The sequence below is a fragment of the Triturus cristatus genome, chromosome 1_2 (genome assembly GCF_964204655.1).
Source record: "Triturus cristatus chromosome 1_2, aTriCri1.1, whole genome shotgun sequence".
Classification (NCBI taxonomy): Eukaryota; Metazoa; Chordata; class Amphibia; order Caudata; family Salamandridae; genus Triturus; species Triturus cristatus.
This window is the reverse complement of record NC_140580.1, coordinates 142,689,241-142,761,329: the sequence shown is the minus strand read 5'-3', so window position 1 is coordinate 142,761,329 and position 72,089 is coordinate 142,689,241.

Sequence of the window (72,089 nt, the reverse complement as noted above, 5' to 3'; positions counted from 1 at the left end):
CTACTGCAGCTTTGTTTTTATTCTTAAACTGACTTCTATTGAACTGTCTCTAATATCTGTTTGCAACAAATGACTAACATGTTTTTGAAGTGTTTAATTTTACACTAGAGGTTTTATTTTGGTTCTTCATCTTTGCAAACATGCTTGCTCTTCTATTTAAAAGAGCAATGCATTGAGTTTTTAAGTGGTTAGTGGGAAAGGTGATGGTGTGACCAAGTATGAAAGCTCAGCTTGTTTTGGGCTCAAGGGTCCAAGAGGACTGGAGCAGGACCAATAATGACTGGATATGTCTGAATAGAGATAGTGGGAGAGAAATGATGGTCTGGAATGCAGCTCCAAGCAATCATCAGTGGCTGACATTAATTCAAGCATTCCTTCAAACATGTTTTTGCAGTAGATGTCCTTAGTGCAACTGGTATGCCCTATACTCACTGTGCCATTGCTGCACTGCACTGATAAGATCTAAATTGGTCAACCCCAGCCTGGAACTGCTTGTGTTTCCATCCTAAGGGGACCTGGCATCGCAGCTCGGGCTAGACTGTGCGTGATGGAGAAGGACAAAGTGATTTGCATATGGCAGGTCTATGTCTGGAGTAGCACAGTGGGTGAAAAAAATGATAGCCTGGAATCTTCATGAGTGATCTTCATTGGCTGAGATTAATTCAAGTATTTGTTCCATCATCTTGCCTTTAATTCAGTGGTGTCGACGTTCTGTGATGTTATCAGGGTTAAGGACCATGTGATATCACTCTCTGTAATGCTTGAGATGTCATTGGTCATGTGATTCCAAACCATGGAATATCATAGGAGGCGTTCAAAGGGTATATAGTATCACTCCTACTGCCCCTTACATTTGGTTGAATGAATATTCATGCACATTTCTCATGAGTGTTTTTATAAAATTTGATAAGCATTTAAGAAAACTATATTCATCTGTTTAGCTCCAATAAGGTACATATAGAAGCATTTGCCCACAGTATGGCTAAATATCTATGTAAAGCTGAATCACTGTGCACCATAAAGGAATGAGTGGGTGGAAGAATTTGGGTAAGTAGAAGTGCCAACCTGCTGCATTCAATCCGCTTACACTAATGGGAAAAGGGAACAGTGACTAGAGCTGGTGAAAAGAAAAGGGACGCGGAGGCTGCAAATCTGGGACTGTCGAATTGGGAACTAATCTGCCACACTTCTGGTATCTTCATAGAACAGATTCTCCAGTGTATAGTACAGAGACAAGCATTATATTGCCAGAGTCTGACTCCTGGGTATCTAGAGACAGGCTGTGACCCCCTGGATGCAGACAGCCTGTGAGTGTAACCAGAAGACAAGTACAAGAATGAGTTTAAGGCGAGGTCTGTGACTATGAGCACTATGAGTAGGACACACTAGGGCCCCACTGCACCAGACTGTGACCCTATTTGGAGTCTCAGAATCACAGGAACAGTCATGCAACAATGTGATTGTTTGATGTGAGGGAGTGCTTATAGAAAAACTAGGTGTGGGAGTTTCCGACATTCTTGTGTAGGTTCCTTTTCAGTATATCTCTAATTGTACATACCTTGAGTGTTTTGTTTGGCCACAGGGTGCTCTGTTTGCCAAATCAGTTGAGTACAGAAATGGGTTAACAGTTAAAAGAGTCTGGACATTAGTTTTTGTCTAGAGAGGGAAATTTAGCTTGGGCACATATATCGCCCCTGAGAGAGGACATTGAAGATTGCACATATGTAATTACCTGTCAAGGCAGAGAGTAAGGACTAACCTCCAAGCCTGGTACAGCAGGAGCGATGATGGACGTAAGTAACCCTTTCCCCTTTGTGTGGCACACCTGCGAGTATCAGTACATATTTCCTCCACAGTTGATGCCACAGAAGGGGGGAAAGGGAAAAAAGGGATAAACGAAACAACAACGACGTGGCAGACAAGAACTTCGGATGGCACTCGGGAATGGGCACAATCACTCTCCCAATCGCCCCTTGTTCCTGCAGAAAGGACACACACAAAGGATTATTAGTGCGGACCCTCTTCCTAATTTCACAGCGAATTAAACTGATTCAAAAAAGGGTTACACTTACTCTATATATCTGCCACAAGCATTCGTGAATCATCTTGCATGGCAAAGGAAAATAATAATGCAAGGAACCCAACTAGGGGGTAAGGTACTTATCTCCACATCCGGACCCACCAAGGTACAGGAAGCAGCCGCTCTGCTCATTCATTCAATCCAAGAGCTAACGGTAGCCAATAAAGTATTTAATGTTTGCGCTCCTGCGCTTGGTCGTAAGGAAACAATAATCCATGAGACTAGAGTCGGGGTACTAGGATTCCAAGCCTCTCACCGGCTCTCCAGTGCAGGTTTGGCAACAAGAAAAGATTAACGCTCCTCGCGCGTGTGTGTATAATGCGAGCCTCTCACGGGCTCTTCGGTGCAGGTTTGGCCAAAGGAAAAGTTTAGCGCTCCTCGCGCATGTGCTTAGCATGCGAGCCTCTCACTGGCTCTTCAGGGTAGCAGGGCAAAGTGTATCGCTAATAACGCAGCTTCGGGTGGCGCTATGAAGAACGGACAGTTGCCCGGGGTCCAATTACCGCTGATACGCCCAGGAAGTTTCACGGCGTATGGCGGTCTGTTGCACACAGCGAGTCGCTGTATACATCGGTGGCGTGGTAACGCGGCCGCGTCTCGGCGCGTTAGTGCCGCTGTTAGTCAGGCTAAGTGCACCCAGGGACGACAAAGGATTCCATTCTCTCGGGACTGCGGGAGGTCTAAAGTGCGATTTCTGGCGGCATCGTAGATCGGCTTCTTCAGGCGACGAGCCCCGAGTTCTGGGAGAGGGGCGGTTACATAGGGATGCTCAGACAGAGAGAAAGGACAAGGACAGGCTGCATGGCAGACAGTCTGAGAGATGTAGTGCTGCATTCATCCTTCATGCACACTGCCTATAGCCGCGCCGTGACATTACCTTAGGGTAGCAGAGGAGTCTGGGCATATGTGTTGACCTGAAATAGAGCAAAGTGGCTTGGGCGTATGCATTGACTATATCGAGAATAATGTGGTCAGGATGTGTGTAGGAGTGTAAGGAGAGCTATAGGTGTATAGCCCAAGCTCTCCATCCCATATTTTAACATTCAGGTTCCACATGTAATCTATGTTAAATTGTATTGTATTGTGTATATTATTTGTGAAGCACAACTATCACTCCGCGGGAGAATCTTGGCGCTATTCAGATAGAAAGGGCCTCTAGCTTGCCCACAAGCAAATTGTCAATTGAAGTCCAACTAAAGTAAAACAGTGTGAAGGTGTCTGGAGAGATCAGAGCGTGCGTTCTCGTTGCAATCTCTTTCCTCTCCATTAAAAATGTCAAACAAGTCACCAGTGTATTAACTGGTCGAGAGTTCCGGGAATGTTCTACTAGCCGAGGACTACACTTCCTGCCCTCTGATCTGTTGGGCATGGGTTAGCATTCTCAAATTATGTGCTACAGTGGGGTATCTTCTACTGTGTTGGTGGTACTCATAGGCAGGGTGAAGGTGCAAGGTCAGGAGGTGCAAAACCTTGAATGTTATAGAAGATAATCCAGAGCAGGGCTGCAAAGGTACTAAATCTCTGGAGGCACATGAGTGTGTCAGACTCTGGGAGGTGGCTCTGTGCAAGTGCCATGAGCTGCAGTGTCAGAGTGTGAACAATTCAGAATATAAAGACCTACACCCTGAAGTAGCATGGAAGGTGTTGCTGTTATCTTTTAGAAAACAAGGCTGCTGACAGACATACGTTATAGTTGGGGGTAAAACTCCAGCTGCAAGATGTCCATTCAAAGGCTGCATTCAAAGGATAGGGTAATGGCAGAACAGTTTATATCCTGAAGGACATGTTGACATGCAAACAGTCTCTTCTAATAAACTTGGAATATTTCTGGTAAGAAGATTGGTTTGCTAGACAGTTCTATATGTCCATTGGACCTGCCAATCTGTCCTAAAATGCAGGGCTCACTGAAACCGTAGGACTTTCTGACTAACAAAAAAATTATGAAAAGAGTTTTGCAGTCTCTACAGTTGCTCGTCCACCGGTGGTCTAATTCAAGGCACATTTAGTCAGTGGTAATGGAAGTTCCTCTGAACATATTCACTGGAGCATTGGTGTACATGTCTCTTTTGTGTTTCTGGGGGTCATGGAGCAGAAGTATAGGCATACACAGGTCCTGAAAGTTGAGACGGGGTTTTGTCACCAGTGACATTAACAGACAATGTCGGGAGCCATTTGTCTATCATGAAGGTTCTTAGCCTAGAAAATTTTCTGGTAATCTTTTTAGCTTCTTTAGTGACTGCTGCCGATTGGGATCATGTGCTCTCCTGAAGTTTTTTAAAACTTTATTTATAACTGAGCGGTCATATACAGAATTCTTCAAGACAATATCCATTGACTTGCTTACGTTATACATATTAGAGACCGGATACATAGCACAGGTAAATACACTTTACATTTTTAATGACTTAGTAGTAGACACAACACCAGATACAGCTATTGAGACACGCGCACCTGCGCTTACATACTACCATCACCATGTGTCTCAGCAGTCTGATCACTTTCTGTGCTTGTTAAGTCCAACAATTCTCTGCATAATTCTCTCCAAGTTGCGATATCCTCATACAACCTTTCATCCCTGTGGCAAACTTTCATGTGTAGTTCCTCCACCAGGGACCACTCCCCCACGTCTCTCAACCAGTTTGCAAAAGAGGGAGCCCGCTACCCCATCCAGCAAATGACAACCCTCCGTTTAACTAATACCAGCGCCAGCTGCAATAACTTGTTGGCCATTTTCCTCTTCTAACGGTGTGGCACCAGCCCTAGAAGGCACTGCTCAGGCTTTGCCTCCAACGCTATTCCCACCCTTTCACGTAGCCTTGCCACTACCTCAAGCCAATACTGATGCACTTCCGGACATTCCCACGCCAAATGCATAAACCCAGCATGAGTTCCATGACATCTAGGACATTCATGTGAATGGGAGGCATCAATACGATGGAGTCACACTGGGGTTATATTTACCCGCCGCAGGAAATGATAGAAGACAAGGAAACTCCAAAATGCTATGATCAGGGGTAGTAATATGGTTTAAGAAAACAATGGATTTGGTGATGCCTGAGGGGTCCTCGCGTAGCAAAGGCTACTACTTACTCGATTAAGTGTCACTCAAGTACAGGTTAGTCAACTGAATCCAAAATGGACAAAGTAAGCAATATATGTGTGGAATTACATCACATTTTATTAACATCATAAAAAGGAATATCACTTATTTTTTCAAATAGTTCTGCTGCTCACACATAGATACGTGAAGGTGCGTGAAGTTGAAAGTGCTTAGTGACAATAAAACTTGACATCGCATTGGAAACAATATTCAAAAACTCCTAATTAAAAATTAGTAATGGAGCTTTGATTGTAAGGTTGACGGTGTTTCGATCTTTATGACATTAAGATCATCATCAGGACATGAGCACGTTGAATCTAGGATAAGGAAAAAACATCAAATCAACCAGTGTCCAATGGAAGTCATTCAAAAAAACGGCTGTACTGATTCCGATTTGGTGTGTATTGTCTGGCGACTTCTGTGAAAGGGGAGAACCATCAATAAGAACTAATTCTATGGCACTAGTGAGGTGAGAATTACGCGGGAACGTCGGGTTCAGTACTTACATGTAGCGGGGTTAGTCCTGCTTGTGGAAGAGTTACTCAGATGGACGGCATTGCTTGCACTGATCCGGTGTGTGTGGGAGGGCAGAAAGGGCTCCTGGCTAAGGAGGAGCGCGGCGGTGCAGCGCCTGCGCGTGAAGACTGAAGCAGGACAAGAGTTCAAGGGGAGGGAGCAGAATTGCGGCGGCCATGTTGAGTGAGTGGGGAAGAGGCCGGGGATAGTTCAAAAGCATAGGCTTCAGGGGACAGAAAGCTGATTAAAGCATTAAAAGCAGTGAAAAAGGTATATTGTGAGATTAAAAACCTAGAGCTTGATAAATTACACATTAAACCAAGTACAGCAAAGGACTTATATACAGGTGGAAATTATGAGCAGTATATAAGTGTTACAAAATAAGATTCCATTCCTCAATAGTGTTTAGTCCATTTTCTATGGAGCGACAATTGAGCATCCATTTGCATTCAATTCTGTTTAGGATTTGGAGAGGGTCACCTCCTCTGCTGTTGGGATGTATCACGTCAATCACTTGCCAACGCATGTCCTGTTCCGAATGTCCTTCACGTGCAGGCACTGCACCGCTGCGCTCCTCCATATCCAGGAGCCCTTTCCGCCCTCCCACACGCACCTGCATCAGTGCAAGCAATGCCGTCCGTCTGAGTAACTCTTCCAAAAGCAGGTGATAGAGCGTCATGTGATTCTGAAATTTGTAGGGGTGCATCATATTCACCGTTAGTCAGCACCCGCATATTAATCGATATGTGTTAAGTAGTGTCATAGAAATGTATTGCTGAAATTGTTTAACATAGAGGTGATTAGAAATGTAATAATGCTTTTCGTGAAGAGTAATGCTGTGAATTATGGTGAATGTATTCAGTAAAATGCATAATGATTAGTTTCATGCAATACATAGAATTCTCACAAAGGGGGAAAGGTGGGGGAGGGTCCAAGGGATAAGTTTAAAGACCTGCTACAGTATAAATCCCCTAATCAACATACACTTTACAAAGGCTACTGAGGGTCTAATGTTCTGTATACACACGACACTAACAGAACAAACAAGTTGAGACCTCAAAACAAACATTGGTAAGAGGCATATCAAAATGATTTAGTTCCCATCACCCACCAAAGGTGGTTTATCATCATCTGGGAACTCAGGACTGTACTGAGAAAACCAACCACTCTGATGGTAATGGTGGTTATTCAGTTGTCCCAGGAGTGAGTACAAACGGTAGGGTGATGGTTGCAGTGCAAAAAATGAAGAATATGAAGAAAAAGTGCTATTAAAAATGGCTATCAAGATGCTATAAATTTTATTCTGGCGCTATCTTGATGTCACTTTAAAATCAGTGCGTAGACAGCTTTACAAATAACTGTCGGATCGATGGTCTACATGTTTCGGCTACTGGACATTAGAGTCCAAGCTCTCATCAGGACCCTATTGCGCTACTGCAAAAGTGTTAAACAATACAAACAGAAAAAATAAGGATTATCCACCAAATTGGTATACCATACAACCTGGTCGGATCTGTATGTCCCTATGGAACTGTTACAGGTTAAGAACCTAGACGTAAATCAAACAAAGAAAGGTTCAGCCAGATATTGTGAAATGTTAGTGTGAGTACAGAACATATTATAAAAACATTTTGTATATTATTATTTATCCTAATCGAAGTATTGCATAGCCATAGTCAAATCAATACTCGGTCTGTGCACTTACACGGGGGTTACAAGAAATAACCATAGGAGCGATCAGCTAGACAAGTGTTAAAAACATGGCAGAGTAATGGTCTTAAAACAGAACATGAGGGACTCCTTCTTGTCATGTGTTGCGATATAAACCAATTATCGCATATTAGCGCGAAGAAAACACCGTGTTCATCCGTTGTTCTTGTGTAAAACACTGTTATGCATCATAAAGAGGGACAGAATATCCTAACAGTGTCAATCTGAAATTGATTAGCTGTCTGTAAAGGCCCATAAGAGGTGGACTTAAGAGAGCCTTCCCAGTCATGGGATGACCAGACAGAAACACTCAAGAACACACAATATGTCACCAAAGTTACGGAACGAAGTACGCTGATATTAACGCGCCGATGCGCGAAGTGATAGTTATGCGATTCAGTAGGAATTTGAGGAAAGAAACTGAAAGCACCCACCTGTCCGTCGGTACCCCGCTCTGTCATCCGAGCTAGAAGGGGAGGTGACCAACGAGCTTCCCAAACACCGTAATATCGCGTTGAGGCGCGAAAAAACGTGAAAAGCACTTCCGTGTCAGTAATGACGGAACGTGTTGAGGTCAGACAAGCGTGCTATTTAGGGTAGCTGGGAAATGGAGTGCTGAGTTACCGAGATTGTCTTGGTACGGTCAAAAATAACTCAAACAGTGAGTAAGGACAGGTAATTAGTCATGATGTGTAGACTCACGTACATTTTCTATTCAGAATAGTTTAAAAACACCAATTGTGAGAGTAGGTTACAACAGGGGGTGTGAGTAATTAGCAAATAGTCAACTACCAAGAAGGTGACATACTAGATAGTCCAAATATGCAAAGTCACTTATTCCACTATACCTGTGTGAATTTCACAATTGCGAGTAATGTGTATTAATGAGTGCCCGTTGAAGTCTGACAAAGACGGATGTGAGACAAAAAAAGGCCAGATGGATGATAGGTCAAATGTCTCATACATCTAGAGTGACGACCACGGAATTTCGTCGTTCAGGCCAGAGATGTCACTTCTAAGTTTGAAAACCCATTTCTGTTCTTTATGGAACAGAAATTTGGTGATATCTGTGACATGTACAGGAATAAACGGTTGTTCTAAGACCAACCATCTCAAGTCTTCTGGTTTGTGTTTGAGTGACAGGAAATGGTTGGTGAGTTTAGTGGCCTGTTTGTTCCGTCTAATTGTACTCTTGTGCTCATTAATACGTGTCTTCACCTTGCGTGTGGTCATACCAACGTAACGCAAAGAGCAGGGACAGGTGATAAGGTATATAACCTTGTCTGTGTTACAGTTGGTATGTTTCTTAAGGACCCAGGGGATACCAGTGCCCATATCAATCGTCTTTGTGACCTGCGTCTGTGGACATGCTGAACATTGGCCACATGGGAAATGACCCTGGACCGGTGGCAAATCCCATAAGGTATTGATGTTAGTTGAGACTTTACATTTCGGTCTAGTGTGAACGAGACTGTCTCTGAGATTGGTACCCCTTTTGAAGGAGAATAGAGGATAAGGCAAATTCTCATTACCTATGTTCAAAACACGCCAGTGTTTTCGCACCGTTTTCTGTACTTGGTTAGACCAAGTGCTAAAAGTGTTCACAAATGTCATTCTAGACAATGGAGGCTTGGGCACGGGAGGTTCTATTAGAGCTCCTCGGTTGTTGTTCGAGGCTCTTTTCCAAGCCCTTCTCACTAGACGCTTGGGGTATTGTCTGTCTCTCAGTTGAATGGAGAGGTCCTCTGCATGTTGATTAAAAGTGCTGACATCGGAACAATTTCTGCGAATACGCAGAAACTGTCCAACTGGGAGGTTTTCCCGAAGGGACCTGGGATGATGACTGCTGAAGCTCAAAAGTGAGTTCTTGGAGAGGGGTTTTCTATATAGTTCACTACCAGAGTACCCTCGTTCGGATAGATCACTATGTCTAAGAAGGGCAGACGGTTTTTGTCTGAAACAACAGTGAACCGCAAGAAATTATTTCTAGAGTTCAACCAAGCATGGAAATCTAGCAACGATGCCAGGGAACCTTGCCAGATAACCAGAATATCATCAATATACCTCTTCCAGACTTTTATCTGGTCTCTAAATGGATTAGTCTGAATGAGGATATTGTTCTGCTCAAAGAGCTGGACATACAGATTGGCCAGGCTGGGAGCAAAAATGCTGCCCATAGATGTGCCCGAGACTTGAAGGTATATAGTCTCCTCGAATTTAAAAAAGTTTTCCATCATGGCCAGCCTGGCCAAATCCATGATGAAATGCACTGGTGTTATCGAGCCCAAATCTCTTGAGTCAAGTAGACTCTCAATGGCTTGTAAAGTTTCTATTTGTGGAATCGAGGTGTACAAAGATTCCACATCAAAGCTGACTAAGAGATCTGTTGCCATATCATAGCTGATATCAGGAAGTAGACGTAGGACATCCTTAGTGTCTTGTAAGTAACTTGGCATTTCCTTGACAAGTGGACGAAGGAAGAAGTCAACAAAAGTGGAGAGAGGTTCCAAAAGGGAACCTATACCAGAAATGATGGGTCGCCCAGGGGGTGGTCTTTGGTTTTTATGTATTTTAGGTAATACATAAAAGTGTGGCATCACAGGGTGTGTGGGTGTCAGGAAGCGAGCTTCCTGCTCTGTGATCCAGCCAGCTGCTTTCGCATCCTCAACCAAGGCGAGAATTTCTCTGGTAAGTCTAGGGGTGGGATCTTCGGTCAGACGTTTATATGACTTAGGGTCATCAAGTTGTCTTAAACATTCCCTGCGATAATCCTCAGTGTCTAGAATGACAATTGCCCCACCCTTATCGGCCGGTTTAATAATAATAGATTCATCATTGGCCAAAGTAGTAAGGGCTTGCTTTTCGCTCTTGGAGAGATTATGGTAGATTTTGTCTTTTCTGGTACCTAGATCAGTAATGTCATGAATAACCGCTTGTTCAAACACTTTAACTCGATCAGGTATTAAGTGAGTTGGAGGGTTGAACGTGGATGGTATTTTGAGGCCTGTGTTTTTATCAGAGGAATCATCCGGAGATGTGGTAAGACAATGCACAACCAACCTTACAACAAAGAAAATTCACCAAGTAATGTAACCAAATAACCTCTCTTCTCTCGTTCTTCATCTCTTCTCTCCTGGGTCGCAGAAGCAACATCCTATATTTTTAGAAAAATAAAACTGCATTATAAATTATTAGGTAATCTGCTCTCCGGTCAAAGGCTGCAGTCTCCAACAGCCCATTGGGATGGCAATAACGCTGGCACCAGGAATCCTGAAAACGTCTGGGAAAGTGAGGTGGGCAAGTAACTTTTGAGAGGAAAAGGGAAAAGTCAGAAAACTTACACTGCATACAGTCAGCAAGACTGTAAGAGAAAAAGCTCAACTTCAGGAGAAAATGTAATCAGTACGAGACTTGGAATTCCAAAAAGAATTAAGGGAAAAGGGGATAGAGGTAGCTGTAATGAAACCATCGCCATGTCTGCAATCGCAGATATGGGCAATAAACAGCATAGTGCTGGCACTCCAAGATATTTCAGAATGTAGTTGTAGGGTCTTTTCTGATGCAATCCCAGATTTTCAAGGTTTCGTAAACCTGGGAATGCGTCAGATTCTGTCCCCTCTCCAGGTGAGGCGTTAAAGTGGTGCAACGAGGAGAAATTCCTTTCTGCAGTACACATAGAAGGAGGAAAACACAATCAATGGTTATTTTTGTGCAGGAAGCTGTGCCTTCCTGCACAAAAACAATCATCCCAAGCAGTGGTGCAGGAGCTGCTAGGAGGTCGTTATTCTGCATGAGAAGACCAGCAGGAATGGCTGGAGGGCTGCAGGGCACGATGGGTGCTAGAAAGCGCTAATGATGCTCTGGAGTGGAATGGGGACTGCCATGCGTTGTGAATGCTAAATGAGCACCCAGTGGTGGTGGGGGGCGGGGAGGGTGGGGCTAGGACAGCCAGACTTAGTGTGTAGTAATATTGCACAACGTAAACATCCACATAATGCCTAAGGCTGACCTAAAACGCGAACGACATCTCAAATAATTACAGGTTGAAGAGTATTGACCCAAACAGGCCGCTTAATGAACAGGGCTAACTCAGAAGCCACCATTTCGTCATGTGCATGACCAAATGTATAGTCACATCGATTGGCTTTTCCATTTCGTGATTTAACAGCTGTAACCTTCTCCGGTAATGGCTATATAACTACAAGAATCTGTGACCTTAAAAAATGTAATTTCAGCTTAGTTAGAAAGCACTTCTACTTTGTTCACCGTGAACACATGCATGCCACCTTCTCATGACGGTACTGTAAGAGGTCTATAAACTCAAAAGCTTTCTTTTGCAGGGCCTAGCGTCTGACAAATGGAGCATCATTAATTGTGAGCAAGTATGACTGGGAATATACCTCAGTTTATATATCAGTGCTGTTATAAAACAGAACTCCCTTTTGGGGTCAGAGTCCTACTAGAGTTCAAGCCAGCACGTTTTAGCAATGCAGTGCTGGGTCTGCAGATACTAAAAGTGTTTACATCTTTCGCACTGTATCAGCCTTTATACCTGCAGGTATCCATTTTTCCTTTTCACTTGGATATTAGCCAGCCTGCTTATTCTGAGAAATATTGATTTTGCAATTGCTCATCCATTATTTGACCAATTTAGAAATTGTGCAAAGGCGTTGCACCTCACCAGCCTCCGAATTCACAAAGAAGATATTTGTGGGAGTTACTGAGCCAGTTACTACTGTCAAATGTGGTTAATTACCAGTATGTGGCCTAACGGCTAGAGTGGTCCATCACAAAGCTGGGGAACCGAGTTCGAGTCTCAGCAAGGACTCTTAACATCCTCTGATTCTGGGCAGATCACTTAATCTCCCCGTACTTAACAAAATGAATGTGTCGATCGGTAACGCAACTGGTGCTCATGTAAAGTGCTCCGATACCTTCGGGTGAAGATCGCTCCATATATAAAAAAAAAAAGATTACAAGCGAGTTGAATGAAAAAGAATAACATCATCAGAACCGTTGGCAGTCATTGTGGTATAATTTCTTTGGAAAATGCATAATGTGGTTGGGAAAGGGAGGACAGGTTTCAGTGGACGAAAACAATAAAAAGCGTGTAAATCATTTAAATAGCTTCCCGTCCCCCTCCACATTCATATATCTATGCAAGATATTCAACACGGAATGCCCAGGACAATGCGCAACCAACCTTACAACAAAGAAAATTCACCAAGTAATGTAACCAAATAACCTCTCTTCTCTCGTTCTTCATCTCTTCTCTCCTGGGTCGCAGAAGCAACATCCTATATTTTTTGAAAAATAAAACTGCATTATAAATTATTAGGTAATCTGCTCTCCGGTCAAAGGCTGCAGTCTCCAACAGCCCATTGGGACGGCAATAACGCTAGCGCCAGGAATCCTGAAAACGTCTGGGAAAGTGAGGTGGGCAAGTAACTTTTGAGAGGAAAAGGGAAAAGACAGAAAACGTACACTGCATACAGTCAGCAAGACTGTAAGAGGAAAAGCTCAACTTCAGGAGAAAATGTATTAGGTCAGCCTTCACTGTAATCAGTACGAGACTTGGAATTCCAAAAAGAATTAAGGGAAAAGGGGATAGAGGTAGCTGTAATGAAACCATCCCCATGTCTGCAATCACAGATATGGGCAATAAACAGCATAGTGCTGGCACTCCAAGATATTTTAGAATGTAGTTGTAGGGTCTTTGCTGAAGCTGGTGCCCAGGTGGCACATCAATCCTTTGCTCTTCCATGGTGCTTCACAAGGTCCCATGCAATGGTACTAGAGCTGCTGAGGCAGAGGCATAAGTAGGACACTCTTAGGGGTGGGAGGTGCAGCTGGTGGTCCATTTGTACACTTTTTACACAGCTCACCGCAGAGTTGCAGGCAGTGCCATGAGAGCTGCAGCAGTGACTGCGTTCACACAGGAGGCCAAGGAATTGAACCCAGAGATCAGAGCACCAGCTCTTTGCTTGTGAGTGGAGATTTATGCAACAATGTTTCAACAGGAATCAATGAAGGGGATATGATAGAAGAAGTAAATTAATTTCAATTCAGACATTAAATAATGACAAACAGTGCCAGTAACACTACTGATTGGAACTATATTGTCAGCTAAGACAAACAAACTAGACTTCGCAAATCAAAATGCAGCATCAACCATGCTTTAAAGTTGTGTACTAAGTGAAAAGGTGAACACTTTGTGCTCATGAAGAAATATTAAAATGGCACAAGTGAAGGAAATAAAGAATGCTGCAGCGTATTGGACAAGAATTCAAAACAAATTTATGAATGAGTTAATACATTTATGAAAGAATTTATATAATCATGTCATAATTCAAAGTCCAAATTTAGCTTGTGCAAGTCGGCGGCGTTTCGATCTTTATGACTGGAGGTCTTCATCAGGACACAGACAACACAATGTTGGGTGATAGCTGCCTGGAAGGTTTCATAGGTATGTAGGGGGATTCTGTCAGAGATTGAGAATCCACGCGCCAGAACAACAATCACCGGCTGTCGTCCGAAAGGGAACATCCGTCCGCAGTAGGACAAACCCCCCGCTGACATCCACACGTGAGTAGGTCTCACGCCCTGGAGGACCTCGCGCTGAGTTACCCCTTCCTCGCCAATGAGCGAGTTGCGTCACGGTTGGGGTCATATCTACATCCCCTTCTGGGTGATCTCCAGAAGGTAGACTTCTGTTTTTATATTTTCACTTTCACACAGGACTACAATACAAGTCCACACTATAGGGGACGTGATATATCTTTCTACACACTATTGACCATCCCTTTGAGAGTAGATGAGGATCCCCCGGTGTGTGAGGGCCCTTGCTCCTTATTGAAGCTATTCCACTCTTAGTTTCAATTCAATTCTATACCAGGAACACCTTCTTCCCATCCACCTTTCCCTGCTCCCCTTGCCGCTTCCAAGCCCCCCTCTTAGGAACTGCATACTATTGTTTGTATCGTTTGAAGTAATGCAATCAATATTTCTTTAACACATTTTATGAAATACAGTCATAGGAGAGGCGTGGTTTGTTACAAAATTTTGTTAAGATTCTCCCAATGACTGCACATTTTATCCTATTAGCACGCATTGTCGATGTTTTTCAGACCTGTATATTTTATTGATTTTTGGGGCGCTCTGAGACCTTTTAATAAATGTAAGCATTAAGGTAAGTATTATTTAATTAACAATTTTTAGGAAATATATTCGGGGGAGAAGCGGAGTTTATTACAATATTTTGTTATCTTTCTCCAACGGCTGCAAGTTGTATCCTCTCAGCACGCATTGTGAATGTTTTTTAGAATACAAATGACAATAAATCTTTGTTTCCCATTCAGTTTTTAATTTTATCACTTAGCTCATCCGATTTATTACATTAAACCACATGTCTTCTATGCGGATTTAACACAAATTCTTCTTCAAACATATATTGCCTCTTTTCAAACTTTCAGACAGCAATTTACTGCTGGCGCCACTTTAACATATGTTAATCAATAGTACTGCACTCTGTTTATAGCCCATTCACTGTCGAGACGTTGTTCACTTGGAAAACACGATAACATCTCTGCACAAGAAACAGGCAAACACATTGTAACACTTACACAAATGCTTCCTTTTCTCTTTACAGAGGACAACAAAAGGATATACTATTGAAATTTGGGTTTTATAGTGCTTAAAATACTACTACACTCTACTATTCGGAAAAATGTCACAACACTTACATATGATTGCTTAACGTTCACGGGTGCATTTTATTAAATGTATATCTTTTTGGTCCTTTATGTTTTCTCGTTCTCGTTTGCGGAGATTTTGTAACTCTGCACTTTGTTTCGAGTGCGCCAGTTTTTCAAAACTCCGCCTACGCAGCGGAGCGGAGTTCACCGGTGCAGTGGGAGACTTACCTTCCACCCAGATCGGTATCCTCTGTCCTGCTCCTGCTGCTGAGCCTGGCTACACTACTTCCACTGCTCCAGGAGGATTACAGGAAGAACTGAAGTGTGCGTGGCATACTGCGTGAAGGTATGCCTGACCTATAGGTGCAGCCCACCCCCTACTGGTTACCTTACTAAAGGTATACATTTACTATATGCTGTGCAACGTAAAAGCAAATCTAATTAAGCGTTCATACAATGCTGGCAACACTCATTTACATTTTGTTTACCGTTTTCTACCAAGACAGCAGCCTGTCTCTATTCACAGAGGAGATGTCACCGATTCACCTGCAGTGGTTAAGAGACAGCTGTCTAAAGGACCCGCAACAGTTCTGCGTCTGGGCACAGGAGCACTGTCTCCTTCGGCTGTTTCTACCCTACGGATGCGGTATTTTTTCATTGCAGAATTACTGGCTGTGTGGTTTGAACAGCAGGACCAAGATGACTCTGACTGCGTGCACCTCACCTGCTCAAAGGATTGTGGAGCAGTCTCCTGAGGCTCCACGTCACTTGTGGATCATTAGGGAAACAGTAGAAACTCCCTGGTGGCGAAGCACACTGCAACAGCCAGAGTGCATGGAATACCTGGAACAGTATACTCACATCAGCGCCCTCTTACTACGCAGGCCTAGGAACAGTCTGACTACCACACATGCAGGGCTGTATCCCACTCTGTTTAGGTCGAGAACAGTCTCGTCCTACCCTCTGTCTCTGGCAGTTCCCATATCACTGCGTTTAGAAGTTCTCTCTCTGTTTTCTGGTCTCTAGGAGCAGCCTCTGTGCAGCGTTGCCTTCAGAAGGACCCTATTAATGCATGCATAGGGAAGCTCTGTCTCTCTATCTTACTCTAGAACAGTCTCCATCCCTTCTTTCTCGACGTGGTCTTGCTGTAGCACTGCTGTGTCAAGGAGCAAAAACATTATCCATCCCGTTTCCAGGATCAGCCTCTTTCTACCCAATTTCGAGAAGCTAGTTCTATTTGTACCATCTCTATAAGCAACCTCTCCCTTTCCCGTCTTTAGAAGGACTGTCTTTACTGCTGTTTCTAAAAGCACCCCACCATCCCATATATAGCCATCTGCCCTAAGTGTAAGCAATCTCTGACGACCTAGGCCATCGCGCTCCTTTTTTCTTTAGAAGCAGTTTCTCTCCCTCTCTATTTCTCTCTAGGCTTGTGCACAGAAGCAGGGTCTACCTGGCAGGTCTCTAGGAGATGTCTCTCTAACTTCTTTTCATGAAGCAGGTTCTATTATCTCGCCTCCAGAAACAATATCTATCTACCACTGTGTGCAAATAAACCGTCTTTACCCCTATATATATAAGCAACACTTTTCTATTCTGTCTTTCCCTTACACACCTGTTTTACTGCCTCATTCTTTATAAACAGTCTTTAATCCCCAGTGTCCATGTGTGGTATCATTCCTCTCTAGAAAAGTGTATTTACTCTAGAGCTGTCTATATTAACACCCTGTCTCCGCAAAACTTCTCATTTTGCAGAGAAGACTTCCTCTACTCGTCTGTACAACTGTCTCTCTTTAGCTGTCTTTACATGGGTTCTTTATCCCAGTCTTTTGACCTCCCTGCCAAGCTCTCTGACCACCCCCAATGCACTTAAGGTCACACTTCCCATTTTTTTTAATGCACTTGGATCTCTGGTTTGGGGAAGAAAAGGGTAATACAATCTTGTGTCAAGACCAGAGGCTCCTATTATACTTTTCTAATCTTGCTTTAATTCAATAGCAGCCAAGATAAACAATAAAAACTAAACCTCCCAGAAGGCCAACCAACAGGTTGACCAATGGGGGAACATGGAATCCAGAACAAGAACCAATGAGTAGACAGTCCCATGTATAATGCTTACTCTGACTGCGAACAACCCTCTTTTCTTGCTGCTCGCAGTCAAGATTAGTACATCTGCTCCTTATTTTCTTCATGGTTTGCCATATTTCTTTATTTTATGTTTGCCGGTAACTTTAATTAGGTTACAGTGCCTCCTCCATTCGCGCTTAGCACTCCTTTTCTGCCGCCAGTCCCTAGTGCTCTTTCCCTGCCGCTCGCGCGTTGACTGTTTCCCTCAACGCAACACGAGGCGGCCATTTTATACCGATTCTCACCTCAGCTGCAGTGTTGTCAGCATAACCTCCCGGACGCTCTTCAGTCCTGTTGTTGTACACCGCGCCGGAGTTTGAGTTTTCCTTCGTTCCCTTTCACCCTCTCTCCAGTTTGACACCTGCCCCTCTGGGTGTGGTTTCCCTTTGTGGTCCCAGTTTCCAACATTTCTCTCACGCCCAGGGGCGGGGCCAAGCTGCAGAATTTCTGTTAACTGTTCTCTACCTTGTCTTTTGCCTGACTGCAATGTTCTGCTATGGAGATTGATAGTTCTCCTGGTTCCGAAATGCAGAATGAATAAGGATAGGCATTTAAAAATGATTTGAATGTTTTTATTAATTCTTCAGTAGAACATGCTGTTGAGGCTTCTATGAAAAGATTTTCAAAAGATATGGAAAATTCTGTGCTATCTTTGATGTCCAAAGCTTTGGCCCACTCTGGGGAGATAGCAGAAAGAGAAAATTGGTACCTTCCAGCACTAAACATAATGTTTCAGACAATGATGCGTCACGAATGTTAAGTGAGGTTTCCTCACGTAAGGTCGAGGAAAATGTGCCTCCCAGGCCTCCTTCAAAGGAGGGAAGTTCTATTTCTGCTGGTAAATGTAAAATAATCTAAAAAATCCTGAGTTACCTAAAAAACTGGTGACTTCTCAGCTTTTGGACACAGATGATGATTTAAGTGACGCAGATGATGTGTTTGACTTATTTGATGCCAATGACCCTTCTTTTTCCCCTCCGTCTAAGAAGTCAAAAACTGATTCTTTTTGCTCCAGGCCTCTTCTGGATTCAGAGGGTTCCCCTATGTTTGATCCTTCTTCTTTTCGCCATCCTATTTCCACGGAATGGTTCCCTGCTTCTCATGTTGGCGACTATATCTCCGCTAGACTACGTCTGCCTTTGAACAAATCCACCAGGTCCAAACTCAAGTTGAAATGTCCTAAACCTTCCCTTTCTTCCAATATTACTGTTACTCCGGCTCAGACTTGTATTGGAATACATCTCCTCTCCACATAATTCAACACAACTTTGTACAATTAAGTGCCACACAATTCTATAATGCACAAATCCACACCACATAATTCTACTACACACAACACATTTCAGCTTCAAACAACTTATTATTAATCACATAGGCGAAACCTAATGCATTTACCAATGCTTGTCTGTATATGTATGTTGTGTTGTGTAGTGGTAAGTGGTCTGTCGAAACAGCTAAAGCTGTTGATAGCCAGACCTTGAAAACAAAAGCCTCATCCCAAATCAGTTTTGGACGGCTGACCCATCTGGTTTAATACCTATTCGCATGCTGTTCTCTCTCTCACAGGGCTCACCTTTCCCACAGCGGTCATCACCTATACTTAAATTTTCCATGTGCGGTGACATTGCGTGAGTTCAACGTGGAGAACCTGCGTGGACCGAACAGATGTAACAGAGGCCCTTTGTACAAGTTTCACAATCCTCTCTCTCAAGCGTGCACCGATTTTCATTGGCGAATATAAACAGAGCCACATATTAACAATTATAAATCATGAGCACTTGAAGGATTAATTAAAGTGTACAGAAACAACACACAAAGTCACCAACGTCAGAATATGTGCAGCTATTGCATTATGAAGAGAACATAGTGACGCAATACCGCACCTAGGGCCTCATGTAGGAAGCCAAATACCGGTCGGTAACGGCCGAAATTCGGTAAATATCCCGTTACCGACCGGTATTTAGGCATTTGCTATGTAGGGGGCTGATTTCTGGATTCGGTATTTACCGAATCGGAAATTAAGAAATCGGTAAAATACCGATTCGGTAAATACCGAATCCAGAAATCAGATGTAGGGAGCACTCTAAAGAGTGAAAATTAGTATTAGAAATTCGTTATTTACCACCAAATACAGGTTTATGATAAATAACGAATACCTTGCAAAAAGCAATATTTTGCAGATTTAAGAGTGCCATGTGGCAGACATACATGCCCTAAGGGCATGTATGTGCGCCACATGTGCACACATGCAAGATTCAGGGGTGCAACAGGGTGTCAATGTGACACCCTGCCACCCTTGAATATGCTCCCTCCATTACCGAATCGGTATTTACCGAATCGGTATTTACCGAATCGGTAATGAGGCATACCTTCCCATTGATTCCTATGGGCCTCCAGGCCCATAGGAATCAATGGGAAGGTATGCCTCATTACCGAATCGGTAAATACCGATTCATAATTACCGAATTTTTCCGATTCGGTAAACTTTACCGAATCATTACCTACATCACATTTACCGATTCATAAATACCGAATCGGTAAAATTCGGTATTTATGAATCGGTAAATGTGAGGCTACCTACATATGGCCCCTACTCTCTAAATCCCTCCGATAATTGGGAAAGCGCGGGGGTCAGATGCTATGGGGACCCTCAGCGCTGTACAGTAAAAGGGGCGAAGTGTAGAGCCGTCGTTGGCTCCAAATATGCCAGAAACAGCAGTAGGACATTTAAAACGACCTTCCCTCTGTACCTCATCGTAGCAGCTGACAGTTCGGGGGAGGCGAGGGGACGAGCGCGCACATTACCCAGCTGCTGGCATCCCGTTTAACCCAGCGCCGCGCGCTCCTCCTGCGTGGAACATTCCCATTACCTCACAGCGCCAAACGTGCTGCAGGGGCATTGTAGTTTTCCTCACAGTTTTTGCCGCAACGCTCAACACACAAGAAGAATTTCTGTGTCAATGAATACGGTACTCTACAAGCCACACAGCATGAGCAGATTTTCTCACTTTTAGTTATTATGCGCTTGCAATGAAATTCGTCCTTTTAAAAGTCCCTGTAGAATTAGTAAAATAGCGAGAAAGCAGAGAATTTTTCATTTTGCAAGCCTGGCCCTCATTGAAATTAGCCTGAATGCAATTCCGCGGTCTTTAATAAAATCGCCTCAGATGGATTAGGTTAAACCAAGAGAGGAAAAAATTGACTCAAAGTCAGCAGCGTAGTGGCGAAATCACCTCCTTGGCAGCTAAGAAAAAATGTAGATATGCCAGTTTTAAAAAGATAGCAGGCAACATCAGGATTAACTACTGCAACGAGACTACCACAAGAAGGCCCACTCATCTGCACAGCCCCGTTAACATCTCTTAAAGCAGTGGCCTCATTTATGAAAAGTGATGCATCGCTGCGTGACAACAGTGATGCGTCACTTCTCAGTGCGCCCTCCTTGCGACGTGATGGATGCGTCATATTTACTGTATGACGCATGATGTCGCAAGGAATGACAGATATGTCAGTTTTACAGATGTATCTGTCGGGGCAAAAATGACGCATTGCTGGAGCTGTGTCGGAAGCGCGAAACAACTAGAGCAATGCAGCGGGAGGGCTATGAATATAGCACTGACTCACTCTTACTCCTGCCATAAGGCAGGTGTAGGGTTTAACGCATTTGCATCCTAGAAGTGGCGCAGTGAAATCTCATAGATTTCACGGCGTCACTTCTACGAGGCTTACTTGTGTGGGAACACCCTCCTAGCGCTGGAGTTTAGAAAGTGACGCATCTGCTGAGATGCATTACTTTGTAAATAGGGCACAACAGGGGGCATATATTTTACGCTGTGATACGTCACAAAAACTGACGCAACGGCATCGCAAAACTGTCGCAAGGCTTCATAAATAAGGCCAAGAGTCATTTAGGACCACGGACAAATAGCCCTGAAACCTCTAGCCTCAGGAATGAATGCACTCTGGAAAATCACGGCAAAGTAGTAAGTGTGCCAGGCCAAGTAACAAAATACAATGCCATTGCTAATCACACACACATCACACACAGTGACTTCCCATCTTCAGCACTCTCTCTTAATAAAAGACTGTGAAGTTCAGTCAGGCAGGAACACTGCATACCTACACAGATAACTCGTGTAGGTATTGATTCCTAAACTGCAGCCAGGCACTGTTCCCAAAATTCATACCCATGATTACATTTGTAACAAACAAAAGTCATTTCTGAATACTCCTAATTCAGTATTTGCATTCATCCGCCTGGGGCAAAGCGAGATTATAGTGGGGATGAGCGTCAACCCCTAAAATCAAGACAGAACACACCCTGAAACAAGCCTGCCCCTATCACACCCGCAGTGACCTCAGATTCCATCTTCTCTTTTCTACTACAGGTGAGGAGAAATCCAGTTATGGCACATGGTCTGCTGGGATGATTGGCAGGACCCATTGGACTACACCATTAATTAGACTTGTGAGAGAGTATGCAGCGAAAGAAGCCTAAACATCGTCAAGTTGAACACACTAGGCCAAACTTGACACTGTTCTGAAGGATTTCATAAGGTAACAAATTGAATTATCTCCCCGGGAAAGATTGCTTGCAAATGGATAATGCACACCCACAATTAAGTATGTACTCTTTTCCCAATAATAAATGAAGTCACATGTACTTAAACTGGAGAAAAAATGACTTCACATTCTATAGTCTGTGTGGGGGCTAAAAGACGAAACCTTGTCCTAATGAAGGAACCCCAAACATATATCAGCCACATTGCTACATGTAACAGAAGCTTGTAGGTGTCAATCATTTCCACACTGGAAGCCATGGAAGATACAGGCCTTTAACATCCTTTATCCCTGAGAAAGTGCATCTCATTGTTACCTCTGTGCCTGGAGATGGAACTGACACTTGTCAGTGCTGGAGTGAACTGAGCTTTTTGCTTTAGTTATTCAGCCCACTCACCTGGCAAGAAATGAACTCATATAAAAAATCGTGGGGGTGGTTGTTTGTAGAAATATTGTAAAATATATTGTAGCTTTGATCTGGCTGACCCACCATTTGACCAAATTACAATCAAAATCAATTGTAAGCACCGGAAATGTCCACTTTTGGTAAAAGTAAACACCTGGCCAGGACATATTTCTGCTTCTTTTACTGCACCAGTAACAGAACAAAAGCAACAAAGGTAGCTTTGTGAAGCACTAGAACAGGATATTTGCATAAACCTTATGAAATTCAGGTTAACGCAAAGATCGAATGTGGACATAAATGGGGCCTAGACAAGCACAGCTTGAAGTGAGCTGAGATGCACATTTTGAGCAGAAACCTGGATTCCTTCTTCTACTCTGTCAGTTACTCTTCCAGTCTGGAAAGTGCATGAAGGTGTTTTTCTTGAGAAGTGATATTTGAACTTACCGGGAAGAATAAGTTATAGCACAACTGGTTCAACTAGCATTAGCTGCTAAGTAGCTAGCAATACCTCAGAACTGTGACAATAAACCAGAAAGAAGCTGCACGTGGCTGGAGAGGCTTAATTGTAAGCAGGGCCAGCTTTAGGGCGGCGCAACCGGTGCAGCCACACCTGGCACCGACCTGTGCTCAAAAATAACTCATGGGTTTAAAACACGTGCTGCAGAGATCCTTCTGTGTCCTGCAGTTTTCAGGCAGTAAAATGTAATGATAACTGGTGAATAATGTTCCTGCTGAAGAGAGATCAGTGTTTTATCTAGTGACTGTTTTGACTCATAAAATAGCACAGAGGGTTAATGTGCCAGCTTCAAAGAAGGTGCACCATGCAGATCACAGAACTAAGTGTGAGTGAACTATGAGTAGCACTATAAAAAAATGAAATGTTGGTCAGAAAAGGGCTATGGAGAGATGAGGGGCACTGTTGGAGGGTGGTAGTGAGAGAATCCGTTGAGAAGGAGGGTAATGGGGGCACGCCAAAAAGATTGCTGCACCGGGGGGCGCTAAAGCCAACTCTCATTGTAAGTTACATCTTGTGCAACCAACTGTAACAAACCACTCTGTCGCCTAGTCAAGGGATCGGAGGATAACCTCGAGAAAGACACTAATGACGGGACCTTTACACCTCCCATGCAGGGTGCTGGCGGCCCCTTTAACGTGGACTGGATTGCTGCAGAAGGAGGTACGAATCTGACAACGTCACCAGGAACGGACGAATCAGAAAGCGGTGAGCCCCGTAAAGCGGAAGTCCGGAGAACTGACAGCGCGAAAGCCCTTGGAGCAGGAGACGGAGACGGAGTGAGCAGAGCGACGGGAACGAAGAGTCGGGAGGAGTACGGAGGACGAGAACCAGAGAGCGGAGAAGCGGCAGGAGCCGAGCAGTCTGCGGAGCCAGGAGGCCAACTTCATGGCATCTCGCCCCGCCACGCGCCCGGAGGAGCGTGGCTGGGAAAGGTACGGGGCCGAATCCTGGGGTTACTGTCCACAAGGGGAGGGAGATAATCCGGGAGGGTTTTTGCTTTTGTGTGGGGAGGTCACGGGGTGTCTTGGGGGTTGGGTTTTTTTTTTCTTCTCTCTGGGTGTGTGTTCCCAATATCCAAAACACTCACGGAGCTTCCCTCTGGTCACGTGTGTATTTACGGTGACGGACCTCCGGTGACTCCTCACTACCCTGCCCCCCTCAAATCTCGGACGTATCAGGATAGCAAACTAACCCTTGCTCTTACCTTCCTTTACGTATCCCGCTGAGGCAAGCCCCACCCTGACCAGGACCCCGCCGAGGTGAAGACAACCGGGACGAACCAGGCACACCCTGACCAGGACCCCGCCGAGGTGAAGACAACCGGGACGAACCAGGCACACCCTGACCAGGACCCCGCCGAGGTGAAGACAACCGGGACGAACCAGGCACAGCCCTGACCAGGACCCTACGTTCATGACGGCAACCTCAACCCTTCTATCACCTTGAGGGAAAGAGAACCCAAAACTGTGTTCACTCTGTAAATAAAACCTCAACCCTATCCACTCGTCTAGTAGCGTTCTTGTCGGATACAGGGGAGGATAGCGCCTAGGCGACACACTCCTTACAAAACATACTTTATTCCTAAATTCATGATTATATTTAAAACAGATGAATTATAAGGAACATTATGAAACAGATGAACAGAAAACTTCTGTTTTGTAAAGAGTTGTAAATTCAAAGCGGGTAGGAATAAGGATTCTCAGGGCAAATCCCACACATGAACCCATAATAACTCTCTAGTAGATCACCAGAAGTCAACAGGTAAAATTAGGGCAAGCCATGAGGAGGCATGAGACACACATTTACCACGTCACTTTCCATGTGAAGGGATAGATGGATTGCTTTTTATTATTACATTCTCTGTTTGATGTGCCAGGGCCAACAAATATATATTGAATCATTGTTAATTATTATTGTATCGAGAATACGCCACAAGAACATGTAATTTACATAACTATAAGCTTGTCAAATGCTCACATGTTGCACCATGAACAGGATGACTATGACAATAGACAGGCTGCGATGTTGTTGAAGAACAGGACACAAGTGAACATGACTGCTCCAGAATCCTTCACAGTACAAGCAGCACATACAGATGTCACAGAACACCCTGGGAAAACAGACAGAAGTGGGTATGCAAAATCAGAACTGCAGGGCCGGGTATCAGCAAGAGGCACCATGCTAAAAGGACCACTGATCCAGTGTTCAAATGCCGCTTTCACAGTGCAAAACACAGTGCTTGAAGCCTCCTGTCTATCATCTTAGACAGCATGAATAAGCCTCAAGTGGTAACCTGCTGGTGCACACTTAGTGGGGAGCTGCAGAAGTTCACAGTGAATGATTTCAAACAAACACTTGCCTCAAAAAATTAGTTGTAATCTTTCCTCTTGCGTGTAGCCAGGAACAGAGGAGGGGCTGGAACTCTGAGCAACACACGCACGCACGTATGCACCGCCCCGCCCCCACACCCTCATCACCAGAAATCATAGGGGGTAACTTTACAGTCATAATTTCAGTCATATGAAGATCAAACCACGTTTAAGTGGGTGGTGACTCGTAAATCCTTCTGCGAGGCTTAAGCTGGGAGTTGGCAAATACCATCTGGGAGGAGATCCCAACCTAGGGCAGAAATCTACATGGGCAGAGATTTCCTCTCATAGATTACCCCTTTGCGAATCGGCCCTCATAATTTTATTTCAAGAGTATATTCTTCTGAAGCAGAGAAGTTGCATATTGTAACGGCCACTGGGAAACCTACCGCCTTCCCTGTGTCACAGTCTAACCCTGACCTTAAAACTCACAGAAAATATCATACCCAGCGGGAAAATGTCTCCTTGCTCTAGTTCGTTGCTTGCAGATAAACATCTTTTTCCACAATCAAGAGCTGGAAACTTGTCTTAGTGGTGACATTAATGGAAATGAAGGTTCAGACCTGGCCAGAGCAAAAGCCAAACTAGAAGTGTGGTCAGAATCGCTGCAGGGTGGGAGGATGTGACAACATTTCATATCAACACAATATAGAATTTTCAAAGTAAAATGCAAAACCCGATGTGATAAGACAACTTCCACGAGGTGAATAGATCAGTTTGCCTCACTTTTACATTTGTAAAAACGAGGTACAAATTCAAGGAGGTATTTGGCTATCAAGACTACTGAAAAACAACATTAAATTTACAATAATTAGTGAATTAAGAAATAAGTTACTAACCCAATTAATTATAAAAATACCCAGGCATTAAATGAGAGGTTGGTGAACCAATTTATTTATATTTGCATGCTATTGTTGTTTCTGAGTCTTGTTTTTAAACAGTGTGTTGTACTAATGTGTGTGTGTGGGGGGGGGGGGGGGGTTGACTACAGGTAAAACAACAGCACCACCATTTTTCTCTACATCTCATGGGGAACCTAAAATAAAACGGGGAATAGGGAAAAATATATTCTCACAATATGCCAGATTATGTGGACTAAATTTAAACAAAGAGTGGAAAACTTCTCTTTTTTGACCACTTTTTCAGAACTAATATATGAATGAGGAATTAAGTGGCTTTAATGAATATGAGGAGTACATATAAAAGTTAGATCTTCACTATTTGCCAAAATCATCAATGATTTTAGAAAGATTTTGTTTTGGTATGAGACTTCAAAGAAATGGAGTCAGTAGAAGATTATAACTGACATAAGGGAATTGCATCTTCATGCAAAATTTGGAAAAGTGTGAAAGAAAGGTTGCATGATTAATTTGTGTTGGACTGAGACAATGAGAAAACAAGAAAAGAGTTATGGGTGATAGAGGACTAATCATTAAATGAGGTCATCATTAAATGTGCTTATTACTTTGGCGAGGAAGTTGGGACATGGGTATGCTTTTTTTTACAACTGTTCCTCCAAATGTATTTGATTTTAGAATTGCTACCCATCTAAGTGATGCAGACACTGAGGAGAAAGCTATGGAATTAGAAGTCGCCATGACCGTGTTTCTTAACCATAATTTCAGGATACCAGTCTCTTGTAATAAGATTATCAAAGGAATCATTTGGGAGAGCCATTTTATAATAGATTTCTTCTTCCTCATATTATTTAAACCATTTACGTTTACTATTTTAGGGCTCATTGTGGTATTGAGGTGACCATAGTTGTACACAGTAGTCTTTCTACTAAAAACAAATTACTACACACAAATACTCCTGAACTCAAAGCCCCGATTTTTTTTTCTCCCTTTCGTAGTCTACTCATACCCCCACTGTCCTTCCTGTCCACAAGATGCTGCCCATCTAACTCATCATTAGTGAGTGTCCACTTTAATCTCACCAAAGATCTCTCCCTCCCCTATTGTGGTACGTTGATGTGCACCATTGGGATCTGTGGACTGCTTCCCCCTCCTCTCTTAGTGCTTCTTATCCATGAACCCATTAGACTGGAGATGCTCCCCAAGTAGGCCTTTCCCACACTCTTCAAATCGGTGCCTCCTATATACTAAACACAATTTACATTTATAGGACATTCGGGTGTATACGTTGAATATATCTAGTGTGTCTTACTTAACAACACAAAGAAGGACAGCTTATTCAATAATTGTACAGTTTGACCCCAGTTTATCCATTAGGGATTAACATCCCTTACACTCCTTGCTGTTCTAAACCCTCTTGCCCACCATTTGTAAGTCGGCAAGGAGAGCTTGTGTAGAGTCAATGTCTGAGAAGATTGTAAACATCCCCTTCAAGAAGAGCACTCACAATTTAGCTGGTTGAAGCAGCATTGCTTGAGCACCTGTGGATCTAAAAGCGGGTGCCCCTGTGGATCTAAAAGCCTAAATGTTCTCCTAGTTTAGCAATCTCGCACGACATATCGGAAAATATTTGAAAGTGAATTCATTTGGAATTTTTAACTCTTTCTGTTCTATGGCGGATGCCAGTATTTATCCCCTCATTCTGTAATATTTGAGACTTATCTAAACGGGTGTCAGTTGAGTGTAATTTGGTGTAGGAGAAGACGGCACACAGTATGCTCTTGTTACGTTTAAGCCTTCCTTACCCTCTTGAATCACCTGGGTGTGAATAAGACATTCTATGAGCTCAAATACTGAGATTTGTTGCTCCTCCTGTTCTGGAGTGCCCACACATCATTGCATCATCTTGACCTATTTTTGTGATTTTCAACTCGACATTTAAGCAGGACGAAGCTTGTTTCTGAATAGGACACTGTGAGTCTTTAGATTCGGATACTCTATGCTGTAAACCGAGAACCTCTTTAGACAAGCCGTCTGTTTTCTTTTCCAGTTCTTGTTTCTATGTAATGAAGAGTTGTCCAGAGAAAGGAGGGGTTCTTTTTGCTTGTCTTTATTATGGTTAATATTCTATTTCTCCACTATCTCTATCACTGAAAGGTCCTCCATGACCAGGGTTAAATCTTGTTGTTGAGGGTTCTGTGCCGGAGAACGAGTCTCAGGGCTTAGAGTCAACTGGGGCTTAACAACTGTCTTTTCCCTTGTTGATGAGTTTGTTAGCCTCCGGCACTCGATCAGGTGTAGAAATGCCACCATGGTCATTCACCTCTACACTATTTTTAGGTCTCGGCTAACGTAAGGCTGCACACATGCGCAGTCTCGCTGGCGAGATTTAATGATTTAGAGGGAGCTTCAGTATCAGGCTTTAAGCACCGCCCCTCTTTCCCATTGGCCGGAGTCACCGTTTATGCTAAGCGGTGGCCAGCCATTGGGGAAGAGCGCTTTCTGACATATTCTTTTCTCTCTTTGAGCCGTCCCACTTGGACGGGCACACCTGACTTACTCCCGTTGCAAAAGGATTCTTATCTTTATGGGGCCATGTGTTTCAAACACATGGCCCCATAAAGACAAGTGCCGCGTTTGCCTAACGTTGCTTTCTTGAGTTAAACACGCCCTTCTTCCCTTGCGGAAGCCATGCCACATCCCTGCACAGCTGCACCGTGAGACAGGCTGTCTTCGCGCTCCTCCATTCACGGCACAGAGCGCAGACGTGGATTTCCACCAGTAGGCTCCGGGTTGTTTCCCAGTCACAGCATGCTCGGAGAAGGTGGCAGGCGCTCACTTTAAATTGAATCTTCCAGGACGCTTACATAATAGCCCAGCGGCGTCTTGTATGTATTCATTTCAGGGGGCTGGGTTGGCAGTGCAGTGATGATTTTCCAACCACATTGTCGGTGTATGTCACATATGCCACTCCTTTCTGCAGTGTGGGAGGAGGTGTTTTGTTAACACTTAGCGAAATTAATTCTTGATATGAACCCCTAAGTATAGTTATTGGCGCACACCGATATTGTGTCAGATCCGTCTTCAGGCTTTATCTTTCGAAAACCACCAACATATATGTAAATGCTTAAAGGAGCCATTACAGAGGAATGTCGAGAAAGCCTGACTCAGAGCAAATTACATTCTCAATTTTCAAATGTACCTTTTATTGACACATCAGTGTTTCAAAGATGCACTGTTCTGCTCTGCACCACGGCTGGTGTTACTCTTTCTGATTTTAAATCTCTTGCAATGTACCTCTATTCTCCTGCAGTATGAACGGTTGTCCCAGAATTGACACTTTGATTAAAGTTCTTACAAAGCAGCTGCTCGCCGTACCCTTGACTTAATAGATAGTGGTAACTCCTCTAACTGCCGGTCTCCTTGTAATAATTACCCCGCACAACCTTGCAGTCTGTCTCCAAGTCCCAGGCATCCTCCCTCCAATCCACTTCTCCCCCTGCTGTGAACTAAACAAAAAAGGGGGGGCATAAGTCTGTATGTGCCCTCATGCGCACCCCCATTGTTTTCCCTCAACTTACCGGACTGGAGACTGTATTCCCCCCCCCCCGGCGCACCCCATGGGCAAAGGAATCTCGTCCGTTTAAAATGGGGGGCACTCCACGACGTGTTGTTTTCCCACTTCACTGGTAGGTGGGTTATGGATTGGACTAGATGACTGTACGTCAGCCTGGAGGAGGTATCCTCCCTTCTTTTTTGCATTCTCTCAAGCAGTGGCTTAAAGTCAAGGGCGGCTTTTGGTACGGGCGAGCTGGGCACTGGCCCGGGGTGCCTACAGTTGAGGTCTCACATGTAACTCACCCCTTGAGCTTCTTCGAATAATACTTTTATTCCAGGGTGCCGATTCTGTTCATTTTCTCCGGAGTGCAGGCTGGATATCATTTTTTTTCACATTAGTTTCCATCCGATTCGCTCCCCCCCTTCTCGCCTCCCCACCTCCCTCTCCTTCCTTGTCCGTTGCCCAACTGAAAAGGTGATTAAGTTGGTGAAAACTATACCTTAATTGCGCCAGCTTTTATATTGTTTTTCTGTGCACTGTCTCATCACCTCTTACCAATATAAACAAGCATTGAAAATTCAATAGGTCTCGCCTTTTATTAAGTTAAAGCCATTTGCTTTGCTATACAATACCATTAGCAAAGCAAATGGCTTTAACTTAATCAAAGGGCGAGACCTATTGCATTTTTAATGCTTGTTATAATCCTGGTTACTATCTCCTTCTGTAGGAATACTCCTGCTCTTCCTGTTTTCATCTAACCGTCCCTGATTGTGAGGGATTCCTCAGATTGTGAAGTCTAATATCTTTGTGAAGAAATCTTGAATTATGTTTTGGTTGTTAGTTCCTGGGCACCTTTTGTTTAGTAGCAAAACTCATTTTAGCCATTTTTTAAATATCATATAGGCAAGTCCTTTCCTGGCCACTCCCAGGCTGAGATCGGATTGCAGCATTTGATACTGGCTCAACTGACATCAGCAAGCAAAAGTATGTCTCTAAACTTAGGTCCCCGACTGCACTGTTCACTGTAGTGGCCGCAATGGTGTGAGGATTTTGGAAAAGCACCTTTGGTAATACCGCAACCTGGTCCTCCCTCTGTCCTACCTGGGACTTTCTAGAATGGCTTCCCAGTTGATTGAACTGCAGATGCTGAGGAGCCCAGGCAGTGAGGAGTGAGGATTAGCCCTGGCCAGGAGTGCAGCTCTTCACATAGATGGCTTGCTCCAGCAGCAAGAAGTGGGGACTCGCTATTGTTGGATCCCAGAGGCGGAGGGTGTTTTAATGCTGCTTCGTTTTGAACTGGTCTGAATCCTTAATTTCCCCCACTGATTTCCTAAGCTGCAGTCTCCAATTCCCATCGGCACCTGTGTGGCTTTAGAAGCATGGCGCCATGTTGTGAAGGCGCATGGCGTATCCACCAGAATGAGTCAGGAGGTCACAATTGCATTCCTTAACCTCCACCGGAACGTGTCAGGCAGTCCGACATGCTTAATTTCCTCCAATCTACTATCCTTGACTTTTCCAAAATAAATAAGAACTACCAGAAGAATCCACACAAAAGCCCTGTCACACTCAAAGAAATAACTGGGGTGCATGCCCCAGTAGATCATAGAAAGGGATCATGTAGGCATATCTCATTGGAGGATCTATGGGCAGGTACATATATTCATACGAGGAGCTCAACAACAAATACTCACTATATAATTCACAATAATTTCGTTCCAGTAACTCAGGAGCTTCTTGGTTCTCCAGTGCTCATGGACAGAAGCCATCCCTCCAATAGAATGTAACCCACTGGAGATCAAATTGACTCCAGATCCTCAGGGAGAGGGGTTTCATGTCTATATCTCTATATCAATCTCTGGTCTTAAACACACAAGACCCAGTAGATGCATTCCGCACAATAGGGAGGTGGATATGGGACCAGTGGGAGATGATAAGTGGAGGGAAGCCAAGATGGCTCCATGAATCATGGCAATGTCAGCACATCCCCTCCTGATACATATCAAATTTCTGCACAGGATATATCGCACTCTTGACAGACTATGGTCAATGTTTCTTAGACCAAAACTCTTAAACTCTCCACTGCTCAGCAGAGACACCCAGTGATACAACATTTTTGGTCCAGATAGAGGGGACATTATCGGCTGCAATAGGCAGACCACTGGTGCTCACCCCCAAAATGGCCTTGCTGGGCCTGTTGGAAGAGGATGGTGCCCCACAAAGTCACGTAACTGCTAGGAAGGATAGGAGGCATCCTCTCCAAGCGGGAGATAGCCTGCAGATGGGGCTTTGCGGCCTCAGTGTCCCTGTTTGAATGGCTATCATAATATGTTTTCATGTAATATATGTTCTACCAAGGTTGGCTTGACTGGGTATTACACTGGCCAAGATAGGCCCATCTTTCTTTCTTTACTATACTTCTTTGTCTTCCATGATGTCATCTCTGATAGTTCACCAAAAATCTTATTCATCTCTGTTGCTAATGCTGTGCTGCACTGCAGGGCAAATGTCACTTTAATGTAATATTCCTTATTGTTCACAAGAAAATCAATACAATGTGTGGAAAATATAAAGGAAGAGCTGGCATTAATAGCTTCTTGGGAGAGTTGCCAACACCATTCAGAGATTCTTCACATGCTTTACTGGAGGATTTCAAAGTTCGTCCTGGATAGATTTATCCTCATCTCAAAATAAAATTAGAAACCATTCTCCCAAAATCATTGCTAATTGTTTCTCTGAGCACTCAGTCATTCAAGTCAATATACGCTTGGGAATAAGCCTTAAATCTTTGAAGAGCTCTAAACTGAATAGGGCTTTGATTACAAACACACATTTTGTAAAGTAATTTAGAGAGAGAACAAAGTATTTCTTCACAGAGAATAGAGGAACTGCATTTGGGGGAATATCTGGAGGCATGTAAGGCTAAGATGAGTGGGGAAGCTATAGCTTTTTCTTCACACCGGAAGACGTCTCAAGAGCATAAACTAGCGCTGCTGCAGAACACTCTTGCACAAACAGAATATTAAATTTAAACTTAAATTAAAAAAATTATCAAAGACATTTTTAAATATGGGATACAGCTAAAGAAAACCTTAGATTTTTCTTTTTCGAAAAGGAGCTAGTGGATTCTCCAACTATAGTTCAACAGGTCTGCTGCAGTGACTTTTATCTCCTATTTAAAACACTCATATTAATAATGTGCACCAGTTTACGTTTAAAATAATACTTGCTAAAATGAAAATATTTGTTTTAGGTAACCATACTTATGTATTATAGGCCTGCATGTAAATAAAGTGCCAAACTAAGTTAGCCTAACTGCTGTTGTCATGTTAACTAGAATATTATGCATTAGCACAAAAAGGCCTGTTTTTCAAATTGAACAGTTGTTTGTGCAAGATGTTTTTCCTTCTCCTTGCTACAGATGTTGCAACTTCCAAAGCCTACTGTTGGTTAGTGAATAGACCCTTGTTTTCTATTAGACAACTGATTTAAAAAAAAAAAAAATTATTTTTATTTTAATGCTTCACAAAAGTACATAGGAAAAAAAAAGAGAGAAAGTCGTGACAAACATACTTAACATGAAATGTAATACAAAACAAGAATTAAATAAAAACAGCAAACCATACCTTCCAGGTCATGTACAATGAAAAAAATCAGACTTAAGGCTAGTGATTCACAAATTAATTATACAACTCAACTCAAGAAGGGGAGTAAGAAATATATTGCCTGAGCCACTCCTGGACAGGAGCCCAGATCTTACGGCCCAGCTCGGAGCTCCTTCTAGCACGCCTCAAATAGACCGAAGACTCCAGATTATAAAGAGCAATAATCCAGGATCTCCAATTAAAGAAGGTGGGGGCTTCTGGACTGAGCCATTGTGACGTGATACATAGCCGAATTAAGGACATTGTTATAAATAAAAAAGCTGAGACATGCCTTGTCCTTTCAACTGAAGTAGTACCCTCACATCCCAGCATCACCATCTCTGGAGAGATGTTAAGCGAAATATGAAGCCTAGAATTTATAAAGTACTCAACATCAGATAAGAAAACCCCCAACTTTGGGCAAGAATAAAACATATGTATATCATTAGCAGCCTGGAGCCCACATCTAGCACAACGATTACCCTTACAACCCCCCCATTTTGCGATTTTTTCCGGTGTGTAATATAGGTCGAATAGTGCCATATAACTTTGAGTGCGAAGGCTCCCAGAAATTAAGGCATAGCTTGCTAACTCCAATGACAGACTAATATCCACTCCAGTTTTATCTAATTTACCCTCCCATTTGACATTCTGTAATGCCAAATCATCAGGAAGATCGGATTTCAGATGATGATACAATGCCCCAATTCTAGCTCTTCTTTGAATTAGTTTGAAGAAAGTAACCTTTTCGAAAAAGTTGGATGTTTGGTGCTGCGTTTTATCTATAAAACTTCTAATCTGTAAATATTTAAAGAAGTCATGGGTTTTAAGATGAAATCTCTCCTTTAAAGAGGAAAAAGAGGCCATTTGTCCATCAATACCAAGGTCACCGATTACTGCCAACCCCAATAACTGCCACCTAAAAATGACCTGATCTTGAAAAATAGCTGGCAACAGTCGAGCAGCAGTAAAGGGAGTACAGAAATTAATATTTGAAATTGACCATTTACGACGGATTTTACGCCAGACTGAAAACATAACGCCGATAACCTTGAACTTTGTTTTTTTATAATAACTCGGCTCCAAAATCCGCGTCAAATCCCCTTAGCAGTCTCACCCAACCCCAATTCATAGATGGTAGGTCTACAAGAGATCGGAACTTCCGCACTATCACCCAGCAATGGAAGCCCAAAATGTTGCAGCATGGCTGACCAATAGTATAATAAAAGATTCGGGACTGACCAGCCACCGAGATCTCTAGAGAGACACATCCATTTGGCTGCCCTACGTGGGGTATCCCCAAAGAAATCTAGTACATATCCTTTCAGCCCTGGCCATGCTTTGCTGTGAGAACTCCAATGGAATAGTCCTAAATAAATACAAGAACTTTGGGAGGGCCAACATTTTAAGAACATTGCACCGGCCATATAAAGAGAGATGTAGATTATCCAGTCTTCCCAACTTAAAATTGACTGATTCAATAACCGGAAGAATATTAAGGTCTGGAATATTACCAACTTGGGCAGTAATTTTGACCCCTAGATACATTGCTTCTGGGACCACGGGATCTTGGGAGGAGCTCATAGTATGTGTTTGAATAACCTGTGTTTTTGTAACACTAAGCCTATTGCCTGATAGCCGGCCAAACTGCTCTGCTAAAGTTTTTAAGGCAGAAAAGGCTAGAGCAACATCCCTGGTTAGAACTACAATATCGTCCGCGTATGCCAGTGTCTTATACTCTGTGTCATTGACCCTAATAGGTAAAATATCCAAAGCACCTTCAATCTTACTAAGAAAGGGGTCAATGTACAGAGCAAATAGCAGGGGCGAACACGGACACCCCTGCCTAGTGCCCCTACTAATATTAAAAGATGCTGAGACCAAACCAGAGATACACAAGTTTGCACCTGGAGAAATATATAATGGTTGAATAGCCTGAATAAACTTGGCACTGAAACCCTTCCAGCGGAGAACTGCACATAAAACCCCCCAGGCGACCCTGTCGAACGTCTTTTCGGCGTCCAACAGGATCACTTTGAGGGGAGAGCCAGTAATTTGAGCCCAATCCAACAGTGCAATAACTCGCCGGACATGGTCTGCCGTATCCCTGCCCGGAATGAAGCCGTGCTGGCATAATGAGACCAGTGGAGTAATTACCAGCGCCAATCTGGTAGATAAAATGTTAGTATATATTTTACTGTTTGTATTTATCAAGGAGATAGGTCGAAATGATGAGGGGTTTAACTCTGGCTTATCTTTCTTTTTGAAGAGAACAATAGCAGTTTGACGCCACGAGTCCGGTATAATACCCCCCTGTGCTGCCCTAAAAACTGATAGAATGTCCTGACGAATCTCCTGACAAAACGTCCTATAAACTTCCAGCGGAATGGCGTCAGGACCTGCGGCCTTAGCAAGTGATTTAATTGCCAGCTCAACCTCCTCCCACTCTATAGGGGCAGATAGATCTTCATTCTGGTGAGTTGTGACTTGGAGGGTATCAATATCCTGAAAAAAATCCCAGGCTTCAGACACACTATCAGAGCTAGAATTCTCCTCCGTATAAAGTGTAGTATAGAACTCGTGGAAAAACCCATGACACCCTCCTGTGTATAATGAACACAGCCCTGATCATCTTGGATTCTGATGATTCGATTAACAAGGCTCTTCTGCTGAAGCCGTTTGGATAAAATTTTGCCAGATTTTTCCCCAAATTCATAAGTCATAGTATGATATTGAAAATACTTAGCAGCCAAGACCTGCCCCAAAAATTCCAGAAGTTTAGACTTGATTATGGCTACTGATTGCTGACTTTGACTTATATCAAGACCCTCCTTAATTATTCGTGTTAATTCCACCTCTGCGACCCTGAGCTCCTCGATACGCCCCTTAATTTGTTCCTGGATAGTTTTCCACTTAAAATCTGCAAAACTCTTGGTCTCACCACGTATTGCAGCCTTGAGCGTGTCCCAGATTATACTATTAGAAGCAGTCCCCCTATTAATATTTAAGAACTCAATTAACCACTTCCTCATGTGATCCTGATAGGCCTGTTCCAATAATAGATTCATTTCAAATGTCCAGATCCTAGGGACACTAGCCCCACGGGAAAAGGGACACTCTACAATCAGAGGATTGTGATCGGACAAAATTCTTGGGGGAGCAGAAATGGAAGCGACTTCTGCTAGCTGATCTGAGATAAAAAAAATAGTCCAAATGACCATTTTATTATGCGGGGCAGAAAAATATGTATAACCATCTTGATCCTTGTTATGCCGATACCAGAGGTCAGTCAGACAATGTTCTTGAATCAATACTTGAAGAGCCCTGAACACCCTAGGTTTCCTACCCAAATATTTTTGAACCCCAGCTAAGTTAAAATCCCCAGACAGATTAATATTCATATCACTACAGAGAAAAATAGGATGTGGCCACAGTGCTAATTCTACATTTAGATAATTTATCACTTCCGGATCGTCTAGATTTGAACCATATATTGTGCAGATAGTTAATGATCTATTGTTAATTACCAATTCAACTATTACCCATCTACCTGCGCTATCCTGACTAGTTTTACTACAGATTCCGGCCCCATGTTTCAACAAAATGGCTACCCATCTAATCATAGAAGTCTGTCAGGAGCATCCAATTAAATCATCCCGTTTATACCAGGGTGTATGTGTCTCTTGTAGACAGAGTACTTCTATCTGTATGGCATGAACAATTTTAAAAAACAGAGCCCTTTTTTTTTGCGTCATTGAGACCACATATGTTCCATGAACATAAGCATAATTTACCCAGCCCCATTTAAATTCATAAACAGACCTAATCTCCACCGTGAAATAATGACTATTTTAATCCGACATTCTAAGAATGTACAAAGCCTAATAATGACAAAAGCACAGTAAATGCACGACTGAAACTCAAATTCAAGCATTTAATGATCCCCCACCCCCACCATCTTCCCCCGTCCCCCCACCTTTGACGCCTCCCCCACCCTTCAACACCCCTACCCCGACACCCCCCTACCCCCTCACCACCCTTATTGGGCAACAGGACCGAAGTCCTTGTGATGGATGAAGGCTGGTTTAGCCCCGCTCTCCCCTGGAACCCCCCCAATCCTAAAAGGGTTACTTAAAGATGTGCCTTAAGAGAAACCCGAAAAAATCAAAAGAAGAAATCCCGAAGAAAAAGATATTCTCATATAGGCGGCACATACTCCAACTTTAAGGACCTGAGACTCCTAGATCAGAAAAACATTTTAAGAAAAGAGGCAGGAAGTGACTAAATTCCATTCAAGAACTCCTTAACCTGAATTTCGGAAACAAAGAATCTGATCTGGCCCTGATGAATAATTTTCAATTTAGAAGGAAAGAGTAAAAATGCTTGGGCCCCTTTCAACTGAAAAGGTGCTATTAACTGTCGGAGCTGCCACCTCCGCTCTACAGTTGCTGGACAAAAATCTGGTCTAACAAAAAATTTGCAACCTTTCCTTGCCCTCCTTCTGTCCGTTCTGGCCAGGTCATAGATCTTCTCCCTGGCTGGATAGTTATTCAGACAGATTAGTATAGGACAAGGCTTTTCCTCGGTCTGTCTTTGCTTGAACGGGAAGCGATGTGCGTGCTGAATTTCAGATCGCCAATCCCACTGTGTGACATCAGGAAATGCCACAACAAACTGCCTAGTGTCCGACCCTTCACACCCTTATGGAACCCCCAAAATCCTAAGATTGTTCCTCCTGGCCCTATTTTCAAGATCTGTCAACTTCCAGAGCATATCTTCCCTCTGGGTTTTGATGAGATCTGTAATGCCCTTCTGAATAGCAAGATCATCTTCTAGAGTAGAAATCCTCTCCTCAGCCTAAAAAATCCTGGACGCTATGTCAGAGCATGTTTTGGCCACTCTGCGAATTGAATTTTGCATCCTCTGACATGCCCCCTGGGTTTGTGCACTCTCCTGACGGGTCACTTCACGGTGGGTCATAATTGTTTGGTAGATAATCGAGAGTGTCGCCTCACCAGGGGGTAGCTGGAAGGGACTAGCCCCACTGCCTCCCCCCAGATATGTGGGGTTGTCCAGTAAAACCAGATTGTGTGGAGAAGGAGTAATCCCAGACTAGTGAGCCCGGATTAGTGCTTGACAAGAGGGCCGCCTGTTCTTTGACAGCTTTTCGGACTGTGCGGGGGCCACGGGGCGAAGCCTCTGCCCTTGATACTTCATTAATTTGATGATCACCGAACTCACTATCATCATCATCATCAGTCCACTCCTTGTCCAAACATTCCTCCTCCAATGAGGCAGAGTGGTCAGATAGGCAATAGAATTTATCTCCCCCTTCTAAGTCTCTTGTACTTCCATTAAGATGAATCAGAGCACTTTGTTGAGCCTCTTGAATTCCTCCATCTTGAATAACCTTATTTTGAGAAGGTAGTCCATCAATCTTTTGTTCCAGGAAGGCCCCATCTTCAACATTCGATATATTTGGGACTACAACTCCCAGAGTTCCATTGGGTGGATTTGATGACATTAACTGAACTTCGTTGTTGGGGACGGAATGGGTAATTTTAATATTATTGATGTTATTCTCTCTACCCTCAGTCCCCACCTCCAGAAGCTTTGAGTCAGACCGGTCAACTGCTCCATGACCAGATGTCTCTCCCATACCGGACAAAGCTAGCCCCTCAGAAAATGAAGCAGCGCCTACCTTCTCAATAGCCAAGGGATCCAAGGATTTAATAGGTACAGGTGCCGGCTGCCCGCGTTTGTTCTTTCCCAGCAACTGAGGAGTCTTTCCTTTACTGGGTTGCGATTTGAACATTGCAGGAAGAGTCTGTCTTGCTTTGACGGGTTGCGCGGGCGCTGCCTGACTGCGAACCGCATCGCCGGTAATTAAAGTTGAAATTGATGTGTCCCCTTGGGAAATCGGGGACTCACCTTCCACACCTGCCAGTTTCCCAGATCCAGCCGCCCAGGCTGCAAGTTGTCGATTCGCCGCCAAGGAATTCTTCAGCCCCTTCGGAGGCATGATGTTACGAGGAGATCCAGGCAACCAGAGCAAACAACGATAGCCGGAGCGGCATACAGAGGAACCGACCCACAGACAGAGTATCCTGCTAGTTAGACGATTCCGTAACAACAGTGACCCCGAGAGCATAGCCAACAATGTCACGGGTTACTGCTTCCAAGTAAGTGATTTTTTCCGTGTTTCTCCGTCCCGGGAGCCGTAAAAAGTCAGCGATCAGGAGAGAGCGTTCACCCAGCTCAGTCAGCCGAATGACCCGCCGCCATCTTGCCCCGCATCAAAAATTCCTCTATTAGACAACTGATAGTGAGGTTCTTATCGGGAGGAGACGATAATGACATGAAAAATGGTTCATGGAAAGAAGTTTTAGACCACAAGAAAACTACTTTGTAACCCTCCTACAACTAATGTCTGAAGGTCTATTTAGCTCTGAAGGGAGCATGGGGAGTGAACCTGTTGTCAGCAGTCTGCTCATATTCTATTAGTGGATGAAGAAGACAAAAGAAAATAATGTTGCAACATAGAATTTGTGTGTTTATAATAGTGTGTGTTCCTAGAGTAGCCATGGGAGATCTTATGAATTAGTTCCCTGACTCTCTGACAAGAGACTCACCTTTTGAGTTTTTGATACCTTTCTTCATGAGAGTCTAGTTTCTTAGATTATTCCTTGAATTGTTTGATGTCACTTTGAGCTGAAAATACTCATCAGAACTTTTATGGGTCTCTGAACGGACACCTTGCTTCTCTTAATCCAAATTCTGTTTAGGATAGAGAGTTTCCTTTATGGAACCCGCTTGTTGTATTATTACGATTTTGACTGTGATTTTGACTAACATTCCATTGTATTTTATAATCAAATTTAGGTTGATCGATTATAATACGTTTTAACACTGAAATCAAAAGACTAATGTCTAATAAATAAATAGATGAAGTCTAACAAGAGTTGGAAATAAAACCATTTAATTCACACTAACATTCTTTATTGACTCAATAATAAATCTTTAACAATGTAATGTTTATGTAGATGATCGTTCCTCAATTCTCCTTATTGACCATCAAAGGTCCATATGAACAGTGGCGAGGTTATTTAATGATTAGACTCAAAGATTGAGATACAGGAAAACCCTCTCCATCAGGTCTATGAAAAAGGAAAATCCTTGGGTTAAATCTTAGCCTGGCACTCTAAAAAGCATATGATTGCTAGTACAATAACCAAATAATAGACCAGAGAAACTGATTAACTTTTGCCCCAATTGGTATAAAGAACTGCTTAACTTCTGACCTGATTGGTATAAAGAACCCAATCTCAGAATATTTTAAGAATATTTATCAAGAGCATGTTTATCCCTCAGAAATAGAAAAAGCTGATTACTTGAACTGGCTTAAAGTCTCCTTGTGAAATATAGGACAGGCCTCAGCATTACTGCATCCATTTACACAAGAGGAGATTGCTCTGATAATTATGAATCCTTCTAAAGGAAAAGCCTTTGGTGAGGACAGCTATATGTAAGAGTGTATACAATTTTAATAGATGAATTAAATGCTCCACCTACAAGTGTTTTAATGAAACAATAACAGGGGGCTTAGTTGCACAATCCTTTCCAAAGGGGATCTTAATACATTTCTCAAAAAAGGAAAAGATACAGAACCTCTTAATTCATATTGACCAATTACTCTGCTAAACATGGATTACAAACTATTAACTAGAGCTATTAATAACTGTATAGCCTTACTCATTCCTCAATTGCTTCACAAGGATCAATACAGTTTTAAACTGGGTTGTCAACTCTACACCAATGCTCACTTTCTAATAGAAGACTTCTTTGCGTCCTCCAAAATCAAAGCTGTTATTAGTTTTTGTAGATGCTCAAAAAACATTTGATTATGTCTGCTGGAAAGTTTTGTTTATAGTTCTGCCAGGATGGGGTTCCCAGATCAGTTGAATTAGCAGATCTGTCTGAAAGTGCATCAGATTTGATTATTGTTAACTAAAGAGAAAACAAAGACTTTAACATCCTGCAAAGCACCCAACAGGATTGTCGTCTTTCTCCCTTGCTCTTCGTTCTCTATATTGAACACATAGAAATTGCAATAGGATGAAGCCGCACAGTTAAACCAGCAGTTTCGGGGGCTCCAAAATAACAATTATACAGGGTGATAAGGTTCTCTATTTGGATGCTAAGAAACCTTCAATAGATTAATTTATTAAGGTTATCAAGGAGTTCTTTAAACTTGGAGGATACACAGTAAACAAAAGCAAAACTTTATTTCACATCTCTCTAAATTCTTGTAGTTTGTCTGGCAAAAATATACTTAGGCTTCAGGGTCTCGGAAAATCTAACAACTATGCAATCTAAATTTCAAACACTTAATACTCAAGATCTAAAATTTGTTAGAGCGATGGAATAATCTGCCTTTTCTCAATCATAGGGAAAGTCATGATTATTAAAATAAGTATTCTTCCACTTTTGGTATTTTGTTTTCAACTCTACCATGTGTTCTCCAGGAAAACATCTTAAGAGAAATAGAAGGTATGGTTAGCAGTAGTTTCCTCTGGCAAGAGCAAACTCCACAAAGCAGTAACAAATTACTTAAGCTTCCTAGAGAAGAATACTGACTAGCATTACCAGACTTTAAAAATTATTAAAGGCTGCATATTTTACACGATCATACTCCTAATTAAACATTTGATTTTTTTTACATCTAATAAGAGAGAAATGTGGTCACACCCACAACCTAAAAATCAGAAGGTCCACAATCCAAAATTGGTACATTTTCAAATAACAATAGTTTACAAGAAAAGGCAAGAACATTTAATTTACTTTCATTCTTTACCTAGTATCCATGCAGAATTAACTCTAGTGAACATTCATAATTAAAATTACCTCAAAGCAGCTTAATCACTGGAAAGAAATAGGATTGGGAGAAGTAGGGTATTGGGTCATTAATGGACAACTCATTTCATAGGAAGCTATTATTGAAAAACAAACAAGTAACAAGGAGTTGAATCAATTTTCCCACTTACAAATCCAAAGCTCAAAATCTAATATCACTTTTTTTAAAAAGAAGAATAAACGAAGGTTAGCCATGCACTTTAAAAGGAACTGAAAATCCAGCGCCTCCTTTATTCACCCTTTCAATATCATCTGCTGTGTTATGTAAGAACACATTCTTAAAAATAGAAACAAGAAAAATACATAGAAATTGATTGCACACCTTGAAGAGAAGTTTCAGCGTATAATGCAACTGCTCATTGGGGTGCCATCTTTAAAAGGATGGAACTTAATGCCCAATGGCTAGTTTATTATACTGTGGACTTTCTCCATAGCCATAATCCGAATACCTGGGAAGAATGCCCAAGGTGTGTTGAATTTGGGTACTGGGCTCACATCATACAGTCTTGCCACAGTCTTAAAGAATTTCAGAGCAAGTTTTTTGAATTTGTAATGAATTGCCTTGAAATTCATATATAACCAGAGAATACTGCAAATCTGCTGGGCAGCACTGGCACTTGAAAATCAGACCTAAATCCTTATGATGTTGGTGGTTTAGTAGCTAGGTCAGTAATGACTACTTATTAGCAATCAGAAACCCCACCATCCCTTAATGCCGGGCTAAACAAAATGCAAATCGTATATAATAGGGAAAGGATGTCCGCTAAGCAAATAAGTGTGGTGTGAAATTTCAGAAGGTCTGAAAACATGAGAATTTTATGGAAATTAACTGTTTCTTTTTTAAGTTAGTTAAAAGGTGGTAATGAAACGGAATGTGTATTTTGGTTGCCAGGATGCATATTGGCAGACTTTTTTTCTTTTATGTACATTGTGAACTTTAGGCTCAATTCTTCAGTAAACATTTTATTATTATTAAAATCAACCTCCAATCAAAATGAAGAATTTAGATAAAAAATAATCATATTGTCTGTGTCCGGACGTATCTAAAGTTAATGTATTCTGTATAATTAGAGTTGTCAAATTTCTGATTGTGATCTTTAGTAGGGAATGTTTTAACAACTCAACACTTACAGACAATGGGGTTCAGTTTATCTCACAAGAAATGTGTGAAAACTTGTGAGAGAGAGGAATTCCATGCAAGAAAGGCTCACTATACCATCCGTAAGCAAATGGAATGGTAGACAAACTAAACAAGATGTTAAAAGAGACATCCTAAGACAATCCAGCTAGTACAATAGTTTGGATTGGAGGAACCAATTACAATAAAACAATTGATGCACATTTGTTGAAGCCTCTTGGTACTACTGGGAGAGTGCTTTTTGAACTTTTGAGAGGAAGAAAACCAGCATGGATGATTAAAGAGAAAGTGATAGAAAATGCCAGTAGGCATGGTCAATGGAGAGAAAAGAAAATTGATACAAGAAAGAAATATTTAGATTAAAGAAAAGCCGCCAAAATTGGATATTCAAGTTGGTAGCATTGTAAAGATTGGAGTACCAGAGAACATGTGCAAAGAAACAAAGTTTGGCGATCCAATTTAAATAGTTAACTATTTGTGAAAATTAGGCTGTACAAAGTGGGAACTTCTCATGAACGAGCATACCACAATGAAGATCAGATTGCAAAGCAAATGCAGAAGGAATTTTGTAGAAAAAGAGAGAAGACAACAAGCAAAATGATAAAACCAAGAAAATTAGATATTTATTTAGTTGGGTGATGTTATGCAAAATTCATTTACAAAGTATGCTGAGATAGATTTGGAATTATTTTAAAATAATTTGAATTATGCCTTTAATAGTGTATCATAGTTTATACCATTAGTAAGCATATATGATGGATCAGATTTACTTTTTTAATTTACTTTGATTTGTGCTTTTCTGCTTTAAGTTAGAAGTAATAGTATATTTTAAAGTGATTTTTGTGATGAAGGGGAGGTGTTTGTGGTTTCCTAAAGGAATGTAGGATATATGGAATGTAGAATGTTGAAGGTGGTTTAAGGAAATGCAACCAGCAGTGGCAGTTAGATATGAGAAGCAGATTTAGGTGGCTGGTAGATGAGGTGCTTAAGAGAATGAACCAAATTGAAGATACCACCCCTTAAGGTGTAGTGCGGGGTCCCTGCCTTATTGAAAGAAAGACATATGCTTGTAAAGATTAGGATAAAAGAATGCAAATTTAGCAAATTGAGCAATAAGAAAACTTTAGAAAAAGAAATAGCATTAGACCTCCAACCCCTAATACTGCAGGCGCTACTTAAGTGTAATGCCTAATTGGCAGATACCCTGGCAGGGGCGTGGAATATTATAATAGATCTTCTTGTCCAATCGATGGGATGCTTAAGAAATGTACTTGTCCTGTAACAAAAATCTCTTTCGGTGCCATGCAGTGTGGTGACATATTATGGCAATAAGAGCTCTGATCAAAGCTTCTCTGATCATGCTAGGGCTCATATTATATCATGGTTTGGATTCCAGCAAGGCTCTGATTTTGGCCCCTTTCTACAAATCTACATACAGGGGCTGGAAGTAGGTTAGAAGCGGTAGTTCCTTGGTTTGAATGACCTGTGAGTCTGTGCTCGCTCACAAAGTTACATTTAAAAGCATATTTACAAACCTCTCTCCTAATCTCTTACCAGACTGCAGAAGTTTGGAAATTTACTCCTGACAAGAAAAGGAGAAAAAATCTTCTTCTAGGCTGCAAAAATAGAGGCTGGGAGGTAGAGAAAGTACATTTCCAGAGGCTCGGCAGTGCAGATATACATCTGTATGTTTGCTCTTGTGAAAGTGGAATTCACAAATGTTTCTTAGTTTTACCGTTTCCATGCCTCCTTCTGTAAACAATTGTAAATTTCTGATTCTTAAATATACACCATTGGAAGGTCATACACCTGCGAGTGCACTTATGTGAATTTCTTTTTGGGCCCCTAATTAATTTTCCTATTGCCCATAATTAAATAACAATAATTCTCTATTATTAATCTATTTCTAAATAGTGACGTACAGCCAACATGTTTTACCAAATGATGCAATTTCAGTAAATGATGCCTCAGCGAAATGGTATTTAGAGTTGCGCAATAGGTTAACAAAACATTTTTTTCCAACCTGATTTTTCTTTGTGCATTTTTTATGTAGAAAACAAACCAATCCTTCTTTAGATCTTCTGCATGTATTTGCATATAATCACAAAACATGAAGGGGGCATTATTAATAGCTTAAAAGTGATACATTTTGTGAACATGATTGCACATTTTTAGCTAGAGCCGCTTTTCCAGAGGACAAAATGAACATGAAAGCTTGCTGTCTTTGACCCCAAACAATATGTCCTGGATGTTGGACTATCGGGATTCCATAACCTTGGCTAGGAGAGTGTATGACTCTGCATGACGCATACTCCGTGGCCTTCGAACCACAGCAGGCTAGGTAGCTGTTATGGGGAGCAGGATGATGAATGCCCTGGAAACAGGTGTGCCTCCTCTTAAAATGGCTGCAATCCAAGAAGGAGTGCGTCAAGCTGGGCAGCGGAATATGTGTGGATGTGAGTCACATGTGCTGTCTTCATCTGGAAAGATACAGTTTTAGCTCTCGCTGGACCATGGGCAGAGGCAGGACAGTTGTTGCAAAAGAGAAGCAGGAACCTCAGCCTGAACTGTTCACCCTGTGCAACTCTATGGTTTGCCGGGACCGCGGCATGTCGTCTGCAGACTCACCCTGGTGAGTCTGAGCAGTGACTACTGGCTGGCTCAACGTCAGAACCTAGAAGATGTGCTTATTACTGCTTTGGCTTTGGTGTTTAGAGCCTCTCAGAGCAGAATGAGTGTATGTAGGGCAGCCTATGGATTACTCACTCTGGTTTAGCAGTCACTTAAACCATTAGGTGTCAACAGGTGGGCCCTGGTCTGGGTCAGCACCTATTTATTAATCTATTGAGCACCAGTCACCCTTCTGATTGACTGCATCCAACATTGTATTGGCAAGAGAGGTTACCCTGCTGAGGAAGTTGGTTTGGAGTGCATGGTTAGGGAAATGGGCAATGTATTTACCTTCAAAGAGCATGAAGGTACAAATAATGCCCACCTGCTCTGAGTGTTTCTAAAAGCAACTATGTTTTTTCTGTTTTTTTTCAGCCTGTGGAACAGTGGATCAACCCAAACTTCCACCCTCTGAGCACAAAGAAAACGCCTGTGAAATTCCCATATTTCTCTTATCATCTGGTAACTTTTCCTACCTCTATTCATGAGAACCTCTGCATCCAATAAGAGAATTTTGCATCTGTGTTTCCTGGAGAATTTATCTATTACTTATCCAGGAAACCTTCACCCAAAGTAACTCCACAGCTTCTAGCTCCCTCTGTGAACAGGGATGTCAAGATCCCGTTTTCGGACCTCAAATTCACTGTAATAAGCACTCATGCTTAAGTCTATGGGTGCTATTTACTAACGATCTGTGTGGTAATTGCATGGTGGAAAGCGATGCAAAGCATTGTTTTTTTTATTCATGTTTAAAAATGTCACAGCTGCACTACAATGTCGGAGTGATCCATGCAGGCCTCACTAAATGTTGCAAAAGACACACAATTGATGGACGGAATGCAAAACAAATCAAAACATTCTCCCCCAGTCAAGAGATCTGGGTTAAATCCATCATTCTTTTGCTCACCATGCCACCCCAGTTTAGACCTGGCCATATGCAAATCAGTCTTGACCCTGTGCCTCATGGGAACAGTCCAGCTCAAACAGCCATGCCAGGTCCTTCCTGGACCAGCAACAAACATCCTAGGACCAGTTTCAGGGTTTCACACCTCTTCAGGCAGGATAGCTTGAATCCAGTGGAACACTAAGCCTGTGATCTATGTCTTGGCACACCCAGCGCACTTACGGCGAGAAACCAAAAGACATACAATTGATGGACTGAATGCAAAACAAATCAAAACATTCTCCCCCAGTCAAGAGATCTGGGTTAAATCAATCATTATTTTGCTCACCATGCCACCCCAGTTTAGACCTGGCCATATGCAAATCAGTCTTGACCCTGTGCCTCATTTGAACAGTCCAGCCCGAACTGTCAAGCCAGGTTCTTCCTGGACCGGAAACAAGAATCCTAGGACCGGTTTCGGGGTTTCTCCCCTCTTCAGTCAGGATAGCTTGAATCCAGTGGCACAGTGAGCCCGGGACCTACGTCTCGGCATACCCGGTGCACTTAGGGTGAGAAAGCAAAAGACTCACAATTGATGGACGGAATGCAAAACAAATCATAACATTCTCCCCAGTCAAGAGATCTGAGTTAATTCCATCATTGTTTTCCTCACCATGCCACCCCAGTTTAAACCTGGCCATATGGAAATCAGTCTTGACCCTGTGCCTCATGGGAACAGTCCAGCCCAAACTGCGAAGCCAGGTCCTTCCTGGACCAGAAACAAGCATCCTAGGACCGGTTTCGGGGTTTCACCCCTCTTCAGCCAGGATAGCTTCAACCCAGTGGCACAGTGAGTCCGGGACCTACGTTTAGGCATACCCGGCGCACTTAGGGCGAGAAAGCAAAAGACACACAATTGATGGACGGAATGTAAAAGAAATCACAACATTCTCCCCCATTCAAGAGATCTGGGTTAAATCCATCATTCTGTTGCTCGCCAGGCCATCCCAGTTTAGACATGGCCATATGTAAATCAATCTTGACCCTGTGCCTCATGGGAACAGTCCAGGCCGAACTGCCAAGCCAGGCCCTTCCAGGACCGGAAATAAGCATCCTAGGACCGGTTTCGGGGTTTCACCCCTCTTCAGACAAGATGCCTTGAATCCAGTGGCACAGTGAGCCCGGGACCTACGCCTAGGCATACCCGCCGCACTTAGGGCGAGTAAGCAAAAGACACACAATTGATTGACGGAATGCAAAACAAATCAAAACATTCTCCCCCAGTCAAGAGATCTGGGTTCAATCCATCATTATTTTGCTCACCATGCCACCCAAGTTAAGACCTGGCCATATGCAAATCAGTCTCGACCCTTTGCCTCATGGGAACAGTCCAGCCCGAACTACCAAGCCTGGTCCTTCCTGGACTGGAAACAATCATCCTAAGACCAGTTTTGGGGTTTCATCCCTCTTCAGCCAGGATAGCTTGAATCCAGTGGCACAGTGAGCCCAGGACCTACGTCTAGGCATACCCGGTGCACTTAGGGCGAGAAAGCAAAAGACACACAATTGAAGGAAGGAATGCAAAACAAGTCAAAACATTCTCCCCCAGTCAAGAGATCTGGGTTAAATCCATCATTCTTTTGTTCACCATGCCACCCCATTTTAGACTTGGCCATATGCAAATCAGTCTTGACCCTGTTCCTCATGGGAACAGTCCAGCCCGAACTGCCAAGCCAGGTCCTTCCTGGACCGGAAACAAACATTCTAGGACCGCTTTCGGGGTTTCACCCCTCTTCAGCCAGAATATCTTGAATCCAGTGGCACAGTGAGCCCGGGACCTACATCTAGACATACGCGGCGCACTTAGGGCGAGAAAGCAAAAGACACACAATTGATAGACGGTATGCAAAACAAATGAAAACATTCTCACCCCAGTCAAGAGATCTGGGTTAAATCCATCATTCTTTTGCTCATCATGCCACCCCAGTTTAGACCTGGCTATATGCAAATCAGTCTTGACCCAGTGCCTCATGGGAACAGTCCAGCCCGAACTGCCAGGCCAGGTCCTTCCTTGACTGGAAGCAAGCATCCTAGGACCGGTTTCGGGGTTTCACCACTCTTCAGCCAGGATAGCTTGAATCCTGTGCCACAGTGAGCCCGGGACCTACGTCTAGGCATACCCGGCGCACTTAGGGCGAGAAAGCAAAAGACACACAATTGATGGACGGAATGCAAAACAAATCAAAACATCCTCCCCTAGTCAAGAGATCTGGGTTAAATCCATCATTATTTTGCTCTCCATGCCACTGGAATCAAGCTATCCTGGCTGAAGGGGGGTGAAACCCCGAAACCGGTCCTAGGATGCTTGCTTCTAGTCCAGGGAGGACCTGGCTTGGCAGTTTGGGCTGGACTGTTCCCATGAGGCACAGGGTCAAGACTGATTTGCATATGGCTGGGTCCAAGCTGGAATGGCATGGTGAGCAAAAAAACGATGGATTTAGGCCCAGATCTCTGTACTGGGGTGAATGTATGGCATTGTTCTGCATTCTGTCCATCAACTGTTGTTTGTGCATTTGTCACCACGAGTGGGACGGGTATACCCAGATGTGGGTCCCATGCTCTCCATGCCACTGGAATCAACCTATCCTGGCTGAAGAGGGGTGAAACCCCGAACCCAGTCCTAGGATGCTTGTTTCCCGTCCAGGGAGTACCTGGCTTGGCAGTTCAGGCTGGACTGTTTCCATGAGGCACAGGGTCAAGACTGATTTGCATATGGCTGGTTCCAAGCTGGAATGGCATGGTTAGCAAAAAAAACGATGGATTTAGGCCCAGATCTCTGTACTGGGGTGAATGTATGACATTGTTCTGCATTCTGTCCACCAACTGTTGTTTTTGCATTTGTCACCCCAAGTGGGACGGGTATGTCTAGACGTGGGTCTTGTGCTCTCAATGCCACTGGAATCAAGCTATCCTGGCTGAAGAGGGGTGAAACACCGAAACTGGTCCTAGGATGCTTGTTTCCAGTCCAGGGAGGACCTGGCTTGGCAGTTCGGGCTGGAATTTCCCATGAGGCACAGGGTCAAGACTGATTTGCATATGGCTGGGTCCAAGCTGGAATGGCATGGTGAGCAAAAAAACGATGGATTTAGGCCCAGATCTCTGTACTGGGGTGAATGTATGACATTATTCTGCATTCTGTCCATCAACTATTGTTTTTGCATTTGTCACCCCGAGTGGGACGGGTATGCCCAGACGTGGGTCCCGTGCTCTCCATGCCACTGGAATCAAGCTATCCTGGTTGAAGAGGGGTGAAACCCCAAAACCAGTCCTAGGATGCTTGTTTCCAGTCCAGGGAGGACCTGGCTTGGCAGTTCGGGCTGGACTGTTCCCATGAGGCACAGGGTCAAGAGTGATTTGCATATGGCTGGGTCCAAGCTGGAATGGCATGGTGAGCAAAAAAACGATGGATTTAGGCCCAGATCTCTGTACTGGGGTGAATGTATGACTTTGTTCTGCATTCTGTCCATCAACTGTTGTTTTTGCATCTCTCACTAAATGTAGGTCTATTAGTCAATGTAATCATTCTTTAATCAGGAAAAAAGTTATTTCATATCACTTACTTTGTAGTCTGCATCACCTTAGTTGTCAACACTGGTTAAGTTAGGTCGATTCACACTCATAATGCAAATAAAATCCTCTGTTTGTATAGTGTGCAACTCACCCAGTAGGGTATCCTGGTGCTGAAACAGGAGCTGTATGGGTCAAGCAAGGTTCAGGAGTAGGTAAAGAACCAAGGGGCATATTCACAAGCGGAAATCGCAGAATTAACGGCACTTTATCGCAGCCAAAGTCGTGATAAATTTACTTCTCCATTCACAAGCCGGCGTTAACAGCCCACAGCACCAGTTTACCCGCGATAGCAGCGGCAAAAAACATCGCCACAGAGGCCCACCGCAACGATCGCTAATGAGATGCAGAGTGGGCGTTCCCGTACCAAAAGCCGTGACAACATCACACCTCAACATTCACAACGAACAGCCAGATCGGCGATAAGAACACAAAAGAAGCGATAAGGCGAGTTAGCAGCAGGAAATCTATACCTGCTCTGACCTGGTGTAAAGTCGGATGGCAGCCAGCACCACAAAAGGGAGCACAGCCCAGGGCAACATCGGGAGGGCAACAGATGCCATGGAGCCACACATCATACGTCCCAGACACCCAAGAGGGCCACAACACCCACCAACACCACACCCAGGACCGCAAACCCCCCCCCCCCCGGGACCACCCCCAACCCTGGACTAAGAAACTGCATACCAACACCACGAATCCCCATACAAACATTTTGCCTGATGTCGCACAAGCAGGAAAATCAACAGACATGCGTGGCCAGAAAATGGAGACTCAGTCAAACAGCAATGCAATCACCAACACAAAACACCATACAAACAAAATCTGAGACGATGAGTCCTAGCGGCTCCTCACTGGACAATCCATAGCACACAGCCTGGAAGACCAAATTCAAGAGAAGAAGGTGTACCATGGGCCCAACAAAGGAAAGAGAGGGAGAGTGCGAGGGAGAGAGACGGAGTGAGATTGCACAAGCAGCACAAGGCCTCTCGGGCACCTGGCTCCACACGCCAACATGTGTGTGTGTATCACCATTCGTACACCATGAGCCCAAGGCTGTGTCCCAATCTCAGCACCAAAGCCACATCACATTCAGAAAACGCAAGTAGTAGACAGAAAAACATCAGGGATAAAAGCTCCATTGTCCCAATGTAGAAGGCGGGAGGACACCTGCACCTCTGACCTTGGTCCAGAACGCGCCTGGAACACCCTGAGAGAGATGCCATGGCAGACAGGGACGACTCCCACACCACGCATTCTGCAAATGAACTATCTGACTCATCCACACCCCACACACAGAAGCCCCTGCCTGGGGTGCCCCTGCATGGGATGCCCTTGACACTCACGGAAACAGCAAACCACTCTCCCAAACGTTGCACACACATTCGAATCATTGCTCAGAACTGTGGCATATCCTCCACACAACTGTCGCAGTTCAGAAGAGTGCCGGTTCCTCGAGACGCACCAAAGCAATGGCAGGCCATACGGGCACATGCACAACCCCCGTCACGTGGAACAGTACCGTGCACGTATGCTGCATTTACTGGACGCACTGCCACTGACAGTGCTGCGGATCAGTTACCGGCTCAGCTTCCGCATTGCCTACGTCACCTGCGTCCAGCCCTGGTTCCACTGCCGAACATGCACATTTGAGTGTCCCATGGATGTATGCCTATCCAACACAACTGTTGATGAATTGGACTATGACTTGTGTCTGCGCCCCTGTTGGATCACAAACAGGAGTGTAACCGAGACAGCCGTGCATGGGATGCCCTGACATACTGCATATGTATTGGTAGTTGTGCATGGGAGATTGCACAATTCCTCGTGTGCAGTGACCACATCGAGGCACTCCCCTATTGGGCTGTGTTGCGGATTGGTGAAACGGCATGTGCTGAGCACACCTGCCCAGACCACTTAATTGGATTGGCTCACCCTGGTGTTCCTTGAACACGACAACGACGTACTATTGGAACACATTGCACATGAAGCTGCACAGGCATTCATGGACGAGTAACTACGTTCCTGCAGCCACATCCGATTGTCACCCACAGCACATGTACCAACAACTTGTTGCGTCGTGGGGATTGCTCACATATCCCACCACAACAGAGGACACGTCTGCCTTCGTCTGGGTTCTGGATGCATGTGCATGGAACAACGTGTGTGTACACACACCTGTGCAAGGTGATGCAGGTCCATGCTCGGTGCAACACAGCGTCGTTTGGCAATGTTGCCAATTCGGACACACTGCTGGGGTAGAGCACACACATGGCAATGTAGCACGACATGTGAACCTGTCGGACCCTCACACCAGATCACTGTCAGCAGAGAAGTTAATCGGCGCACTCCGGAGACAGAGCACTATGCAGATCTCATGGGCAGTGAGTCGTGCCCCCTCACACGGGGCAATGGGCAGACGCCAAACAATACATGACTCATCCAGCAAGGCAAGGTGGGCTGAGAGCATTGCCATCGGTGATGATTGTTGCCCATTTTAGCCCCAACATTTTCTGAACCTCGACATGTACCCATGCTGCGTGTAAGTGTCTTAAGCATGTCCCTGCCTGTCGTGGCCGTTGCCTCGTCCATACTGACACGCACATGCCAATAAAGTCTATGCAACTCCACTGGTGACTAACTGTGAGGTGTGTTGTTTGGATTGTCCACTCGTGTGCCACAATGAGCATCTCCCCTACACAGGGATGAACTGACTGACGCATGTGCAATGGTGGTGTGTCCCTTTGGCAAGCTCCACCTCTGTGAGCCAGACATTGTTTTTGGATAGGTGCTGGATGACATGTGCACGTACGTGACTTCAGCAATGAGAGTATGGTGTCCAACCTCTGACCATGTGGAGCAATGTCATATATCACAACAGAATGTGTCCACACAGATGTGTGTGAGTAGGTATGTGTTGTGAACTTCTGGTGTCACATGTGCTGTAGGACACCACTCCTGACCTGCTTTCGTTTGGGTCAGTCCTACACACAGCCCTATTAAATACATGGATCTGTGCCTATGTTGGGGGTTGTGAGATTGTTGTTGATGTGCAATGGGGACACAGCTAGTACTCACCTTCACAGTCATCCAATTGGCCATGTGTCTCAGCGATACACATGCGCATAGATGTCAGTTACCAGGGTGTACCTTCAAGTGCAACCATTGTTCCTACATCCAGCCATACCTCCATATGTGAGTGAATATAGTGATGACACATCTGTGTGATTTAGAATGTTTTATTCACATTCAGGTGATTGACGGAGCTGGGGCTGTACATGGCCATCCAAGCCCACATCACATTGAAACCCAGTGGTTTGCCAACCAGAGTCCTTTGGGGATTTCACAGTGGTTGGGATGAGGGAGAGTGCAGTCCGCAGCAGGATAGCTGTGTAATTGGCCACCATTGAAGAAATGGCAGTCCGTGTCGGGGTCCGGGTGAAAGTCGCAGAGTGTTACGGGGGTCACTAGGAGGTGTTTCCCAGGCCATGATGCATAGGTCATAACCAGGCAGGGACAGGCCATATGGCGGTGATGGAGGCTATTGCCTCCTTCCTCACACAGTAGTTCACATCCCTTTCTTTATCCCGATACGGGTTCTGTGTCCGATGTGTCCGGTGTGTGTGGCGGGGTGATGGCTGCATCACTGTGTGCCACTGACACATCAGACTGCGAAGGTGATGGGGTAGCATCACTGTGTGCCACGGACACTTCAGGGGTCAGAGCTGTGTGTGTCGATGTTCCCGCTGCAGTCATCTGGGAAAGGCTCAGTGGCAGCAATGGCAAGATGAAGTACTGCAGGGCATTGAAGTCCCCAGCTACTACTCGTTGGTGTCTATCCGTGTCAGACATCCTCCCAGCATGCATCTGCTCCATGGTCTCCATTGCCCTCCGCATCTGTGCCAACTTTGTGCTGTCATGGCTGGTGCCTGTCGGCCCACACAGTTCTTGTGTACGATTCATGGCACCAGCGAGGTCAGCCAAGGTCTGTGGCGGAGCATGGTGTGGACAGGGGGTGCCCGATAGGGACTGTACGTGGTCCCTGATGGGACTCAGACACCCACGTATGGCATCGAGCTTGGCTGCCATGAGCTCGAAACCCACCCGCAGCTGTTCAGCCAACTCCACCTGGGAAAACCACACATGTTGTATGTGCTCCATGTATTGGTCGGGAGGGTCCTGGGAGACAACCGTGGTGGTGGTTGTTTCCTGCTGTGTGGTCTGTGCAGGTGGTGGGGTCATCTCGAGGCAGCTGGCCTGCCCTGCTCCTGGGGGTGGGGTGCAGAGGCGGTCCAGTATCCGTTGGAGGATATCTTGACATATGTTCAGGTTGTCCTCTACATCATCAATGATGGGGTTTGTGGTCTGCTCTGCAGTAAGTGTTGATTGTCCCTCTGAAATATTAAGGGGAGATGCAGGTTAACAGAGTTTCACATGTATGTTGTTGATTTGCAGATGTTTACATTCAGACTGCATGCCAATGTACATTGTGACTGTTTTGGGGGAGCTGGCTATTTGATGGCAGACAGTGTATCTTCCGAATACATGACATATGTGTGGTAATACCCGTTCATTGTCATCACACTATGTCAGGCAATGCCAGATGTGGGTGGACAGTTACTACGCACAAGTGGAACCTGTTATGAGCTCTGTCCTGTGGTGCTGGTGTTGCACATTGTACCACATTGCCGTCATTGCTGATGTCCAGTGATTGCTATGTGTGTGTGCTGCATTGTGGGGGAGTTGCCCCTGCAGCTCTGATTTCGTGTGGCCTTCTCCCTTTGAGGCAAAGTGCCTTTGAATTGTGTGCTTTTTGGGGCCTGATTTGCTTTTGGGTCATATGTGCTCTCGGACAGATTTTTTGGCCTGGTGCATTGTTCGTCTGCTGCGTGTATTGTACGACAAGGGTTGTGTGTGCACGTGGACAAGTCAGAGTGTGACCTGCTCCTTTACGGATGTGATCCGCACTGGGCTACCTCAATGTCGATTCGTGGGCCATGTCATTTTTTTTGGCTGCTGCCATGCTATCGGACATGCACTGTTACTTGCATAGTCAGTGTGGGTCAGAGAGCCGCTGCTTTGCTGGATTCAGCACATGTGCATGGGTCGGTTGTGATATTGGTGATGGGGGAGGCCCCTCTGTGCACATTGTGTATGGGGGCATACTTGGCATTTCTATGTGTGCTGCAGTGTGCCAAGGCAATCAGGGACATGTTTCACGGTCATTGTGGGTGTGCAGTGTGCTACGCATACTTGTGCATGTGTGCCATTGAGCCCATCTCCCCCGTCACCCTCCGTCCCTGGTCGTTACTCACCCTGTTGCTGTTGGGTCAGGTCGTATCGTGCTGTGTCCAGGCCCCCCAATGCTGCCACTGTCTCCTCAGTGCAGACTGTGGCCACCATTTGCTCCAGCTCATCCAGCTCCTCCTGTGTCACAGCAGTCCCACCTCTCATCGCCGTTGCTGCCTCCCTGTTGGCGGCGAGCTTATGTTTGGTCTGCCTTTTCAGATCATGCCAGCGCCTCTTGACCTCCTCCAGTGACCTCCTTGACACTCCAACTGCATTGATGTTGGTAACGATGGCCTGCCATATTTCCGTTTGAGTTGCCAGCGGCGCTGTGGAGGTGCCGAACAGTTGTTGATGGTGTTCGGCCACCTCCGTGATGAGGATCCGGTCTTCCTGCAGACTGAACCTTGTCTTCCTCTTGTCCTTGCCCTTCCCCGAACATGGGGTTCCTGGCTGGGCCTCCGTGGGGCTTGTGGTGTTCGGCTTGTTCTCTGCACTCGGTCCGGGTGCATCCATGTTGCTATGCGGTTTGAATTTTATTTTCTTTTTTTCTTGCTTTTATGGTGCTTTTTCCCCAACAGGTGTGTGGGATTTGCAGGCCTGTGGTTGGTCTTCGCTGATTTCTGTACCGCGATTGGCATCATCGCATTTTTTTTGCGTTTGCGTATCGCATTTATGCGGGGTGGCGTTGATTTTCACGCAGACATTTGGAGCGTTATCTGGCGACTATCGCATGCTACCGCATTGTTGTGAATTCCACATTGACACAGGGTTATTTTCCCGCAATAGGGCTGCGATATTAAAAGTTTGTTACGCTACTCTTAAGGTAGTTATCACACTTTATTTTGAATATGCCCCCAAGTCTTCAGTTTCTTGCAGAATTCAATAACTAAAGTGATTAATCTGATGTGCAGGGCCAGGGCATTCCAGGTTTAAGAGCGAGGTAGTAGAAGGCATAACCGCTGTATCTGGTTCTGTGTATGTTGGAGTGTGTGCGAGCAGTATTTTGGCGTAGCAAATATATCTGGATGGTTTTTGGAAGTTTATGCATCTGTTCGGGTACGTGGGGACAACGTTGTATAAGGATGTGTATGTTTGTGTGAGGAGTTTGAAAAATGCTAGTTTGTGGATTGGGAGCCAGTGGAGCTTTTTGAGGTGTGGAGTGATGCGAGTGTGGATGGGGAGGGAGGTTGAGGGTAGGCCTGGCCACTGAGTTTTCTATGGCCTAGAGTCTTCTGGACAGTTGAGTGTTTATTCCGTCATAAAGTGTGTTGCTGTAGTCCAGCTTGCTGGTGATGACGGCGGGTGATGGTTCTGCGAGTAGGTGGGGACCCATTTGAAGATTATTTTGAGAATCTTGAGTGCGTGGAAGCAGGTGATGGAGAATTTGCTCACTTGACCGCTCCTATTTAGTTGGCTGTCGATTACTATTCTGATGTTCACTGTGTGGGTTGCTTTGAGGAGTGTGGGTCCGAGTTCAGAAGGCCACTAGGTGAAGTACCAGAAAAAGGTGTATTTGCCGAAGATTACTACTTCTGTCTTGTTTTTACTGAGCTTGGGAAATTGGTTCAATGGGTGGGATAGCTATTGTACATGGACATGGAGTGTGTACCAATGCCGAGGGGTGTCTAAGAGACTTCTCTGATGTTCAACTGTAGTGCAATTGCAGATTTGGGTTAGCAGAGCATTGAAAAAAGAATCTTAAAAATCCGTCTTCCTAGCCCACATAGTTTGAGGGGACCATAATAGAAATTGGATTGGCTGAGCATGGGTTCTGCAGGAGATGTACGTGGTGATCATGTTACGGATCTATGGGCCATATTATCAAGGAACGGCGTTAAAATTATCGCCGCTTTAGCGGCAGGAAACTGCCGCCTAAGCCGCGATAAAGGGCTTGATAATATGCCTTGTGAATTCCCATAGAAGCCCAGGTTCTGGTGTGGACCTGGGCTTCTATGGGAACTCACAAGGGCATATTATCAAGCCCATTATCGCTGCTTTAGCGGCAGTTTCCTGCCGCTAAAGAGGCGATAATTTTAACGCTAATCTTGATAATATGGCCCTCAAGGATTAAAAAAACATTCAGAAAGTCAAGAAGCTGACTTTGAACCATATCTTGGGCCACACATGTAGGTAATTTAAGGTTATTTTTTCTATGTCTGGCGACAAGGCATCAAGAAACAAACATTCTGAATATGGAGATGTACCATTTAGGGAACACTGAGTGGAATACATTAGGCAGTGGACATAGGAAGGGTAACAAGTCAAAGGTTATCAGACGACCTGGATTAGAATAGGCTTAAAGAACCCTGATTTATGCAGTACCAAGGTAGTCATAAAATATCCCAAATATGCCATATAATAAAACACCCCACCAAGAAAAACAGTGAAGGAATTTATTTAAGTCCTATATGTGTTGGAATGAGTTCAGGTAAAGTATGATTATATTTAGTTCATACATGTATTTGACAGAACTCATGGAAAGCCTGTTATGTGCAGAATTCCGTTTTCTACCAATGTCTAAAATATATGCATGAGTTGTTACATTTTCCCAAACTCCTTTGCCGCATCATGGGGAAAGATAGTAAGTATTTCAGGAAGAAACCGCAGGGATGAGTATTGCCATTCAGAACAAACCAGTTAAAGCTGGACAAGGACAGAACCGAAGTTAGGAGTCTAGGGTCCAACCTGCTGATAAAGAATAAATACAGCTCCCTGTCCAGGTGTGTGCCAGGGGAGTAGATGCTTTGGGTAGGGATATGTTTGTGACCCACAAGACTGTTGGATGGTTCCGCTAGTACAATCTCCTACAGAAAAGCTGCACTTTGTTAGTTTTTAGCAGGTGTGAATGGGCACCAGTGGCTCTGTGGCTGTTTTATGGCTGTCACAAGCAGAAAATAGGAGGTGCATCTGACTGTGTGGAGCAGGTCTACATGGGTAGTACCGTGTGGGCAGAACTTAGACTTGAACGCTGAAGTCACAAAATAGTGCCAGCTTATTTACTGTATGACTGAAACTCAAAATTGCTCCACACTCACCTACAGTGTCATGATGATACTCCTACACAGTAGCAAATAGTATCCACTGGACATTTTGACACGCTTCCCAATGGGCTCCATGCAAAGAAAGTGTTTTCAGCGTAACCGTATAATCCTTACCAGTGTATAAACTTCATGTGGCCATGCGGTCACATAAGGTACTGCTGCAGTACCTGATGAAAAATTACTCCAAAAGTCTACAAATAGTGAAATACTCATAGAAAATACCATTTATTTGTGGTCTGCTCCTGTTGTTCATTAGGTGGGTGGCTGCCAGCACTTGGACCCTTCCAGCAGCAAGGAAAGCTTGTGTCAGGAATCAGCAGGGGATGGGGAGTTAGAGACCTACAGTGGGAGGCTCACAGAGATATTCTCCATTAAGTCTGCGGTGGACCGACCATTTGCTGCTGGGGCACTGGTACATACAGAGTCACTAAGGTTGAGGGGCGGTACTTTCAGATCGAAACTAGCAATGAAACTTTCAGCGTTGCAGTGACTCCCTGCTTGCCACAGACTTTATTCACCATCTCGTCCCTCACCTTAGTTTTTTCCTCCTGCTCACTTTCCTCTTTGCAGATTTAACTGACTTTGGGTCTTGGACTTTGATTGGGCTATGTTGCATTCCTGTATTCTCTTTGCCCTGTTCCCTTCCCCTTGCACAGTTTTCGTGCCTTGCTTACTTGCTGTCTAATCACCTTCCTCCAGTTTGGCTTTGGTACATCATGGCCCACCATCTTAAAGCCAGTAAGTGATCATAGTATTCTAACTTCTTAGGAAGTTTCTTATGCTAAATGCTGTTACTAAAATCCTATATGCTCTCTCCTTTACTTGCATATAGAAGCAGACCCTTACCGAGCGCATTGAATATTAACATCCCTGTAATACCTGATGTGAGACAAGAGAGAGTGGTGCTGCAGACGTCCTTGGCATATTAATTGTTTCTCTCTTTCTCTCTCTCTCTCTCTCTCTCTCGCCCTCTCTCCCTCTCTATCTCCATCCCATTCCCCTTTCTCTCAAATATTTAGTTCTGCCTGCAACTTTCTATTTGTTTCGGCCAGTCTTACATTCAGTGGGGTGAAACGGATTGTCACCCAAACCTGCCTGAAATCATTAAATAACCCCGACAGCATCTTAGAAGAATCTATCTAAAATATTACAGACATAGTCTCATTTTAAGGTAAACCAGTGTTATGTTATGTTATGTTATGTTAAGATGGCTTTTATAGAGCGCACGGCTACTCAAAAAGAGTGTCCCGGCGCTTTTATTTAGGGTAGGCTGCAGTATACTAACATAACACATTAAAAGAGAAAGTGTCACAGACAGAAAGAAAACAACGAGCAAAAAAAGACCTACCAGGTTTTGAGGTCCTTTCTAAAAGCTAGTAAGCTGGTGGCTCCCCGAAGTGTAAGAGGCAGAGAGTTCCACAGCTGTGGCGCCAGTAGTCCAAAGGAGCGACCTCCCAAGCGCACTCTCTTCACTCGCGGGACGATCGCCAAAAACAGGGATTCTGATCTCAGAGAGCGAGCCGGTCGGTAGAAGGCAAGTCTCCTTTGGAGGTACTTAGCTCCCGTCGCATGGAGGGCCTTGTATGTCAGGGTCAAAGCCTTAAAGGCGATCCGCTTGCGGATTGGGAGCCAGTGCAGGGTCTGGAGCAAGCCCGCAGCACTAACGCGTCTATTCAATCCAAAAATCGCTCTCGCCGCAGCATTCTGCACAATTTGGAGCCGCTGTAGCAGGTACTCTGGCAGGCCCAGGTACAGAACGTTTGAATAATCTAGCCTAGAGCCTATCAGGGCCTGCACAGTCAGCTTCCTGTGCTCCTCCGATAAGAGGGGAAGAAACCTCCGTAACATCCTCAGGAGGCCGAAGCAAGTGCCCGACACCCCCAGGATCTGGGACTTCATAGTCAACCCCTTGTCCATCTTGACCCCCAAGTTCTTAGCCATTTGGGATGAACAAGTTGGGGGGAACATATTGGTAGGCCACCAAGCATGCCAGTCTGGCTCCGTGTCACACCCAAAGAAAAGTACCTCGGACTTATCGGAATTGCACTTGAGGCTGTTCAGTTGAAACCATTGAAACACAGCCCCAAGGCAATCCCGGATACTCTCCCCATCAAAGTCTCCTCCTCTCTTACACGAGAAGAGGAGCTGGGTGTCGTCTGCATAAGATACGATCCGGGCCCCAAACGACTCCGCCAACGCCGCCAAAGGGGTCATGAAGATATTAAAGAGGGTCGGGCTCAAAATAGAGCCCTGAGGGACCCCGACTCCCAGAGGCGGCATCACGGCGGAATCTGGCGAGGCCCAGACCGTTTGCCGGCGGCCCGCTAGAAAGGAGGAAAACCAGCTGAACACCGTCCCCCGTAGTCCAATCTCATAGAGTCTTGTGAGAAGACCGTCATGGGGGACGGTGTCGAAAGCCGCCGACAAGTCCAGCATCACCAGCATGGCTTTGCCCCCAGTATCCAGAACCCCTTTAATAGTTTCTGAGACCTCGAGGAGCGCAGTCTCCGTGCTGAGATTTGGGCGGAAACCCGACTGGGTGGCATGCAGAATCTCATTCGACTCTAGAAAATTGGACAGCACCGTCTGCACGTGCTTTTCAACAACTTTCGTGAGAGCCGGCAGCAGAGAGATAGGCCGGTAGTTGACTGGGGCCTTTGGATCCAGACCAGGCTTCTTGAGCAGCGGGATGACCATTGCCTGCTTCCAAGCCTGCGGAACCACTCCCTGGCTCAGCGAGAGATTCAGTAGCGGGTTGGCCAATGGATTAACCACCTCGGCCAATTTCGCCAGAATTTTAGCAGGGCATGGGTCCAGGGGCGAGCCCGATTTCAAGTTGCCCAAAAGTGCTAAAGAGGCGGGCGCAGAAATAGGTGGAAATACGCCCAGCGTCAAGCCTGGCGAAGCCGGGGGCGATCGGTTGGCCTCAGAATTAATTCGCTCCACGGGTACAACCGATGGAAAAGAATCCTGTATAAGTTGGACCTTGCTGGTAAAAAAACTAGCAAGATCAGAGGCCCAAGAGTCAGAGGGTCTCTCCTCAAAGATGTTAGTCCGTGGAGAAATAAATTCTCTAACTATTGAGAAAATCTCCTTACAGGAGTTGGAGGCAGCTTCTATCCTCCCTGCCAAGTAGGCTTTCTTACCCAGGCGAATGTCCCGGTGATACTCCTTAACCGCGCTCTTATAGGTCAACTTAGCATCCGAGTCATATTTTACCCGCCAGGCTCTTTCAGCTACCTTGCACTGCTGCCGCCTGGCCGACAGTGCTGCGGTGAACCAAGGGGCGGAAACTCGTTTATGAGTAAGACGGGGGGCCAGTTCCGGGGCAAGATCGTTGAGCCTGTCAGAATGCCATGCCTGCAAGGACTCCAAATCCTTCGTCAGGTCGCCAGAGAGGGGGCAGGGATGATCCAGGGCAGCCTGAGCCAGCATCTCAGGGGTCACTCGATGGTACGCCCTATGGGTGCGACCATGCTGCTGTGGGGCGGCAACAGCCGATTTAACTGTGCCTTTGATCGAAAATTTAGCCAGCGAATGGTCTGACCATAGTACCGGGATAATCTCTAGGACCTCAAAAGGGGAAGTCAAGAAAACCTGGTCAAGAGTGTGCCCCTTGTCATGCGTCGGCCCCTGCAGATAGGGGAGCAATCCCAGCGGTGCCATAGCCTCTGAGATTTTAATAGCGGCCGCGTCGGATGGATCATCCATCCGGAAGTTGAAATCTCCGGCCACGATGCAGTGTTCTGCTTTCAGGGCCAGTCCCAGTAAAACGGAGTCAAGATCTTCAAAGAACGTTCCGGGTGGGCCAGGCGGTCTATAGACCAATAATCCCTTGACTGATTGATGCGGAGCCAAAGCGATAGAAAAAGCGAGGGACTCCGAGCCACGAATATCCTCCACTGGCAGGATAGTACAAGCCGTGCCTTTCTTCACCGCCAGTGCCACTCCACCGCCCCTTCCCTTCGCTCTGTCCTTCCTGAAGACGTTATAGTCAGGCGGAATTGCCATGGCGACGTCTGGATTCGAAAATTCTCCCCACCATGTCTCGGTGAGCATAAGACACAGTGGCTTAGCCGTGTCAAGAAGCTCAAAGACGTCTTGTGCATGTCTGCACGCCGATCTGGTGTTTAATAGCATGCAGAGATATCCCACACTGGCGATGTTATTGCCAGGGGAACAAGGCAAAGCACGGGAGGGACGCCATCCGCACCCGGGGCAGATGGACTTACCACGGTGACGCCCAGGAAAGACAGTACCGCAGCCACTGGAAACAGTGAGGAGAGCGCGGAGCTCCCCAGCAGTATAACGCAGCGCGAGTGGTCCTGTATGGCACATGCTGGGTGGCCGAGCCTGTCCCGCCGCCCCGAGCGCCTCCGGGACGCTGACGGGCGCAGACGGGCGCAGACGGGCGCAGACGGGCAGGACTCTGGCTTGACTCCGGCGCGAGACAGGCGCTACCGCTGCGCGTCACCGCTGCGCGGGTATAGCGAGCATTAAGTAGGGCTCACCTGTGATCGTAATAAGCGCTAGAGCGCTCAACAAGTGGCACAGTCGACACTAGCCACCCCCAAGATGGCGACCACGCGCCAAACGAATGCAGAAAGATCACAAATCCGCTCAAAACGCGGTGAGGGGCCCGATTTAAAGTGCAGGTGTGTGGGCGCTACAAGACCAGTTAAAAACAGGGTAAAATTGAAATTAAAACAAATGTAAATAGAAAAACGGTAATTTTAAAAATGACCAGCGCTGCAGCCTCAATTACAGCAGCATAGCGCGCGTGCGTGCTATTACCTTATCCATGCCTTTCGAATGGACGAGCTTCAACAAATCGCAACATATCTCACCCCCCAGTGTATGACTATGGTGGTGGAACAGACTGGCTTGCCAGTTCTACCAGCTTCATCCTGCCTTGGACCTTGAGACTAAGCAACTTAAGGTCGTCATGTCCTGTGGGTTCTCCAAGGTTTTCAGGCTTCCAAAGAGAGAGACCCCAGAGCAAAAAATGTGAGCCAAGGACTGAGGGAAGACACAGATAGACTGTTGTTTCACGGGTGACGTTTCACAATGATTGCTGAATACATTTATGCTTTAAGAAGGGATGTCAGGTAAGAGGGAACTTCAGGGAGGAATAAACATGACTGATAAGGATAACAGGAATCCTCTTGGTCTTAGAGTTGTACAGGAGGTTCTCCGGAGGATGAGACCCCTCCCGCGCCCCCTTGTGTGAAAGAAATTAAGATAGTGAAGCTACTTCATATATGAGAAATGGATCCCAAAACTTCATACAATAATTAGTAAATGTAAGGTCCCTTATTCAAGACCGATAGAGGCGCAAACATTCTATCCCATTAATTGTTATTGGCAAGTAGTTTTGCTGTCGGCAATTGAATTTGGCGAAAATGTGAATCTTCTGTGTAAATCTTTCCCTTTTCAACACCAGTATCGAAAATACACAATCACTTAAAATCAACTAATGTCAAAAATGTTCCCAATATTGTCTAGCAAATATGGATTAAAATTAGGCTAAAGATGTCTCTCTAATGCTTTACATAGGTAAGTAGCACATGCATAACAGAGTAAAATCATATTGATTGTAAAACTGTGCTCATCTTAAACCATTTATAATAATGAATATATATATGATTCAAAATACTGGCTTGATGCTGCAGGGTTGCTGGAACGATTTGTCCACCAGGCAGTGTCAGTGTAAAATCCCAGCTGTTCAAGATGCTGGGATGAAATGATAATTTCAAAGTGCAGTGCATGCCATCTGTGCAGAGTAGGAAGGCAGACACCATATAACTAAGCAAGAATATACTATAATTAACCCACGTTCATAATGAGAACACAGTATATTTGCACAGGACGAATAAAAGAAGGGGCCACAAGCAATGGTCTGAACAGAGACAGGAGACACAGCAAACACGTGAAGCAAAGTGGGAGAGAGTAGCAGGAAGAGCATAAGGCAGACAAAGATTTACTGAGCCATCCTTCCATCTCTGGAAAATTATTCATGGCTCACTGGGGATCACAAACTTTTCATAGGAAAAAGCTTTGTGAATTGCGCACATGAATTTCATCTTGGAGCGAGAGAACTGCCTCCTACCTGGGGAGTATAGGAGGAGCGATTCGATTACCAGTCAGCAAACACCATCTGAGTGAAAAAAACGAACCCATTGAAGAGAAGTAAAGTTCTGCAGCATATTAAATGCCACATTAATAAATGTGTGTTCTGCTCAAGCAAATAATTAATGTTGTGTGAGAGAAATATTTGAAGTACCCAAACATATTTGAATTGAGAGAGAATTTGTGTGACAGACAGATTGACGCTGTCTGACAGCAGGGGACTTTCTGCGGGTATTGAAGCTGGATAATGCTGATGGGCTGCGGCGGGCTTTTGTGGTGTTGGTCACCTATGCCATCTTCAGCAGCAGGTCTTCACTAAACGATATGCGGAGGGTTCTGGTAGATTTGTGTGCTTCTTTCATACATTTATATCATCTAGCTTTTCCGCTTTTCGAATAGTTGGAACTTTCCTCTGCTAGCTGTCAAATGGTAGTGTGAAATTCTTGGATATGGATTAACTGTGAAAAACTCCTCACTTAGCTACAGTCAGTTCGCCATCCTCAATATTTTTTCCCTCAGTAAAGTGTGTATCATGTTTTTTCTTTACTTTTGCTCATCTCATTTGTGATTATTATTTTATCTTATTCCTCACTTACAGTTTTATGCCGCCGTCATTTAATCATGTCAGGTGCGTTAGATTAAAAGAGCCATAAAAACACCCCTAGAAATATTTACTCAATAACTGCATGAGAATGATGGGCCTCTCACTGAGTGGAATCTGAAGTTTCAGAAATATTTGGCGGAACTCAATAAAGTTTAAAGAATAAATAAATTGCTAGCTTTTAATAGTAAATAAACATTTCTATTACATTCAATACTTGTAATTGTGCCATGTTGCGTGAACAGCACACGTTTATTTTTCAAAAGCATGCGCTGTAACTATTTTTGAGGTTTCATGTATGCTTATGTTTTATTGACATTCAGTATACTTTTACATTAAATAAGTCATTCTTTTTTTCGATGCATCATATTGATGAAATCAAAGAACAGATTCTTGCAATGTGTAACGATAAGGGGTATTCCTGCTATTAAATTATCAGTTATAGTGGGATAGAATTTATGTTCTTGTCTCTGAAATCCCAATTGGAAAAAAAGTTTTTAGGTCTCGCCTAGCATTGCAGCGCATGCGCTGCTTGCTCGGCGAGACCTAAAGTGAGAGAGTAGATTTGAGAAGGGGACTTGAAACCCCGCCCCTCATTTCCATTGGCTGGCATCACCATTTATGCTAAACAGTGGCCTGCCATTGGAAAAGAGCTTTTTTGGTTGCGCCATTTCGCCTTTTGGGACGGCCCCTCCGGACTGGATGGCTTGGTTTGCGGCTGTCGTGACGAACTTTCTTATCTTTGGAGGCGTGTCATCACGGGTCATGTTTCCGAAGGGCGGTCGTCTTTTTTTTGCTAACATGTTGCCCGCTTCACTTGCAGCTACACTCTGCTTACATCGAACGCTCAAGCGGATCACTCCTTTCCCCATAAGCAGTTCACGCTGCTAACGTGACGGATCATGTTTCCACGCTAATAATCACAGCCACCACTTGCCTTCCCCCCATCTTTCAGCAGCATGGACCTCTTTGGTCTCCCGTTCCACCCACCCTATATTGTGCTTGAGCCTCTGCCAGATGACATCCTCCGTTCAAGCCCCAACGCTCCTCCCGCGGCTGCACACACGCCCCAATGCCGGGAGCAAAGGCCCCCCCGACACGACATTGACGCCTGACCATGTAATGCTCGGCACGATGGTAAATGTAAGCATTTTGTGCAGTTCCTTGTTAGCCAAGCTGTACCCGCACACCACCTCTGTTTGTGTGTTGTTACTTTAGCCTTCAAGCCTCAAGGGACTGCCTCATACTTCCCGTGAGTCCGTACTGCCACCCACCTCGCGGGGCCACCTCCTCTCCCGAAGATGACCGTCTGCCTTGCCCCACCTGCGCAAACTACCGCCGGCCTCATTCGCATCTTACAGTGTATCAACGCCCTTAGTACGGCCCCAGACAGCCCTCCCCGTGGTAGGCCTGTTGATCGCTACCGTAGACACCGCATGACGTCATGCCAGGTGAGCGTTGTAGGGGAAGGGAAATCCCCTTAAAGAGAGTCATTTTCTCTCTGGATTTCCCTTCTCTTTATGAAACGGAGGAGCTGCAACATCGTTGTGGTGTCACCAGGGCTTTAAGTGGAAGCTTTTTCAACATACATACAAGCCATAGTTGCTACTGATTTATTCTTGCAGCTAACAACTATTGGCACAGGCGATTGTCCTGACTTGTTGTAGGTACGATGCTACCGATTGTCTTGTGTATATATAGCTACAATGACAGAACCAGCACAACACAAGTCTGGCGGAATGCCAAGCACAGATTTTTAACCTACATGTTTTAATCCACGTCCTTAATTACATGTACCAGACTGCAGTGATGGCACATCGATGTGAGAGACGCCCCAGTTTTCCCATCCCACTTAAAGCCCTGCCCTACGATACTGCTGGATTAGAGCCTCTATCCCGGCGTGCCACCTTGCATTTTATTGACTCGGGTGGTCGTTTTCCACAGCAGCTGTCCTCTGAAATTCCCATTGATGTACACCCCTGTCTCGCAGCACCACAAAGACCACCATGACGAACAAGGATAGCAACAACAAGCTGTCCCAGTCTGTGGCACAGCACAAAGTAAAGGGGGTGCCACTCCAGCCCCACCCACAAAGTGCCCAATCGGGTCCACCCCGATTTCTGGTCCTCTCGCCCCATAGTGCGATGAAGATCATTGACTCCATCAATGGAGACGTCCCGGACCAGGTGGCCCCAGAGGCAGCGCTCGCCCTCCACCACAAGCGAATCACTACACCCAGTGGTGAGATCCAGGCCGCCGTGAAATTGGTGCTCTCTGGAAAAAAACTTCAAAATACGACCTCTTCGAGGGCACCAATGCTGTGGCCCAGTACCTGTCCTAGAATTCGCTCTATTTGTGTTATCGTATACCGACATTGTCTGCAACCAAGGACCCCATCCACTGTCGGAATGACACCAACCCCCCCTTTCTGAGAGGCGCACCTTGCTATGCCTGGTGGCGCAACTCCCCCCGTACTGACCAGATGTGAGAAACCGCCCCATGGATTATAGCCGGCCCCACCCCGTTTTCCTTATCTCAAAAATTCCTTCTCCTGAGTGGCCTTGCTACCTGGCCATTCCCCACCTGGACCCCGCAACCAGACCCTTTGCTGCCTCTTCCCCAGCTGCTCAACTGAGGGCCCCCTACCCCCCACCCCCACATCTCCCCCTGGTGCGCTCCTGTCTACGCCCAAACCCCAATCAGTGTGGATGCGTCTGGCTTCATGCGCACCCCCTGCATACAAACAGTGATAACTCTGTATACAAATGCACCCAAAATGCCATAACACTACCAACAACATTTTGTACTGTGTGTAATGAGCAACTACAAGCCAACCTGTAGCTTTCCATCAAACTCAACACCCCACAGATCGTGGATGTGTGTCAGCCCTGCAAGAAAGATCCCAAGTGAAGTCCTTCCTGAACAGATTGTCCCTAATAATGCAATCATACGTCCCCCAACACTTGGGAATAGATGAAAAGAAGAATCTCTGCCCAGATCCACAACCGACTACCCTGAATTCTCCCTACGAAGAACAGGGGTCAAGTATTAGCAAGGATGCAGCGGCACCCATCCGCCCAGTGGAACTGCACGCACTCTCCGCCCAACTGTGACACAAGCGGCTCCCCGAGTCCTCACCCCCTGCGGGTTGGAGCCAGAACAGCAATCCCTTCTTGGGCAGAGGACCAACAACCCCGGAAGAGAGCGCCTGCTTTTATGTAGCAAGTGTGCCTTCGCTGCGCTGTAAGAACCCTCTGTGCTACAGCAACACTCCCGCCAATGCATTTAGTGAAGTAACTGGTACAAAGCCACCACAGTGTGCTGCGACAATTACACGTGTTATTTATGTATTGTTCTTTTTTCACAGGCACCCCCCAGAAAACCTTAATACAAAGACTCACAGGGTATGGGGCAAATGTGACTGCGCCTATCACATAATTGGGTTGCGGTAATTTATTCTGGTGCCAGGGACCTGAGACGCAATACCCCTACGTCTCCTATGGAATACTCCACAAAAACAATAATAAATAAACAATAATCCGGCACTCTACTCAGTAATACATATATTTTTAAAAATAAATTTTCAGAAACAGATCAGCAGGTCGTTGTATAACTTCTTTATTCAAAATTCTTCTTTAAAAATGACACGAAGTAGCCAACTCGTTTCGGTCTTACGGACTTCTTCAGGGCAAAATTATTCTTATTGTGTCCCTTTTCGATCTTTAAGTGAATTTTTTCAAACGAAAAAGGATGTGGAAATTGCGATATATTAATCGCTTCCAATAACTCCCTCACTGGAAATGATGAAATAACAAATTCCTCAGCGCTGTGACGGTGAGCTCAATATTATCGTCCATCAGTATTAGAGGTATGATATTTATACCTATCGTAGCTTGCCACCAGGTCGCGCGATCATTCTATCTTTCAAAAAGACGCAACAAACACACACACGTGTTCTGCCCCTTCGTTACCATCGCTGTGATCATTTTTTCAACCGCAGTTCGGTTCTATTGACCTTATTAATACTTGAATACACTACCTTTTGGATTCTTATTCATCCTCTACTCGCGGCACCATTCTCTTGTGATTTTGATAACCAAGCTAACCTATTCATACCCGATTTTATGATTGATGACACATGCTGATTGCCGGGTTGGAATTATCACCGGCATTTCGAATACCTTACACCTACGAGACTTCCTACAGACTCAAATTGCTTTCATACTTCTTCTACTGTCCAATTTGTGTACCCAGCAGGGTTGGAATTATCACCGGTTTTGGGCCTCCACTACGTCCACGCTACTTTCCTCAGCCCTGAAGAGTCGTGGGATTACATTTCCCTGACGAAACACTTGTCGGCTGCATGGTTGCGTTTCCCAAAGCAATAAAGAACATCCATTACCACTGAAGAATTCTGTATATCTTGCTTCTTCTACTGCAGTATTTACTGGTTTTAGCTTATATGTGTGCACAGGATTACATTGTACTGTTTTGTTGTAGGGTTCACCCTACACACATTAAGGGGTTACAAGGGTCTCCCCTTCCTGTTAAGCACCATACTCACTCGTTCACCCAAACACCCTACACGCATACTTGCTGAGCGCCATCACTTCCTGCACACTAAAACCCTTTTCACGAATTTGCTTATGCAAAGAGCGCACAGGCGTCTTAGTCTTACAAAATTAATACATTTAATAAATTGTGAAATGCAACCCTGCACCCAGTGGATAACGTAAAACACTGTCCCCCGAGCAGAATGTAAAGAGGGCACCCACAGATATTCATTGACCTTCAGTGGAATGGGGGTCCCGTTTAGGGCTGGGTGGCCCCTACGCCGCAGGGGTCTACATTACACTCCGCATCTTTGGGGAATCCCCTTTATTTAATCTGGAAAATCGTTACATTTGTGTTGAGAATCACCGCAAAATACTGTTACGTGCTGATAAAAAGTTTTTTTTTACCCAAAAATAAAACGTAACAATAATATTTTTCTCAGGTCCCAAAGGTAGTTCGCTTGCTTGGAAGATTCCTACCTATTTTTCATGCCGTCCTTCATTGTTGGCAAGCATCTGCGCATTTGGAATCAAAAGCTGCTTGCTATTTCCTGAAACGTGGGCTTGTCCGGGCACAAGCCATGAAGGCCTTGTTGCCTTTCCGCGGTGAGGGGGGGGGGGCAATCTCCAGGGGGCCCCCTCAGCACAATAATCTGTCTGGGGAGCTCCTGATTTAGCCCGGAGGGAGCCCTTCGCGTACCTTGCACCCCTCCCCCCTCAAGTTTCGTTACGTGAGCGCTGCTGCCACTATCCAACAAACACAATGCAAGACAAAAGGTTTTAGGCAAGAGATACCGCATGCTTTTGAGGAACCGAAAAGCATCCTTCAATCGTTAAAGGCGCTTTATTGGTTCTGCAAATATGCTCGGCTCTGGCTCCCTCACATGTCCTAGCTGAGCCAACCCAGGGGGACCGAAGCGCATCAGCATTTGAAGATGCCTCATGCTCCTCCCTGTTTACAGTTCTCTTCCCGGCTGCGATTATTCAGGGGACATTCGAGAGTTCAGCTCATCGACTCATTGTTATCAGCACTCAAAATAACTCACCTTCCTGGTACGTCATCAAGTTACCCTCCGGGAGCTGTGAGCGCCAGTGCCAGAGAGATATGGCCTAGTCATACAGAGGCATTGCTTCTGTACCTTGGCAGTTGTGTAAGGTTGTTGCAAACTTGCTTCAATACCATGGGACCAGAAGTAACTGCAATCCGTACGGTTGTGAGGTGTGACTAAGTGGTTTAAGAATGCGTGCAATGCTGTTTACCCATGCCTGTTTGCAGAAGTGAGCTTCAAAATCAGGGGACGTTCTGTGACTTGCAAAATAGCTGCAGTTAGGTTTCAGTGTAGTCTTTGCACTACTCACACTACCTCATGGCAGTATGATTAAATCTTCAGTGTGGTGTCAAAGGTACCACATGTCCCTCCTCTCCACTACAGGAATCATGCATCTGCTTGCCCCTTGCTCTGTCTTCCAATTACACAAATTGTGCCAGCGCCTCAATTTCCAAAGCCTCCTACCACCAGCCTGCCACCTCCATTCTTGAAGACCTTATTTATAGTTGATGTAAACGCACCCTCTCTTTGCATTGTGCTGCATGTAGCCTCGGTTTCTGTAGTGCAAAGCATTCATTAGTGACGCCAGGAACTACTGCTGCATTGTGGGGACTCACTGCCCCAGATGCTACTGCCTCAAAGGGGGGGCCAACGCTCAATCCTGCGCCGCGCGCTCTAAAGCACCCGCCATATCCCGCGGCGTGAGACGCCTGGAACTACTGGCGTGTTATGGGGACTCACTGTCCCAGTCGCCACTGCCACTGCCCCAAAAGGGGAGGGGGCAATGCTGAATTCTGTTCTGCGCGCTCTTTAGTACCCGTCATCTCCCGCGGCGTGGGACACTAGGAACTACTGCCGTGTTGTGGGGACTCACTGTCCTAGCTGCCTGTGCCCTAAGGAGGAGGGGCCAATGCTCAACCCTGCACCACCCAATCTTAAGCAACCATCATGTCACGCGGCGTGGGACGCCTGGAACAACTGGCGTGTTATGGGGACTCACTGTCCCAGCTGCCACTGCCACTGCCCCATGCGCACTCTTTAGTGCATTGGTGCCCAG